Source organism: Xyrauchen texanus, chromosome 12, assembly GCF_025860055.1.
Source record: "Xyrauchen texanus isolate HMW12.3.18 chromosome 12, RBS_HiC_50CHRs, whole genome shotgun sequence".
In the NCBI taxonomy this organism is placed as follows: Eukaryota; Metazoa; Chordata; class Actinopteri; order Cypriniformes; family Catostomidae; genus Xyrauchen; species Xyrauchen texanus.
In genome coordinates this window covers 17,840,818-17,912,906 of record NC_068287.1, presented here as the reverse complement: position 1 = coordinate 17,912,906, position 72,089 = coordinate 17,840,818, and the positions used below count along the sequence as shown (strand labels likewise).

General features: G+C 38.5%; 3 protein-coding genes across 4 annotated transcripts in view; 2 read left to right on the top strand and 1 right to left on the bottom strand.

Moving 5' to 3' along the window:
• The first annotated feature begins 32,468 nt into the window (after positions 1-32,468).
• On the top strand, positions 32,469-35,003 carry LOC127653258 (proteasome assembly chaperone 3-like). Of its 2 annotated transcripts, XM_052139886.1 has the most exons (4): positions 32,469-32,605; positions 32,727-32,861; positions 33,269-33,497; positions 33,594-35,003. In XM_052139886.1, the coding sequence occupies exons 3-4, from the start codon at positions 33,282-33,284 to the stop codon at positions 33,744-33,746; spliced, it is 369 nt and encodes a 122-aa protein (XP_051995846.1). In that variant the 5' UTR covers positions 32,469-32,605; positions 32,727-32,861; positions 33,269-33,281; the 3' UTR covers positions 33,747-35,003. The 2 variants fall into 2 exon arrangements, with proteins under 2 accessions (XP_051995846.1, XP_051995845.1); XM_052139885.1 differs by having other exon boundaries at positions 32,471-32,861.
• A 722-nt stretch (positions 35,004-35,725) lies between these two features.
• On the top strand, positions 35,726-61,879 carry LOC127652758 (transmembrane protein 184A-like). Its single transcript, XM_052139112.1, has 9 exons — positions 35,726-36,145; positions 36,775-37,017; positions 42,929-43,094; positions 49,125-49,215; positions 49,671-49,746; positions 50,671-50,762; positions 50,914-51,083; positions 55,564-55,761; positions 61,626-61,879. The coding sequence occupies exons 2-9, from the start codon at positions 36,775-36,777 to the stop codon at positions 61,856-61,858; spliced, it is 1,269 nt and encodes a 422-aa protein (XP_051995072.1). The 5' UTR covers positions 35,726-36,145; the 3' UTR covers positions 61,859-61,879.
• A 6,256-nt stretch (positions 61,880-68,135) lies between these two features.
• The window catches only part of LOC127652759 (transcription factor MafK-like), a 12,281-nt gene continuing 8,327 nt past the window's right edge, over positions 68,136-72,089 (bottom strand). Inside the window, exons 2-3 of the mRNA XM_052139113.1 lie at positions 69,247-69,321; positions 68,136-68,583 (exon numbers count right to left, since the gene is read on the bottom strand). Coding sequence (XP_051995073.1) covers positions 68,155-68,583; positions 69,247-69,291 — 474 coding nt within the window. The 5' untranslated portion in view covers positions 69,292-69,321 and the 3' untranslated portion in view covers positions 68,136-68,154. The remainder of the gene's footprint in view (positions 68,584-69,246; positions 69,322-72,089) is intronic.

The following is a 72,089-nucleotide window of genomic DNA, read 5'->3' as shown; positions in this document are numbered from 1 at the left end:
TTGGCCAATATGTTCATAAACATGGAAATTGTTGGTAACCATGTCGTGGCACAAAAATCTTTTAACGAAATTAAAGAAATAATGATGGCGTTATACATGATTTCAAATATATTGATGCTAAACTTATAGAGATTAATTAAAGTGATGCAAGAAATGCATGCTACATGAATGTATGCAATGCAATTTGTGACTGCCATGTTAACAGACTATAGGACTCTTTGAACCAGCCATTGGAGGCAGGAAGAAGAGGAGGAGGATATAGAAGAGAGAGTAAGGGTATTGTCATTGCACATTCTCACTCTATTTTGACTGTTTATTTAGGCCTAGTTAGGCACAAACCTACGATAATAGCCGGCCAGCCCCAGGAACTGTCTCACCTCCTTTTTGGTCTTAGGTCTTGGGTAGGCTGCAATTGCTGCGGTCTTGTTAATTTGTGGTCGCACCTGCCCATGACCCAAGTAGAAGCCCAGATACCATATTCCAACTGTCTAATTGAACACTTCTTAGGGTTTTTCATGAGTCCCACCCATTTCAGCGACTTCAGGACAGCCCTCAGATACTGCAGATGCCACTGCCAATCATTAATGTAAATAATGTTGTCATCGAGATAGGTAGCGGCATAAGCAGTGTGTGGTCTGAGGATTCTGTCCATAAGCTGCTGAAATGTAGCCAGGGCCCCAAACAAACCGAAACGGTGACAAATTGGTGTAAGCCGAACAGTGTGGAAAATGCAATTTTTTGAGACATGGGAGTCAAGGGGATCTGCCAATATCCCTTTGTAAAATCTAGTGTTGAATAAAAGCAGTTCATCAATATGAGGCATTGGATATGCATCAAATTTGGACACTGCATTGACTTTTATATAGTCCACACAGAGCCTTCACTCGTTTGAACCAACACCCGCCGTGTGATCTCAAATTGTTCTTGGCACATGCCCAGTAATTTAGATCTCTACGTGAGGAGCAATACAAGAAATGTATCGCCTGGTGCCAATTCCCATAGCCGAGTGCAGCAGGCTTTGGTGTCCTTGAGCATAGAGCAAATTTTCCTATGTTAATTGTCCTAGTATGTGAAGTTTTGCTCTCAGTGAAAGAATGTATTGAATTTAGTTTTTGCTGTTTGAAGGTCCCCCCTCCCAATTTTCCCATAGGACATCGAGTATGCTGCGTGGTCAATAGTCATACAATATTTCAAATGGGGAGAACCTCGTGGAGGCTTGAAGGACCTCTCGTACTGCAAATAATAGGGGTTCGAGACACTTGTCCCAATTTCGAGCGTCTTCGTTCACAAACTTTTTTTTATTAAATCATTCAACCAAGCCGTCTGTTTGGGTGTCCGAATGGATTTAATCCGCAATAATTCATATAGTTTGTGTAGTGTACGTGACATAAACTTTGTGCTCTGATCAGTGAGGATTTCTTTAGGAATCCCCTCTCAGTAGATTATTCGAAATAAAATTTTGACCATCACTAATGGGTAATCATGAATATCCCTGTGAACACACCATACCTTCATCCGTCGGCTTGTATCCAAAGCCTCTGATTGAAGAAAGCTTTGGTGAATAGTGGTTTTATTACAACCTCAATCCACCGTTGCTTGATAAGTACCCTCCTTTATAAGCACCGGTATCTGGTACGCTCCTGCTCGATGGGAGCGGCCTGTGGTGCTTCGTCTTCATTGTGGGGAATGGGTCCTGGAAATGCCCAGGTTCCCTGCAGCTCCAACAGACCAGCCCAGACTTCATGCCCACATCTGCGACAGTGGATTTACCAGCATTTGGGGGAGAATGGAGAGGATTAGGGGAAGCCAAAAGGATGAATAGTCCATGGGACTGTGAAACAGGTTTTGGTACAGGAATTCCCAGTTTCCAGTGAACAGGAATGGGAGGAGGGGGATGAGGATGAGGAGTGAAGAGAGAGAGAGAGAGAGAGAGAGAGAGAGAGAAAGAGAGAGAGAAGAGTGCTCACCGCCCCCCGGATATGTTGCCATATGGTCCTCAGCCAGCTGAACCACCCCATCCAGCGACACCGGTCAGTGGCACTGGACCCACTCCACTGTCCCATTTGGTAGTCTGGTGATGAACTGCTCCATGACCACCTTATCGAGTAGCTCCCTGGTGTTGCATTCTTCAGCCAGCAATCCACCCTTGGCAGGCATTACGGTGCTGTCGGGAGAAGGTGAAAGGGCGGCTGTGCTCCCCAAGCATCAATGTCCGGAAGCGCTGGCGATGCTTTTCCGGGCTTCAGCCAATGCACAGTTCCTCCAACACAAGGAGGTTTTTGACCATTAGTTGAGGGGCCACGAGCTGGGCTTCCCCCATCACCAGTGTTTGTAGGCGGACCGCCCACTGGGAGTTTAGCCACGTCTGCCCAAACAGCTCAATGAAAGCCTCAGGGTCATCTCGCAGTCCCATCTTTGTGAGCGTGGCTGTAGTCATGGTGGAAGTTCCCTCCTGGCTTACTAAACTCCGCAACACCTGCCGGTCCTCCGCTTGAGCCTAGACCAGTGCCTGGAATCAACATTCCTGTTCCATGCATAGCTCAATCAGGGCCTGATGTTGAGCCTGGTGGATGCCGGCGAGGGTCTTGAAGAGTTCGGCCAGTGGTGAGGACTCAATAATGTAGTTTTCTTCCTCCAAACAAATTCCCGGGTTTCAGCACCACTGTAACAAGTTCTTTGTCTCTCTCAAGGAGGAAGCGGGAGCCGGGTGAACGATTACATTTTAGTTTTATTTTTTCACACTTTTCAGTGTCGATCAAAATAAACTGCTTTTCAGCACAACATAAAATGAATGCACACAATCAGCGCCGTGCGTCTCTCTCTCTCCCCCCTCCGGTGGTCTGGATTGCCCTCTAAAGTACTATCTGCTCCCACTACAAGCACAAAACCGCTGTTAGAGGTGATTTCCCACAGGTGCCAACCCTTACTGCACTCATGCCTTGTCCATACTAATACGTTTGCGTTTGAAAACGCATCTTTTTCTCTCCATATTTGGCCTTCCGTCCACACTGAGATGGTGTTTTAGTCCGCGAAAACTGATCTTTTTGAAAACGCACTACAAAGTGGATAAATTTGAAAATGTTAAATTGTTCAGATGTATTCGAATTAATGTAGACGTAGCCTCACTCTCGACCTTGCTCTCCACAGATGTTGCTTGGCCACGCCCCCATAACCACAGCATCTCCCTGGCCTTAAGTAGCCTTTACATATTGTAATTCAGTAAAAGTTCTTGCTTCATTTCGATTCAAATTAAATGAATTACATGCATTATAGTACGTTTTTCATTCAATAAAAAGAACCGGCTGATAGGAGTCATTCATTCAGTGTCGTGTATGTTGTTTAGTGTGCTCTAGATTCAAAAGCCGACTCATCAGAGTTATTTGTTCTGGAATGGGGTTATACTGGTCATGCAGTATGTTTTGTGCTGTAGGCTCATACGTATGTGTAATTTGTTCAGAAATCAGACTAGACTGGTAATGCTATACGTTTCGTGCTGCTGATGAAGTTTTAGAGGTCTGCAAGGGCCTTAAAATGAAACCCGCAGACCTCTAAACGGTATTGCAGTGCCTCTAAATGGTAGCACAGGAAACACTGACAGACTTTTTTATGATGATGTCCTGTATGCATTGGTGGAAGAATGCATGTTTGAGAACCATTACCTGAAACAAAAGTCATGAAAATCAGATTGTTTAAAAAATTTAACAGTTTATGATTAAGAATCGGTTCTTGGTTCCCAGCCCTAGTACGCACTGAGCAGAAACCAGGCACACTGTAAAAACTTTCTGTAATTTTAACAGTAAAATACTGTAAAAATGCTACAGAAATCAAATGTTAATTGATTAACGAATATTAACTGTAAAATATACAGTACAATTTTTTATATATTTAAAAAGACAACACAGTATTTTTTACAATAAAATGTTGTAAAACTAAACATTTTTAGATGTAAAAAGCAAGTTCCCCTTCAGTCACTCACTCAACGTTGTGGTGATATAGAGACACTAGGGGTCTCTCTTGAGAGCCTCGTTTACCTCTTTTCTTTGAGAAAAGGCAATGAGAATTGGTGCACAGGATTTGCATGCCCCTCCCCCGGACATACAGGTATAAAAGGAGGGAAGCGTGCATCTGTTCAGACAGATTATTTCTTTGGAGCCGAGCGGTTATGTTTCAGCAAGCTGAGTAAAACCCACTACTGTTCCACTAACCTCTAAAAAGCACACTCTGTTGGAAATACAGTGCATTTAAGAGGCTTTTCTCTTCTTCTGCACGCCAGTGCAGACTATGCCCCTGAGCGCTTTTACAGCCCTCTAAAATAGTATATATATTTCTCAAAAATATTTTTTTATTATTAATATTATTTCTCAGGGTAAATCCCTGCAGACCACCCCGTTCCCCAGCACGCTCATTTGCCCCGTCCGGTTCCGAGGAGGAGACACCTTACAGCCAGTGTGATGTCTCTTTCGTAGCCCCTGAGCTGGATGAAAGTTCCGCCACTGCGTCGGAGAGCATCTTTGCGGACTCCGACGCTGATGACTCATATGTGCTAGCGCCTTCGGGTGTGCCTGTCCAGTCTGAAGCCGACACCGAGTTGTCCGCTATGTTTACCCGGTCAGCCGTGAGTGTCAGGCTGGACTGGAACCCTCCGTCCTCCCTTCAGCCCTCGTGGCTAGACGATTGGTTCCTGGGTTTGGGGCGCTGCTCACAGCCACGTCCATGCAGCTGCTGGCTCCTGGATGGGGCATATCAACTGCCTAGAGTTGCTAGAGTTGCTGGCTTGATTCGTGTTGATACGCTCAAACAACACGGCGACAGTAGCGTATAAAAATCGTCAGGGCGGCGTTCGCTCTCCTCTCATGTTGCAAACGCCCGTCATCTCCTCCTTTGGAGTCTGCATCGGCTGAGGTCACTGCATGCCACTCATATCCCAAGCAACCTAAATACCACAGCGGACACGCTGTCACAACAGGTAACACCCTCAGGTGGTCCAGCTGATTTGGGCTTGGTTCGAACAGCACAGATAGATCTGTTTGCCTCCCGAGATTCCACCCACTGCCCGTTCTGTTACTCTCTGACGGAAGCCCCCCTCGGCACAGATGCGCTGGCACACAGCTGGCCCCGGGGGCTGTGCAAGTATGCATTTCCCCCAGTGAGCCAACTTGAGCAAGTAATGTGCAATGTCAGGGAGGACGAGGAACAAGTCATTCTCATGGCGCCCTACTGGCCCACTCGGACTTGGTTCTCGGATCTCATGCTCCTTGCGACAGCACCTCCCTGGGAAATTCCCCTGAGGAAGGACCTTCTTTCTCAGGGACGGGGCATCCTCTGGCATCTGCACCCAGACCTCTGGAACCTCCACGTCTGGCCCTTATATGGGTTGCGGAAGTTCTAAATTGTCTACCACCAGCCGTCGTAGACACGATCACTCAAGCCAGAGCTTCCTCTACCAGGCTTTGTGCAAATTGGTGTTCTTCCCGATCCGAAGACCCACAGAGGTCCACAGTCGGGTCAGTGCTCCCTTTCCTGCAGGAGAGGCTGGAGGGGCGGCTGTCCCCCTCCACCTTGAAGGTTTATGTAGCCGTCGTAGCAGCTCACCACGATGCAGTGGATGGTAAGTCATTGGGAAGCATGACCTGATCATCAGGTTCCTTAGAGGTGCCCGGAGGCTGAAAAATGCCTGTTCCCCACATGGGATCTCTCTATTGTCCTCTCAGGCATTTGGGGATCCCCGTTTGAGCTGCTAGAATCGGTCGAACTTAAGGCCATCTCCTTGAAGATGGCCCTCCTGAACACGCTAACTTCCATCAAGAGGGTTTGGGACCTGCAAGCATTCTCTGTCAGCGACACGCCTGGAGTCTGGTCCAGCAGACTCTCACGTCATCCTGAGACCCCGACCAGGCTACGTGCTCAAGGTTTCTACGACCCCTTTTCAGGGATCAGGTAGTGAACCCGCAAGCGATGCCCTGGGAGGAGGCAGGCCCAGCCTTAGCGTTGCTGTGTCTGGTGCATGCTTTGCGCACATACTTGGATCACACGCAGAGCTTTAGAACTCTGAGCAGCTCTATGTCTGCTTTGGTGGACAGCGGAAATGGAACACTGTCTCCAACAGAGGCTTGCCCATAGGATCGTGGACGCCATTACATTGGCCCTCCAGACCCAGGCTGTGCCCGCCCCTTCCTGGATCGAGCACACTCTACAAGGAGAGTGGCATCCTTGTGGGCACAGGCCAATGGCACCTCTCTAGCAGATATCTGCAGAGCGGCAGGCTGGGCAACACCCAATACCTTTGCGAGGTCTTACAATCTCCAGGTTGAGCTGGTCTCGTCCCATGTTTTGACAGGTCCGAACACGTAGAATTCGGTAATATGGTACAGCTGGCCAGGTGTATCGCTTGCGCATTGTGCCTTTCCCCTCCCCTGAGGCGAAGACATGCGCTCTACTCCCCCAGTCAATTCCACAAGTCATGTACCCTGGGTGTCCTTCCTCCCTAGCCCTCTGGCTCTGAATTCAGTGGAGGAATTTTGAAGCCAGACCCACTGCAGGCACCAACTTGCCTGTACTGAAACAGGTGCTGCACAGGTTCTGATTATTCCAATATATCCTGTCCCCTGTTCTTATATCCCCGGTCACTGTGTTTGTAGAGCTCCACCCCTTCGAGATAGGACCTACCACTGCGCCACTCCCATAAGTGGCTGGTAAGACCATGTGATGTATTTGCCACATGTTAATCTCCCCTGCTGGGCAGGATGTGGTCTCTGTGGGGTCTTTTCCCCCTGAAAGAATAGGATTGGAAAAGAACGCCTTCCCCGACGTGTATTATACCGCCTTCCCAGACGTGTATTATAGTGTTAGATGGCCCCAGCCACATCTAAAACTCTATGGAGAGAAAACATAGAGGGAGAAAAAACTGTGGCTGGAGCGGCCTGCTCCCAGGCTAGTTACTGTACATCGCTTCCCTCCCTCAGGGATGTGGGGAACTATATGATGTCTCTTGGGTGCGTCAGGGAAGGTTACGTGCAGTCTGATCTCATGCAGCAGCTTGCTTGCACCTGCATCAGCAGTCCACGTAACACGGCTCAGTCTTGTGGCATTTTTAGATAGGAAGGGGAATGTCTCGGTTACTGTCGTAACCTCCGTTCTCTGATGGAGGGTACAAGACATTGTGTCCCTCTTGCCACAACACTGAACTAAGCCACAGAAATAGCCGGGACCTTACTCTCGGCTCCTCAGCTCAAAACCTGTCTGAACAGACACACGTCTCCCTCCTTTTATACCCATATGTCTGGGGGAGTGGTATACAAATTCTGTTTGCCAATTCTCATTGGCCTTTTCTTAAAGATAAGAGGTAACCAGGGCTCTCAAGATAGACCCCTAGTGTCACTAAATCAACACAATGTCTCGTTCCCTCCATCAGAGAACGGAGGTTACGACAGAAACCGAGACAAACCGACTACATGATAGCTTTTTCCCCCAAGCAATCAGACTGTTGAACTCTTGATCTATCAGGATCAATAATTAGCACTGCACTTTATTCAGCTATAATCTCACACTGGACTGTCAACATATTCTCCTCAATACAACTGCTATATATATATATATACACATATATATTTCATATACTCCCACTTATTGTATTGTATTGTATATTCTGTTCTATATTCTGCATTGTATATAATTATTGTGTTGTGTAAGTATGTGTACATCTGATTTGTAAATTGTTTTGTGTAAGTATGTGTACATTTGATATGTAAATTGTTTTGTGTAAGTATGTTGTTTATTGTAATTGGTATATGTCTCGTCACTGTCATGACTGCTATGTTGCTCGGAACTGCACACAAGAATTTCACCTACTGTTGCACTTGTGTACATGGTAGTGTGACAATAAAGTGATTTGATTTGATTTGATTTGATTTGATTTGAAACTGAGATGATTTTCCTGTATAATTAATGGTAAAAATGTACCTAATATTTAACAAGAGAGTACATGTAATTTACTGTAAAAATTTCTGTAAAAAAACATAATCGGGTGTTCCCATAATTCCCTGCATGACCCATTACATTTCATTATATTTTATGGTAATAGTTATGTTTAATCTTATTTTTAATAACGGGTATGTACTTAAGGTTGTTCTGTTTTATATTTGATGTAGTTTAGTTAATGTTTACTGCATTATTTCAATCTCACATGTTTTACCATGATGGTGTTTAGTGTTTGTGTGAGTGACACTGAGCAATGTCTGTACATGTTTATTGGTCATTGCTCCTGGAGGAGCCACTATTGATGAATTTCATGTCATCATGTGCTCTTCTGTAGTTACTACGGTGATTAACAAATACTGTAAAAAGTAGAAAAGAAGATTTTTTAAAAAGCAGACCTAAGGCTAATATCAAGTTTATAAAAAAATGTCTTGTAAATTTAGCAGAATTATTTTTTGTTTTTGTTTCACAGTGCCAGCATGGTCATGTAAATTACAACCATTGTAAATTGTAAAATTTACAGGTTGTTCTGTAAAGTTGTTTACATTTTTACTGTATTTTTTACATATTATTCTGGCAACCACAGCAGCCAGTTTTATTTATTTTTTGGTAAAAACAAAAGGATTCTTTTTTACAGTGCAGCACTTCATGGTGGATGAAATCTCTGAAATTTCTTTTTGGAGGATGATAAATAGAATGCCTTTATTTTGACATGTACTCATAATATTTCATGGATATATTTGATATGTTCTGAATCAGCAGTTGATTGAATCAATTTGGATGAAGGAATAAATGAGAAGAGAGTTGTTCCATTAGCAGGTTCATCAACAACGTGCAGCACGGTCTGCAAAATGTATTTCTGTCAAGATATTAAGGCTCACACAGAGTCTGATTTCAAGTTAGTCACAGTCTTTTGTCAGAGAGTGCCTGAGGTGAAATCCTAGAGCTTTCGATGGGGAGACAAGTTTCGGATGTCGTGGAATATTTCTGTGTTGTGGCCACTAAGAAGTTTGGTACACACTATGGATCACAATTTTGGGAGCAAATAAGGACAGCATCATTCATCTCTGAAATTATATGTCCTGGAACAACATTCCCTGGACTTTATTTCAAACAGGAACCAAGCATTGTAAACAGCGGACATAAAAGTATGGGGAGATAAATCACAGTCCAGTCACACATGACTCCTGTCGATGCTGTCATCTCTCTCCATTCTTTTGAATGGAAGTATTTCAAGTGATGTAATTTCAGAATGGATCCAGGTGGGTTTTAACATGCAAAACCAACATTTATTAATTCATTCAACATTTGCTTCACAGAGAGCCTGTAAAAAGACTAGGGAACTACTGGTGTGTATAAGCTAGACATTTTAGCAAAATAATCCCAGACAGAGTGATTAAGGGTCTTGTATCACCCTGAAGGGGTTTAATTTTCCATAATGATCAGGTGACTGTATATTATCCCACTTATTTAAAGACTACTTACTATGGATGTGCCAGGGTGGTCGACGAATCAACTAGTCGTTTAACAACTGATTAGTCGATTAGCAAACTATAGTTTTTCCGGTCATTTAGGACATCAACTTTGTGCATGGCATTTTTTCCAAAAATTGTTTTCAGACAGATTGTTTAACTTTTAAATGACTATATCACAATTCCAGTGGGTAAGAAGTTTTCATATACTAAGTTAACTGTGCCTTTAAACAGCTTGTCAAGTCTTTAGAAAATTAGCCAATTAGCTTCTGATAGGAGGTGTACTGAATTGGATATGAACATGTGGATGTATTTTAACGCTTATCTTCAAACTCAGTTCCTCTTTGCTTGACATCATAGGAAAATCAAAAGAAATTAGCCAAGACCACAGAAAAAATAATTGTGGACCTCCACATGTCTTGTTCATCACTCGCAGCAATTTCCAAATGCATGAAGGTACCACGTATTCTGTCTCCTAGAGATGAACATAGTTTTATGCGAAAAGTGCAAATCAATCCCAGAACAACAGCAAAGGACCTTATGAAGATACTGGAGGAAACAGGTAGACAAGTATCTATATCCACAGTAAAACAAGTCCTATATCGACATAACCTGAAAGGTTGCTCAACCAGGAAACAACCACTGCTCCAAAACCACCATAAAAAAGCCAGACTACAGTTTGCAAGTGCACTTGGGGACAAAATCTTACTTTTTGGTATGTCCTCTGATCTGATGAAACCAAAATTTAACTGTCAGGCCATAATTACCATCATTATGTTTGGAGGAGGGTGAGGCTTGCGAGCCGAAGAACACCATCCCAACCGTGAAGCATGGGGGTGGAAGCATCATGTTGTGGGGTGCTTTGCTGCAGGAGGGACTGGTGCACTTCACAAAATAGATGGTATCATGAGGAAGGAAAATTATGTGGCTATATTGAAGCAACATCTCGAGATATCAGCCTGGAAGTTAAAGCTTGGTCGCAAATTGGTCTTCTAAATGGACAATGACCCAAAGCTTACTTCCAAAGTTGTGGCAAAATGGCTTATGGAAAACAAAGTCAAGGTTTTAGAGTGGCCATCACAAAGTCCTGACGTCAATCCAAAACGTGTGCGTGCAAGAAGTCCTACAAACCTGACTCTTACCTGACACAATTTAAAGGCAATGCTACCAAATTCTAACAAAGTGTGTGTTAACTTCTGACCCACTGTGAATATGATGAAATAAATAAAAGCTGGAATAAATAATTCCCTCTACAATTATTCTGACATTTCACATTCTTTAAATAAAGTAGTGATCCTAACTAACCTAAGACAGGGAATGTTTTCTATGATTAGGAAAAACAGGAAAAACTGAGTTTAACTGTATTTGGCTAATGTGTATGGAAACTTCTGACTTCAACTGTATTTCAGAGAGCTGTGTAATAACTTTGTAAATATTATTCACCATTTCTTTTAAAGTCTTATCAAGCACCTCTCTAGCTATTAGGCATCCAGATTACATCTATCAAACATCCAGGCTAAAGTTACTAGTGTATGGAATAACCAATCAGGTCAAGGCCCTTCGTGTGCCAGTATGACTGACTTGGCAATATGAAAGCCCAATAATGTGATGGAGAGGCAATTTACTGCGGCTCTCCATCTTTCTCTATGACCTTTCCTCAGATGTCTGTAATGAATGTGTGTGTCTCCCACCACGGTAAATAATTCCACGCTGGGATCTGGGACCTTTCAGCTAACCTGTGCTCAGCATCCGCCTTGAACCTCCCATCATCAGCAGGCAGAGGGAGAGATTGATGTCCAAATTCAACTCAGTCCGCCCACAAAAACATCACTGTTGCTGCAAAATGCAGAACCTATTATTTTTTCCAAAATAAACAGATATTGCAATGAATTCATCAGGTGGTATGATGAATGGCAGTGGTGTTAATGCAAATATGATACACAGCAAGTATATGGCTGAACGGCCAGAGGATGTTGGAGTGGGAGACGTTCATGTCCCTCCGAAAGTTTGGAAGGTAGTGAACTGTCCCCCAATTAAAAAAAAAAATGGTCTCACAGAATCATCTTACTAAAGCTAAATTTGTGCAACATTATTTGAATGGGTTCAGGACATATTGTGTCAGTTTCCTAGTTAAATAAACTTGAAGCACTACAACAATTACTTTTATTTCTTTTCACAAAAATCATGAATAATACAGCTGCATATCAGTTCATAAACACTTTTTGTCCTGTTCCTCACACTTTTATACTTTAGTAAGACTTTTCTTATAGCACATGACTTGTAAGCTGATATATTTTAACATTTGCATTACATAACCAACTACATTTACAAGCTTATTCCAGTGCAATCAAGATGAACTTGCAATGCGAAAGCAATTGCTTTTTTCTACAGAACATATGTATAATATTTTAATGAATATCCCGGTCTGTCTTTACAATTCAATGCCAGTTAATAGTGACTCACTTTAAGTATCATAAAAGTTAATGAGATAAGCTCGTTCACAGTACCTATTGTCACATGTGTTCATGCAATCATTTGAAAAACAATGCAAGTTCTCCTGTGAACATACAAACTACTGTTGGCTAGCCTGCAAAATAAATCTCACCACTTGGGAATTTTCATGACACATACTACTCTGGCAATATTTAAAGATGCATCAATCAATTATCATTTAAAGCGTTTGACCCTGGTCCCACTTTGTGGCTGAATCTACAGATCTTAATTTAGTTTTTTGTTTTTTACTCTTCAGTAGGGCTGAAATGATTAGACGACGTTATCGACACCGTCGAAATTTTCGTGGTCGAATAGTCCACAATAGTACTCTCATTTAGGAATTAGCGGAGCCAGAGCTCTTTAAAGGAAACACCCCGACGTTACATCTTAAATGCAGTTATATTTAATGCGTTATAGCTTTATTAATTTTCAAATAATACGGAAGCAGATCATATAAACAACTACAAATTGTGAAACTGGCTTTTCTCTGTGTGGTCAGTGACCCTGAGTTGCACGAATGTACCGATTTAAGGGGGAGAAACTGAAACTGAACCAGGCTAAGGCACACTCTGTCACGGGGACGCTCATCCCTCAAGCGTGCACACTTAATGCAGCTAGATTATAACATGATGGCTCACAACGAATTGAATCATATGTGTCACTGTGCATTTCTTATCATGAAGTAAATTGGCAATATGCAGCATTATTAATAAGATGGCTTTAAAGATGGATTTAAGTGAACAGAAATTGAGAGAGGTAGTCTTCGCCTCATTATACACTGCAACATCATACATTATTTATTGTTTTTGTTTCTGCATGTTTTCAAATATAAATATCTAAAACTCCTTTAAAACAACAAACATTTTCTTTAGCAGCTATAATGCAGAACAAAAATGGTTATCTGAGAATGTTGAACATAATATTAAAAATACAAATATTAAAAAAAAAGATGCATTCACCTGAGAAGCAGCATATAAGATATTTAGACTTGCTTTTAGAGAATAGATCTTGAATATAAGTATATTTTGTCTTTTCTGCACTCACAGAAGAATTACCAAGTAAAAAAAATACACTTCTACACAAAATACATTTAAGATACATTCTCTTAAAACAAACCTAAATATCTTATATGTCGCTCCTCAAGTAAATGTATCTTGTTTTAAGGATTTGTAGACCATTTTAAATGGAAAACAAGACAAAAACACTTGATTATAATGGGATTTTTTTGCAGTGAATTTATTTATTGAATTAAACTTAATAAAAAGTTTTTTTTCCCCTTTAATTCAGTGAATGTCATTTAGAGGAAGTTCTAATAGATGATTTTGTCATCTTTATTGTTAGTAAGCACATTTTGTAATACAGGTTTAATACAACCTTTTAAGTCAGGGCACAAGCTGAAGAGCTAATGATTAATCATTGCAAATATCGCAGAATGGTCAAATAATCATTCTAATAATCAGATTAATCGATTATCAAAATAATCGTTAGTTGCAGCCCTACTCTCCAGGAAGAGGAATTCTCTTATAGAACAAATGTATCTTTTGAATTGTCTCTCATAAAAGACTAAAGAAAGATGATGAATCATTGATGCATTCTCTGCTTCAATTACAAAGAATCATCAAATGTCATATCGGGTGTAAAAATTATCAAATGGAATATGCTAGATTTCTGCATTTGTACGTTTCCTCGCATTCCTCAAAAATGTCTGCCCTTGTTCTTTCTCCAGTCCTTTTAAATCCAATTCTGTATGATGCGCAATAATCATGGAATAGGGCCACTGTACAGGCCATTATACAAGGATATTTTGAAACTGTTAATTTCTTTGGCTTGTTTAGCAAGTGGCCATCCAGCTCGCTCTTTATATTCTAAGAATATCCTACACAGGAGATGAGGAGCTGCAGCTGTTCCTCCTGAATCTCATTTACCTGCTGTCATGTCCCCTCTCTAAGACCACATCAGTAATTAATAGGGGCCTTTTTTCCAATGGCATCATCAGGAGAAGCCTCTCCAGCCACTTTCCTGGTGGCATGGTGGGCGAGACAGACAACAGCGGTTCGGTGGAGAACCTTTGGTGAAGTGGCAATTTTTTAAAGAGCACAGAGGCTGGTTTGGGATGGAAATTGAAAGTGCCCATGTGCCGAGAAGCCAGCAGTGTTGTTTTATTAATTGATTGATTTACAGCTGCTGTTTTGTTGGCTGAGCTCTCCCTATCATTAAAATACTGTATGCACTGTAGGTTCCATAATGGGATCTTTAGAAAATGTATTCTTCATGGGAAGCAATCAGATGCTCACCTCCCCTTAATAGTGAAGCAAGATTTTGGAGTGCTGCGCTCTAATGTATGCATGATGAAGTTCATCTGTGTTTTGATCAAGGTGTTAAACTTTCAGCCTCGATTTTGGTATCTTTTATTTGTAGCTTGAAATTTTGCATTTGTATTAGAGAGGAAAGCCATTGGAAGTCAGTAAAAATTTCAGTGGAATTAGGGAATCTATCTTAATTGTTGTGAGAGAGAGAGAATTAATCAATTTGCATAACTCTCCGTATTCGGACTCACCTCATCCCTGGTATCTCCTGGGCCTTGTGAATGTCTTAGTGTGTTCAATTAAAAATAAAAAGTCATTCTAAGTGTAGTCACCTTGAGACTGCTGAACAGCAAGTTAAATTCTTCCCGAGTTTAAAAGTGCTCTCACAGACAAAGATAAAGCTTTAATTGTTTCCATGTGAAATTACAAGTCAGAAAAGTAACACTATCTACTCAAACACTGTGGCAAAATAAATATGACAGGTTAAATACTTTATAGGGTCAGGCTAAATGCAACTTTCACTCAACAACTACACTTCGCATATGCCCTTATTAAATAGACATGGCCATGGCTTGAAGAATTGCTTCATACCAAGGAGGGCTGTCTGTTAGCGTTCCCATTTATTTTATTTTTGCTTCCAATGGGGGGGTTGGGTTGGGTGGTTGGATAGAGCAGTGGATTACGTCAGTCAGAAGCAAGGAGATGACAAATTTACTGTCATTCCCTCAGCAGCTGTATTAGAAACCCTATAGCAGCAGTTGTGACTATCTTTTTTAAAACCAATTCTAGGGTCATATAAAAAAGCACAATGTACAATTTACACTAAATAATAAAAACAAATACATTATAAAAAAGTTGCTAGATTTACACTGTGAATAAGGCTGTGTAATCACAGTCTGTGAAAAAGGTACATTAGCTGGTGAACAGGTCCCCAATATCAGGAGCTGCTGGTAGATGCTGGAACAACACCCATGATGTCTTGATGTCAAAAGCATGTTTCTCCATTGTTTTGTGAATTATTTTTAACAGGTTCCTGCTATACTTAAATGAGAATGCAGCGAGCCAGGTGAATTTTACGTTCTCCATATTTATTTCGCTTCTTTATACAATTTTCAGTGTCACAACAAATGACACTGAAATGACATTAAATCTTTAATCACACACAGCAAGCATATGTCCCTCCTCTCTGTCCTCCGGTGGTCTTGACTGCACTTTTATCTCTCTCCAGCTCTCACTGGAGCACAGAACATCTGTTAGAGATAATTTCACACAGGTGTCAATCCTTAACACTCTCCCTCTCCTGGCCTCGCTCCCTACAGATATCGCTTGGCCACACCCCCATCACCACATATCTTCATCACCTGATTCAGGCCGGGGAGCCATCTGTGGTAGTGGTACTGTTCCTACTCTGCTTTTTCTTTCAGCAAGCAGCCGACGAACTGCTCCAGTACCATGAGGCTGCTGCGCGATCCTCTGCCAGCCACCACCTCCGACGTGGAGCTGTTGGGCAAAGGCAAACGGGTGACCGCATTCACTGTACAGCAGCATACGGAAGCGATGCCGGTGTTCTTCAGGGTCACATCTGACCTGTTACAAGATGATACACTTTAGGTCTGTGTACACCAGCATGTTAGCGACCAGAAGTTGTTGGGCTGAGAGCTGGGCTTCCCCAGACAGCAAGGGCAACAATCAGGCTGCCCACTTGGTGTTAGGTCAGACCCACACTATGGCCGCCCACTCAAAGAGCTCAATGAAGACCTCTGGATCATCTTGTGCCCCCATCTTCATGAGCGTGATGTAGGGTGGGAACATGGCTGCCTAACACAGCTGAAGAACTCCCCTGTTCAAAGCTCCACAATACCTGTCGGGTTTGGAGCTGGACCTGAAAACGCTGCTCCTGCAGCAGAGGTAACCCCCCACAATAATCAAAACAAGCAAGTACAACACTCCCAACCAATATTTATAACACGATCAATGGAAACATGAAAATGTTTCACGCTGCAACACCCCCCAATGTTCAAGCCAAATCTACACCCTTGTCCACCTCATATTCATACTTATTAATAATTCCGGGGGAACCTCGTGCTAGCTGAGCAGATGCCATTGAAATGAATGGGAATGCTAACATATAGATTTCTTCAGGTATTTTTGAGCTCCTTGTTTTGGAACCAATGTATTGACAACGTTGATTAGGCCTACAGCTTATGGCACCACAAGAACAAGCATAATCCCAAGCCACTAGCAACTATCCTAAACTGTGACATGAAAGGCAGCCAACAGACAACAGTATGTCAATTTTCACGATGGAGACAGACAGACGGATGGATGGATGCTTCATTACAAACTGCCAATTTTGAATGGCCGTCAATGGAAAAAGATGTGTTTTTGGTCAAGATGTGCTGGTAGCCTAATGGAGCCATGCTTAACCAGCCAAACCTTAAACTTTTGCTCCATACTATTAGAAGAAAGGTTTCCTTCTTGGCTTTGTGGGGAGATATAGCTACACACTCTATTACCTAATCTGTGTGAATCTATAGTTCAAATCAAGTTCTCATATTTTCCCAAATCTCATCAGCAAAACTCTATTCGCTTATAACTGCTCATTTATATATGTATGCAATGAGGGTCAACACATAGGATTTATATGACAACAGGGGTCTGATGGCAGTGTGTTAGATTGCAATTTGATAACAAGTTATAAAGGTTTTGTTTGAAAAGGAGGTTCACTCCATGGCTCCTGATATTTCCTCTTACACTTGATCAATTTTAACGATGTAATTTTCTGTATGAATACCAAGGTATCTTATACAGTAGCATGCAACGAAAGCATGTTGTCATGCTTTAGTTTTCCACTGTGAATATGCTCATTATGGTAAAGTCCCATAATGATGCCAGTAATAATAATGAAATTAACTTTTAATGTCTCATGGCTCTATTTTAAATTAGAGCAAAGCATTGGTCGTAATGGAAATTAAACTGGTCTTCTAAATTATGATACTTATTGTCTTCCAAAACACCAGGATGAATCTTCACATCATAAACATACATTTAAATTAAAGTTCTAATCAAATTAACGTCTGTTATATCAACAATAGAACAGAGTCATCAGAGTGGTTACTTTGGATTCCATATGAATTGAATTAAATGTTTAATTGATATTTCAATTGAATGGTGGAAAAAAATCATTTGAATTTCGTGAGATGTGCCAGTCCTGCTGTGACAGCTGAAGTCACAAGTTAATCAAACTAAGTATAATTTGGATGATGTGTACAACTAACATGACCAAATGGGAACTTTTTCTGTGTAAAATTGTCTAACCTCTCTCAGCTCATCAAATTTGTCAAAATACTTTGTAAGAGCATCAAGTTACATTGTAGTTTATAATGAATCATTCAAATGAGACTATAAATAAGTTTTGATTTGAGCTATTATGTTAGTAAATAACCCAGAGGAGGATTTTATTACTCAGAGGCTGATATTTCATAGCTCAGGAGCATAGGGAAGGAGGTATTGCCCCAAGTGAAGGAGTTCAAGTACATCTGGGTCTTGTTCACGAGTGAGGGGACAATGGAGCGGGAGGTTGGCCGGAGAATCGGGGCAGCGGGGCGGTATTGCACTCGCTGTATCGCACCGTTGTCACGAAAAGAGAGCTGAGCCGAAAGGCAAAGCTCTCGATCTACCGGTCAATTTTTGTTCCTACACTCACCTATGGTCATGAAGGCTGTGTCATGACCAAAAGAACTAGGTCACGAGTACAAGCGGCCGAAATGGGCTTCCTCAGAAGGGTGGCGGGCTTCTCCCTTAGAGATAGGGTGAGGAGCTCAGTCATCCGTGAGGAGCTCGGTGTAGAGCCGCTGCTCCTTTGCGTCGAAAGGAGTCAGTTGAGGTGGTTTGGACATCTGGTAAGGATGCCCCCTGGCCGCCTCCCTAGGGAGGTGTTTCAGGCACGTCCAGCTGGGAGGAGGCCTCGGGGAAGACCCAGGATTAGGTGGAGAGATTACATCTCCACACTGGCCTGGGAACGCCTCGGGGTCCCCCAGTCAGAGTTGGTTAATGTGGCTCGGGATAGGGAAGTTTGGGGCCTCCTGCTGGAGCAGCTGCCCCCGCGACCCGACTTCGGATAAGCAGTTGAAGATGGATGGATGGATGGATGGATGACATACTTGACAGTAGAAGTATAGAGCTGAAAATCATTTTAAAACATGATCACCAATTAGATGAAAACATTTTAAGTTACTACTGAACATCGGTACTCTGGCAAAACTGATCTTATCTGAAACTAGAGAAGACACATGAGAAGATGAGTCTTTTTCTCGAGAGAAAATTCTAAGAAGCAGGAAGATTTGAGAAGCAAACTCTCAATTTGCTCTCCATTTAATCTTATTGGTGTCTAGGAGATCTCATTTGTGATTTTTCTTTCCTAAAGAGACTGATTGATTCCAGTTAATCACACTGAGGTCCAGAGTGATGTCTGATCCTTTTGATTATTTTTCAAGATTTTGTTATAATTCTGAGCAACAGTTAAATGATGGAATGATAGTATAGAGTTATTTTCAATCTTGTAGAATTAGTGAAGTAGTGATTGTACATATATGCATGATTGCATACACGCCTGGAAACCAAGTCTACATAAAAAACACACACATACAAAGACAGCTTTAAAATAAACAAAGAGGATTACTAGTAATAGCTTGGTGTAGCCATGTAATTAGTGCCACTAGAGAGATGGAACAGGAAAGAACATTGTGGACAGAACATGGCAGAAAGCTCAGAATATGTGAAAGCGCTGGAAAAGACAAGCTATTGTTTTAAAAAGCATCTCTCTCTATCACACAAGTGCTTCATGATGCCTTCCCCCATGACACTCAAGGGAACCCGCCTCCAAGAACCAGGAAATAGTGACACCATTGCTGTAGCTGATTGTCAACATCCCAGTAATGAGGGGGTCTTTTGGCAGGCAGCGAACAAGGATGCTTTGATTATTCAGACCTCCAATGGTTTCCTCTCGTACTCTGACCAACAAACTAATCAGACAAGCTGTTGTGTCTTTTGTTACCTCATCCACACTAATACACCCCCATGCACAAATCAATATATCTATTTATATTCACCCTGAATAAGAAGCAACATTCATCTTATGAGGACAAGCTTTCCAGAAAATTTCTCCCGGTCTCAACAATAAGGAGTTTTTATGTTGGTTTGGTCAGGCAGGAAGTTTTGTTGAACAAATGAGTACGTATGAACTCCAGTTTCCAGGTGAAATGTCCACAGAATGACCCAAAAGCTTGTAGATGATTATGTAGTTATGTTGTAAATGATGTACAGTCAACGAGAATGCATATTTTATTAACCCAACCCTAACCTTAAATTACAGCGGTTTATTTTTGTAAAATCCCATGTTTTCCCTGTGGCTCATTGCATTTGTGGGCAGCTGCAACATTAAATGCTGCATGTGCATTTCTGTGGGTGGACGGTGTTTGTATGACAGGAAGGAAAACTGTTTTTATTGGTAAGACCCATATGGTCAGTAGGCTTTTCTCGCAGAGGGATAGCTGTGACTTGGCATCGTGGAGCTGAATTATGCAAGGTCAGCCTGAAGTATTGGAGTTGGTTGTCCTGCTCTCTCACACATACACTGCAGAGGCTCTTAAATAGCTTCAGCCCTCGGTAGGTCTACGGCCACCTCCAAAAGTCCTGCCCTGCATGTTGCTGGACCTGAGTTACAGTCACCTCACAACTGCACAATGTCACTGCATTAGATTTGCAGGGTTAGGGCTGGACTCATGCTGCATGTATTTTGCTACCAGTACTATGGTGCAATGTAAAATTAAGCAATATCACATGAGCAAGAGTGCTGTTGTACTAAACAAAATGATTCCATGGGAATCGACATGTTTCTTCTAAAAAATGTCCGGTACCCTATAATGTAGACATACCCCATTCAGCCGAATTACTGAGAAGCACCATCGTCCATCAGATATTTTTGCATCAATTTCAGCTTGGATATATTTCCATGTGGAGCTACTGATAGTGCTACACGCAAGCAATCTCTGAGACACAGGTCTTGTTCAATGGGAACCAGGATGTTATCACCTTCACATAAACAATGGTGAGCCTGATTAGGAGGTGCTCAAATTCATTTCTCCACTGATGGTTAGGTTTAAGGTACAGAGTTAATAAAATTTGAATTCCTGTTGACTGTTTTACATAATTTACAACTATAAATACTAATCTCTTTTGTCGCCACTCTGTGGACATTTCATCCATAAAATAGATCTCATATTGTGACCATATTTTAAACAGCTATCCCAGCCTTGGCCACCCTGAGTCAGGGATTCGAATTTCAGTAAGGACAGACTGATTTCAACAGTAGAACTTTCGACCTACTGTTGACAAATTCACAGTGTAATCGGTCTGTACTGAATAGATCTTTATCACCATCCACATGTTGTCATATCCAGCTCCAAATAGTAGCTTAATCAAACCATATTTAGCCCATATAGTTTGTCTGTGGACGATAGAAAGTTTTTTTATATAAATAAATTAAACTAACTTGGATGCACTAGGCAGTAAACGTCAGTCATTGAAATTGTTTCTGTGGCTCAACATAGCAGTTCACTATATGTGTTATCTTCCACTTTCATGTATGTTAATCTCTTGTTTGCATTTTAAATCAAATGCAGTTGTAGACAGCATGACATGTATCTATATTTTTAAAATATTTATTTAATTACGTTGCATTCTGTCACCAATGAACACTTCCCCAATCACCGCACTCAAACCACAAGGATATGGCTCCAAGTTTACAACATTATTTTCTCTAATCGAACTCTGGGATGGAAACGTTTCTTTATTTGAAAATGGTTTTTTTTATGGATCTTATAACACACCTGGAGATTATATTAAAAAGTAAGTACATGAAAGCAATGTGAAAGCAAGGTACTCACAGCTATACTGATATTCAATGCAACAGCATGATTGCGATTTACAGTGATTTTATATACAACAGATACAATAAGTTAATATCGAATTACTTACATTTTAGACACAACATGGTCATTTATTTAGTCTAATTTTGCTCCATGAACTAAAATGGCTCTAAACAAAGCCAAAGCAGTATCAAAGAGGGGCTGAGCTAAGCAGAGTCTCGCAGAACTTTCTGGAACACTGCAAACGTAGATAAAAACAGTGAAATTTCCCAGTGCTTTTATATGAAATATCTCTTACTATACTAAAGAACTCTTGGAACACAGCAGATCCAATCAGATTAGAGGGCTAAAATTCAAAATCTATATTTTTATAACATCACAAGATGTTCAATTTATTTGCAGTGTTCTGGGTATGTTATTATTATTTTATTGCGTGATATTCTTTTAAAGGAACCGTTTCAAACAGTATCACTGGTAAGATTTATTTCTGTGTATGCTTATTCAAAGCTGAGCTGATATGGATTTAGGCAGTCTGGACTTTTTGCAACTTTGTATCCTTTATCTTTTTAATATGGTGTTGTAAATATTAAGAGTATTCTACTTTTTAGTTCAAACTTTATTTAATACCCTATAGGCTATGCCATGTTTTTTTTGTGGTCACATGAATCTCAGTTCGTTTTTCAACATTCTCATTGCTACAAAGAGACTGCAATTGTTTTGAATGTTCCTCAAAAACTGATAACCTAAAACAAAAACAAATAAGAAAAAAATATAATTTACCAAGGACTGTGAAGTCCTCCAAAACAATTGTTTACAAGCATTTTCTTTTTTATATAAATACAATGTGTATCATTAATTATCACAAATAAAATAATAATAAATCTGACGAAATATTGTGAAGCCTGCTTTAAAAATGCCACATAACTAATGTTGTCAGTGTGTTTAACCATCTTTGAACATGAGAATATTATCAGCATTGCAGCACAGCACTCTAGTGGTCACTTGGGGAATTTGTGTGTGTGCGTGTGCGACTCTGACATAAGGCACCAGATGGTAAAAGAGCAATTTTCATTACATGTATTGTTGAGCTCCACTCACATCATGATTCTAGCCTTACAGATCAACGTGAATAAGATGCTAAGCTACTGAGATGGAGATGCCGTGGATGAACCGGTGCATTCAGCTTTTCTCAAAGAGGGCTGATGATGTATTTCAAGTGACGTAGATGCCCATGAATATGCAAAAGACAACACACATGTATGACAACACTGAAAGCAAGAGGAAGGAAGTAACTCTGATCATTTATGCATAGTCAACCTGTTTTCAAAATAGACTCTTAATGCTCATTCCTGGCTTATTGTGACACAGTGATCCTTAATATGTTATTCCAAAGATTTTTTTTTTTCTTTGTAATCTTTTATTAAAACGAAATAACTTGCTTCGCCTCTGAAACGTTTCAGTTTTTATTTCTCATCACATTAAATTCAGACTGCAAGCTCACAACTCAAACTAAAACAGTTTGTCCATTGCCTACGTGTTGTAAATTTTGTGGCACAGCACCACTGCTGAATAGAGCTGCGGGAGATGCTGTCAGACAATTTTATGGCTTTGCATCCTTGCAAACGCTCAAGAAATATTAATGAAATCATTTGGTTCCACACAGTGGGAGTACCGGAATATATGTAATGAGATTTTCACTACAATTTAAGTTACAATTTAAATAATTGGTAATTAGAATACAGTTGCATTCAAAAAGTATTTTGATTACTGAAGAGACTTGTCATTTGTTTCATTTAATATTTAGTCCTTTCAGATGGACCTCAGGCACAAAATCCTTATTAATATTATCCTTTTTATTCAGGTATTGGAGCCTTTCTTGTACCACCCCATTACGGACAATATGTACACCATTAGAGTAGTAAAACAAGAAATAGATTTTAAAATCTAATGTTTTCCTAATAGTAAAATGTCCCTTTTTAGAAACCATCAATAGAAAGTCTGTAATTTAATACAATGTTTTATTCTTAGATTTTTCATCTTGAAATATGAATTCGACATTTCAATGGCCTCATTGTTTGTACTGAAAAAACGAATTCACTTAAAAAATACAAATAAAGTTACATTCAACAAGAACATCATTCAAAATTTATTTATGTAACATTAATTTCCTTTCCATAAAATATTTACAAAATGACCCTGTGACGGGGTGGTAACTGATGCGGCGGTGTGGTTCACTGCGACAGGGTGTATGGACAAAGTGTTTCTCTATATGATCTGCTGGTGTTAACCTTTATAAAACTGGGGGATGGGAAACATTAAAATTGGAGATGTAATGGAAAACTTTGGTCATGCTCTGAATACCTGAAAAGAGCATTATAATGGTGAATGGGAGATTCGCATTCACACATCTCTCTAAACTACAAAAAAAGCTGCTCAAAGAGTACCCAAAGAGGTTGGATGAACATTTAATGGAAAAAGATACAAAGATATTATTTGAGAACATTGCTATTACATTCAGAAATGGGGATGCAATCTTTAGAACCAATGAAATTTTGAAAATTTTACAATAAAATTATTAAAAAAGATAGTGAGTGAGTGAGTGAGTGAGTGAGTGAGTGAGTGAGTGACTGAAAGAGATAGTGAGTGATATAGTGAGTGCATGAGTGAGTGAGTGAAAGAGAGAGTGAGTGAGTGATGAGTGAGTGAGTGAGTGAGTGAGTGAGTGAGTGAGTGAGTGAGTGAGTGAAAGAGATAGTGAGTGCATGAGTGAGTGAGTGAGTGAGTGAGTGAGTGACTGAAAGAGATAGTGAGTGAGTGAGTGAGTGAGTGAGTGAGTGAGTGAGTGAGTGAGTGAGTGAGTGAGTGAGTGAAAGATATAGTGAGTGATGAGTGAGTGAAAGAGATAGTGAGTGCATGAGTGAGTGAGTGAAAGATATAGTGAGTGATGAGTGAGTGAAAGAGATAGTGAGTGCATGAGTGAGTGAAAGAGATAGTGAGTGCATGAGTGAGTGAGTGAGTGAGTGAGTGAGTGAGTGAGTGAAAGAGTTAGTGAGTGATGAGTGAGTGAAAGAGATAGTGAGTGCATGAGTGAGTGAAAGAGATAGTGAGTGCATGAGTGAGTGAGTGAGTGAGTGAGTGAATGAGTGAGTGAGTGAAAGATATAGTGAGAGATGAGTGAGTGATGAGTGAGTGAAAGAGATAGTGAGTGCATGAGTGAGTGAGTGAGTGAGTGAAAGATATAGTGAGTGTGTGAAAGAGATAGTGAGTGCATGAGTGAGTGAAAGAGATAGTGAGTGCATGAGTGAGTGAGTGAGTGAGTGAGTGAAAGATATAGTGAGTGATGAGTGAGTGAAAGCGATAGTGAGTGCATGAGTGAGTGAAAGAGATAGTGAGTGCATGAGTGAGTGAGTGAGTGAGTGAGTGAAAGATATAGTGAGAGATGAGATAGTGAGTGATGAGTGAGTGAAAGAGATAGTGAGTGCATGAGTGAGTGAGTGAGTGAGTGAGTGAAAGATATAGTGAGTGTGTGAAAGAGATAGTGAGTGCATGAGTGAGTGAAAGAGATAGTGAGTGCATGAGTGAGTGAGTGAGTGAGTGAGTGAGTGAAAGATATAGTGAGTGATGAGTGAGTGAAAGAGATAGTGAGTGCATGAGTGAGTGAAAGAGATAGTGAGTGCATGAGTGAGTGAGTGAGTGAGTGAGTGAGTGAAAGATATAGTGAGTGATGAGTGAGTGAAAGAGATAGTGAGTGCATGAGTGAGTGAAAGAGATAGTGAGTGCATGAGTGAGTGAGTGAGTGAGTGAGTGAAAGATATAGTGATTGATGAGTGAGTGAAAGATATAGTGATTGATGAGTGAGTGAAAGAGATAGTGAGTGCATGAGTGAGTGAGTGAGTGAGTGAGTGAGTGAAATATATAGTGAGTGATGAGTGAGAGAATGAGTGACTGAAAGAGATAGTGAGTGAGTGAGTGATGAGTGAGTGATGAGTGACTGAAAGAGATAGTGAGTGAGTGAGTGAGTGAGTGAGTGAGTGAAAGAGATAGTGAGTGCATGAGTGAGTGAGTGAGTGAGTAAGTGAGTGACTGAAAGAAATAGTGAGTGAGTGAGTGAGTGAGTGAGTGAGTGAGTGAGTGAGTGAGTGAGTGAAAGATATAGTGAGTGATGAGTGAGTGAAAGAGATAGTGAGTGCATGAGTGAGTGAGTGAGTGAAAGATATAGTGAGTGATGAGTGAGTGAAAGAGATAGTGAGTGCATGAGTGAGTGAGTGAGTGAGTGAGTGAAAGATATAGTGAGTGATGAGTGAGTGAAAGAGATAGTGAGTGAGTGAGTGAGTGAGTGAGTGAAAGATATAGTGAGTGATGAGTGAGTGAAAGAGATAGTGATTGATGAGTGAGTGAAAGAGATAGTGAGTGATGAGTGAGTGAAAGAGATAGTGAGTGCATAAGTGAGTGATTGAGTGAGTGAGTGAGTGAGTGAGTGAGTGAGTGAGTGAGTGAGTGAAAGAGATAGTGAGTGATGAGTGAGTGAAAGAGATAGTGAGTGATGAGTGAGTGAAAGAGATAGTGAGTGCGTGAGTGAGTGAGTGAGTGAGTGAGTGAGTGAAAGAGATAGTGAGTGCATGAGTGAGTGAGTGAGTGAGTGAAAGATATAGTGAGTGATGAGTGAGTGAAAGAGATAGTGAGTGCATGAGTGAGTGAAAGAGATAGTGAGTGCATGAGTGAGTGAGTGAGTGAGTGAGTGAAAGATATAGTGAGTGATGAGTGAGTGAAAGAGATAGTGAGTGCATGAGTGAGTGAGTGAGTGAGTGAGTGAAATATATAGTGAGTGATGAGTGACTGAAAGAGTGAGAGAATGAGTGACTGAAAGACATAGTGAGTGAGTGAGTGAGTGAGTGAGTGATGAGTGAGTGATGAGTGACTGAAAGAGATAGTGAGTGAGTGAGTGAGTGAGTGAGTGAAAGAGATAGTGAGTGAGTGAGTGATGAGTGACTGAAAGAGATAGTGAGTGAGTGAAAGAGATGAGTGAGTGAGTGAGTGAGTGAGTGAGTGAGTGAGTGAGTGAGTGAGTGAGTGAGTGAGTGAGTGAAAGAGATAGTGAGTGAGTGAACAAGAAAATAAATTGATTACCCTATATTAGAATCCTTGATTTCACACATACTCACATTCAAACGGTAAGCAGAACCACCCCATCACATCCCTTAGCACCATGTCACAATAAAACTTGTGATGGGATAGTAAATTTCATCCCAAAATGGCTGCAGATCTCACATGTGGTCAAGTTCCTCACATAGCATAAATGCATTCAATCTGAAATATAATTTTCTTTGCATTAATAATGTTAAATTTTTTTATAAAAAACTGTTTTCCCTATCTATTTTGCATGACGGGGTGGCTGGTTTGAGCTTGACGGACCCTGCCTAACATGAAAAAGCAACAAATAAACAATGTAAAAGAATGTCAGTACTTGCCTGCTTTTGTTGTTGGTGGCTACAAGGCTCAAATTATGTAATTTCCACTTTGTGATGTCATTTAAAGCAACGGTACATTATTTATAGATAAAAACAAGTTAGTGTGACGGGGTGGTAAGTCAAACTGAGGGACGCACATAAATCATTTGTGCCTAATGCATCTTATCAAACGTTGCGGACCCAAATGGCACCCGTTTCATAGAATGACTCAAACACCTATAAGTTAACACACTCTGGCTGTTGTACTCTCCGTTCTCTCTCTCACTCGGCATGGCTCTTAAGTCTCCCTCCAGCACTATAAGAGAGACAGGTGTTAAAGATCATTGTGAAGCAAGAGGCGAGCTTTACCACTCTCTCTCTCCCGCAGACTGACACATGACCATGCCCCCCATGCCACAGTTACATTCATACGAGCAGACAGAGAAGTAAGTTTGAAGTAAGTTTGGAGCAGAAGAAAGAGAAATAAACCTTGTGTAAATTGTCAGCTTTACGCTAAGCTAAAATGCTATTTCTAGCCATTTTACATGCACATGTTACCAGACACGATATTTTTTATTTTGATTGTCATTGATATTTTTTTATCAAGAAAATTCACGTTGGATCATAATTTGTTTTTTCTAGTAAGACCTTTGATATTAGGACAAAAATCTTTTTCTTCATAATAATTTGTGTATGTTTTCCTGTAAAAATGTCTACAAATCCTTAAAACAAGATCAGTTTGATTTATCTTGTTTGAGAAACAACACTGCATAAGATATTTATGTTTTTTCAGAGAATGTATTTTTTAACATGTGTATTTTTGAGTTTTTATAGTCAAAACAAGTGAAAAAATCTACCAGTGCTGAAGAAGTAATCCAAAGTATTTAGAATACGTTACTGACCTTGAGTAATCTAACTGAATATGTTACACATTACATTTTACAACATGTATTCTGTAATCTGTAGTGGAATACATTTCAAAAGTAACCCTCCCAACCCTGGTCACCAAAGAGTATTTTTCAAACTTAACATAAGATATATACTCTATATACTATATGAGCCTAAGTTCTCCCCACACCACTGCATGTTTCATTTGTGATGTACAAATAAAGACAACTGCTGCAGGGGTTGTTGGTCAGTAATTTCAATGATGCTGAAAGTAATCTGTGAGGTAACCGACCCATGGCAGCTCTCATTAACCCCTGGTGAGTGCATTTACCCAGTGCTGTGTGGGCTTGCACTGCACCCGAGCCCTAACTCAAGTCTTCTGAATCTGACAACATCATTTTGACAAGAAGCTGCGCTCTGCACATATGAAACATATATCCAGACATCCACAGCCAGCTGACAGGCTAACCTCTAATCAAACCTCTACAAGTCATTATTCATCCACGACAGTCTTCTTTCAGATTAAAAAGTGTTAATGGGTAGTTGACGCATAAAATGCCAGTGAGCTTTATTTTTGTTTTCAACATCAAGATTTTATGTTAAAACTTATGTGAATGTACAGCATAAGGTAAAGTTAGGTCTTTTTTAATCACCCATGTGCCTTCATAGATCCTTTTTAAACGATCCTGCAGTGTGACAAATTAATTTCTAAAAGTATAAAAACTCATAATATTCTTTCAAATTGGTGTTTAAAATAGTTTTAGATGGAGTATAGCATGTCGTGCCGCAGGACATGTCAGCTTCCCAATATTTCACATCAACTACCCAAATGTAAGGAGCAAAGGCCTTATTTGGTACTTAATTAAAAGTCTTGTTCAAATCAATGTTATTAATTAGTCCTAACATGAATGAAACAAAAAAGTAATTATCGCATTTAAAGTCACATCTCCTAACCTGAATAATGGATGTCCATCATTGCTTGTATAATCCTCTCCTCATTAGAAACCAGAACTAAAAGGAGAGGGAGTCTGAACAAAAGAGTGTAGGTATGTGGCAGAATGTGGGACTAATACTGAGGGTAAAATTTACTTCTAATTAAATCCTGCCAGCCAATCATGCTTATCTTTCTGCTGTGGGAACAGAAAGAACCTGAACGACATGCATATTTCCACCAGAACATTAAAGGGATATTAAAATGATAGTCCTCTTCTGTGGGAGGTGTTCATGAACAATGAATGTGCTTGTTCCTAATTTTATTGGTCATGATAGGCATTTTGCTTGCTACTTATTCATTTCTACCTCTGCCACAGGAGCACACAAAACCCATAAAGCTTCTGATTGCTGCCTCTTTATAGCACTTTGAAGAGCAAATCATTTCTCAGTATGTTTATTGCATGCATGCCCATTTTACCTAATGCTAACAGCTGTGAGAGTGATTACTTAATGGTGCTTTTGATGAAAAACACCATGTTTCAGATTTGTTTTGGCAGAGGAGTTTCACTTTACATGATGGCAAAATATTGTGGGGCGCACCATCTTGCATTTCTCAAGTCCTTTCGTGTAATGACAGAACAGATGGTGATCTGGACGTTATATATATACATATATATATATTATGCACAAGACCACGCTGTAATGCTTTATAGGAAATCTGGAATTAGTCTTTGTGCCATGTAAAATCTGAATATAAAGGATATTTTACAAACGGAAGTAAAAAAAAAACATATCTGATAATGAACTACATTAAAAGAACTGACCGACACCACATTGTAGAATTAATTGTGAAACAAGATAAGTTCATACAAATTAGTGACATTTTAAATGTAATTTAACAGAACTAATACTCCATTCACCTGCCATATTTAGATGGTCTGTATGTGAGAGAGAAAGAGAGAGAGAATGATAGAGAGAGAGAGAGAGAGAGAGAGAGAGAGAGAGAGAGAGAGAGAGAGAGAGAGAGAGAGAACGAGAGAGAATGAAAAAGCCTTAGCACTTTTAGTCAGTTTAGCGACAAAAGTGCAAAGATGGCAACTTCTTTCAGGTTGATGTAAAGCTAAATGGATTCAGAGTAAGTATGCCAGAGTAGCTCCAGTCTGCTACACAAAGCGCAGCCCCAGTGAACATGGCACACTGTTAAATTGACTAGACTCAGTAAAAGTATGACACATCCACAAATGATCCTCTGACAAGGCAAGGCAACCAGGCTGTCCAGACAAACTGCACACATTTTACATGCAATAAAGTTGTTCCGGGTGGATAGAGAGGATAATTATTAACTAATTTGAAATTGATGTGCATGTCTATGTTGCCCTTCTGGAAATTCTCCTTATTAATCAAATATTTAAGCTTGCAACAAGCTGATCTCCATTGCATAGTGAGTACAGTGACAACAGCCCACATGACACATTCATAATGGGAAGCAAGTGACTATATAATTAAATTATAAAATCATGTTATGCCTTTATGCACTTTATATAAATTTAGAAAATGCACTGCAAGAGCCTAAGGGCTACATCAAGCTGTCATAATTTGCAATGTGAAATTGTATGCCATGTGTCATAAAACAATTTCACATGATTTGCAGTACGTTTCAGAAGTGCAAAAACATGAATTTACTTAAGGTGAAAATTATTAACATATTGCTCAATAGGCAATTGTATACAGTGGCAAGAAAGGGTATGTGATTGTGAACCCTTTGGAAATGCCTGCATTTCTTCATTAATTATTCATAAAATGTGGTCTGATCTTAACCTAACTCCTAATAACAGACAAACACAATCTGCTTAAAGTAATGACAAACAATTAACTGCACTTGTTCTTGTCAATACTGAAAACAGCATTTAAACATTCACAGTCTAGGGTTGAAAAAGTATGTGAAACTCTGGGCTAATGACATTTAAAAGGCTCATTTGGAGGCAGGTGTTCCAGTCATTGAGCTGAGATTGCATGTGTGGACTGTAGAGATGCCGAGCTTTATAAAAACAGTACAGCCTGAGCAGGGGCTGACTGGCCATAGGGAGAACCAGGACTTTTCTTGGTGGGCCGGCGACAAAACAAGGCTGAACGGGCTGCAATAAGCTAAAGCGGGGCACCGCTTTATGCCGAATGGGCCGTGACTACCTGAAGAGGGCTGCAAAATGGTGCCGCGATATACAGAAAAGGACAGTGATGTATGTAAAATACATGTGTAAAAATCCAGGGCCGATTTCTCTTCACAGTCCGCCCCTGAGTCTGGGAACTGACAGAGTCTAAACTTCTCAAGAAGCATGTGAACCATGCCCCAACACCAAAATCTTATCCCAACTCTAAAGCATCATGAAGGAAGAATCATGGTTTGGGATTGCTTTGCTGCATTAGGACCTGGACAGCTTGCATTCATTGAGGGAACAACGACTTCCAAATTGTATAAAGAGATTTTACAGGAGAATGTCAGGGTAGTGATCCACCATCTGAAACGTAAAAGAGGTTGGGTGATGACAATAAACCAAAACACAAAAGTAAATCAACAACAGCAATGGCCAGAGTCAAAGTCCAGACATTAATCCAATTGAGATGTTGTGGGATGACCTGAAGATGGCTGTTAATGCAAGGAATCCCATAAATATTAATTAAATATAAACGATTTGTAGGGACGAATAGTTTACATTTTATTTCTGCTTAAAGAGACTCATCTATCTCTCTGTTTGTTTGAGTATTCTGGTTCAAACATAGACTGCACATTGAAATGCATATTTTCTTCGATTACAAACTCTTCAGACATGTTTTGTAAGTTTTGTTCACTGGTTTGTGTGCAACTGTGTTGTGTTCTGTTGTTACTAATCGCTGTGGTGGACCAGTTTTGAGATACACAAAACACATTTTCACTTGAACACCCTATCACACGAAAGGGTGCAGCATAACTGCTGATCTCATGCACTAACGCTGGGCTCTCACATCCTCCGAGAGCAGGGAGTGAGAGAGGCGTGAGCAGCACATTTTTGTTTCGGCACCCATATAAACAGATTACACCTTTCCCACTGCAAGCATGAGTCGCAAGTTGACACGTCCCAGACTTGGCAGTGAGCGTATAGTTTCGCCATTTAGCCTATTTTTGCTGTGCAGCTCAAGCTCAGATCAGCAGCTCTGGGTGTATTACAATGCTAAAATAATCAGGAGATTATAGAAAAGACACAAAAGCAAATCAAAATTATTCAAATTGAACCTATAGTACACTACAATTTATATGCCTGCATGCAAGTAAACTCAATAAAATAACTTAATAAAGGAAAGAATTAATAAACTGCCGTTTGCCGCTTTTGCCACTCTCTGTAGCTATATAGGTGTAGGCCTACAGTATAGCTACAACATTAACCAATCACAACCAAGTGTGCTGATAAAGATGAAGTACATGTGTCCTTGAAGTAGCAATAACCTCAGCTTATTATGATGTTATTAAAGAAGAAATTTGGCATATGACCCCATAGATAACTTTATTTTCTGTGCAGAGGAGCTGCCGTTTCTCGCAGAAGAGACATGTCCAATGTGAATGTCCAACGCAAGTGGCGCGTTTGTTTTTCACCTAACCTTATGGTATTCTTTTAGAACAAGGCATGAGTTGCATACAATAATGTATTAGACTTGTAAGTTGTAGCTACATTTGGGCCCCCAGGTGCTCACCATAAACTGGCATTTTATGACGTCACTGAGCACAACTTTTTTTTCCTCACAATTTCTCCCTTTGTGTTAAGAAATAGAACGAAAGTCAAATGGGGTCAAACTTGCTACATTTCTAATGAGCAGTAGATTTAATTTTCTTGTCCGTCATGTTTTTACTTTTTGAGGCTTTTCATATTACACAGAAATGATCAGTTAAAGAATCGACTACATCAAAATAAATTTGACCAAGTGCTGCCGCTCCCTCTACGCATACTACGCTGTCTGCGTAGTGCACCAACTCCCTAGGAGGGCACAAATAAGTCCACCGGCTGCCCTTCCTAGCACGTTATTCAAGGACCCGAAAGCAGTTGCGGAACTCAGACGATCGCTTCACGCTCATATCACGCGAACACCCCCTGCTTTGACCAGCATATCAGAAGTGATATTTATTCCAGCAAAATGTATAAATATTAATAGTCTATTAAAATTGAACAAAATATATGTCTTAAATATTTGTCAAGTTGATATAAAACACTATTTTGAAATAAATTAAACAGACTGGAAATACAATCTTCTACACAGCCCATTTTTGATGACCGCATCTTCACCTCTATCGTGTGCGCAGATGCAACATCCACTTTCGCAAAGACGCTGTTTATAAACGGATTCATGGGATATTAACGGTCTCATGGGATACTTTACCAGTTTAAACTAGCGGTAAGAAATTTAACATTTGTTTTAACCGTTTATATGCGACTGAAGCACTGTATAAGTGTATGAGCAAATTCTACTCTTGTAACCGACGATGTTCAGTGGGAAATTTTGAAGCCTTGGTGTTTCCTGTGACGTGTGACTGCTTTTGAGAACTCGGTGTCGGCGTCAACATGTCGCTTGCTCTCGCTGTAGCTCCCCACTTCGGCAGTAGCATTCAGCTCTAAACTGCATTGGACAAGCATGGCATCATTCCGAGCTTAATAAATGAGCTGCATGTTTAGCTTCTTATTTAATAAAATATATTTCTTGAATCCCCCGTTTTTTTTTTTATCTGTGTGAAGTTAAATACTTTTATTCCAGGCATGTATCAGTGCTGAATGTCTCTAACTCTTAGTTTCATTCATTTACAGGTGAACTGAAATAATGGCTCCTCAACCCCTCATCAAATCAAGACAGACAGAAAAAACTATAAATGGAATCCCAACTCAAGTTGTTTGCACAGAATTCAGCAACTACATTTTCATAGTTCTGACACAATATGGAAAAATTGGGACTCTTGTGTCAATCACATCTGACTCGAGGTCTGGTGACATCGATGTACCCATGTTCACTACCAAAGTACTCTTAGGAAAGGATGAGGTAATCAATTACACACAATCGGTGGTTATTTCTTGTTCAGTATGTGAGATAAAGACATGTTTGTATTTCACCCTTGTCCTTTTGTCTCCCTTGCAGCCTCTGACACATGTCTATGCCAAAAATGTCACAACATTTGTCTTGCAGGAAGCGGGCAACCGACCGGTTCTATTGGGCCTCTCTCTTAAAGACAATAGTGCTGAAACTATGAAAACTGTTAAAGATATGATCAAAGGGTGTCAAGTTTGGTAAACAGAATGTTTGTGGAGGTCACAAGCGCACTATTTTTGGATGAGGACAAGTGATGTGTCTTGCACAAATAATTGTCCTGTTTTGGTATAAACCTGGATTTTCTGTCTTGAATTTAGGTGTACACCAGATACTTGAGATTGAAATTTAAAACTGATAGCACTGTCCAAGATCACTCGCTTTTCCTCAGTCTTAGTGCATGGCTTTAAACTGTATTAGATTAATTAATGCTTAATTAAAGTTATATTTTTTACCTCTAACTTTGGTGATTATTATATGTCTTTCACTTTGGAGAAGGGCCAGGATACACATTAGCCTCACATGCCACTCTCTGCCATGTCAGGGTTATTATAGTTTAGGATTTTTCATGTAATTTCTATTTTATATTAAATTTGTCATTTCAATTTTGATTAGTTTTCACAGTTTGTAAGTTTAAGTTTCGCTTTTGTTTTCTCAGTGTTTTGTTATTTCAGTTTAGTTTTATTTATTTATTTTTTTTACTGTTGTAATTTAAAAAGTCTAACATCATTACATTTCTCAGGGCATTTCTTGTGTTACCTCTATCTAGTGGTATTTGCGTGTTTAATGTGGATTGTATGTGTTGCGAATTTTATAATATAGGGTGAATATGGTCAAAGTGACCAAGTTTAAGATAAATTCAGTGACATTTAAGCTTGATCACCATTGTATCAATATGAATTTCCTTAAATCATTATTAAACAAATCTTTGGGAAGTAAACAATTAAAGGGATAGTTCACAGTAAAATTAAAGTTCTCTTATCATTTACTCACCACAAATGAATATATTTAGAAGAATATCTCAGCTCTGTAGATCCATAAAATGCAAGTGAATGGGTGCCAATATAAAGGCAGCATAAAATGAATCCATAAGACTTCAGTGGTTTAATCCATTTCTTTAGAAGCGATATGATATGTGTGGGTGGGAAACAGATCAATATTTAAGTCCTTTTTTTAATGTAAACCTTGACATCAGCAGTTCTAAAAATCTTTGTTTTCAGCAGAAGAAAGTCACACATGGGATGGCATGTGGGTGAACAAGATTTGACTTTTAATCTTTGGGTCAACTATCCCTTTATCTTTTTGAGGTTTTAAATGGATGATTTTATTTTGGGATGTGTGGCAGAGCTCATTTAATTTTCCCACTGGAGGGAAAAGCAATGGTACAGAAAATGACAGAAATTTAATGTAAATCATGTTAAGGTTATAAAAAAGTAAAAGTTAACAATGTAATGATGTGAAAGTGTATAAGAAAATATAAAAATGTAATCCAAATACTTTGTAAATATTTTCTAGAGAATAATTTTTCCTCTGTCCCACTTTACCAGAACTGCTTGAAAAAGTCTTGGATTTGGTCAAAAGAGGGTCTTCAAAGGTTCTACTTTCTCAGTATTGAATATTTCTTCATTTTTGCTTTTGACTGAATTAGAAAACATCCTTTTGAGACTATATTCACCCTAGTATATCAAAAACTAAAATTAATTCAAGATCATTTTTATTTTAGTTAGTTTTAGTGTTATGCAAAAAAGTATTTTAGTTTCATTTTTTGCCAATAATAATTTTATGTTTTTACAAAAAGTATTTTTGTTCGTTTTTGTTAACTATAAGAACACAATAACCATAAATAGTTTGCAATATCTCTGTTTTAGTATAAATTATTTTACCACATAACCTTCTGTACTGTATGTATGCTCCTTTTGAATGAGTTTTTACAGTTTTATTATAGGAAGAGAAACTCCCATGTAAACAATTTCTTTTAGCAGACACTTTCTGACTATAAGTTTATTTTATTTCAATTTGTACTTGTATTTCATCATATTATTTTATTAACTAAAATATGCATATGCAATCTTTATCAACTGGGAGTACAGCTTTACAGACTGAGTCCATTGCCTTCAACAGCTGCTTTTTCCTTTTTTTCTTGAAACACGATGAAGTCGCTCGCAAGGTCACATGACCTGGGTGTGCATTGCGTTGAGACGTACGTACACCTGTCTCATTTGATACGGAACTACGAACTTCTTGGTTTTGGAATTGAAGAAAGCGTTTAAGGAAATAATTGTGAGGCTGTGCTTCTATACCGGGATTTTTTATCGCGATAAATACGTTTTAAGGTAGTTGCTGACCTGACTTCGATTATACCTGTCAATAATTAAACAAGGAAGTAGGAGCTTTACTCATCGGTGTCATTTCACGGGCCGTTTTTATGTATGGCTACATGTGTTTTATTTAGCTTTTCAACTTGTGATAATACTATGAATGTATTGTTTAAATGCCAGTACGATGAACAGAGTTAAGTGACGTTTATTATTATAAAGTCATTTGAGTTTTGAGGACTGCATTTGATCGCAGGAAGTCTGAACTCACACAGGTGTTGACACCGGGTAAGTGTTTCAGAAATCTGTCTACACTTCTTGCATTTTTGTGAAAATATGTCGTTTGACGTGAATAGTTGATTTGCAGTTTCTGTAATCCAAATAATTCATAAACGGCTTCGTTTTTAAAGGAATATATTTCTAAACGCGTATGTGTTATTTATTTAAATCTCTTGTGTTTAGCTACACTTACAAAAGTATACCATGGAAAAATACCAGTTACTATATAGTTTTCACTGCGAGATCATAATTAATATGAATAGGAGTCTCATTCAAACAGTGTTAGAAGCTTCAGTTTCAGTCTGTCAATTTGTGTGGTGTAGAATATATATATATATATATATATATATATATATATATATATATATATTAGTAATGGTGAATTACCAAGTTAATTCAGTTTTATTGTAGTAACCAACCATAACTTTAAAGGAATATTCCGTGTTCAATTCAAGTTAAGCTAAAATCGATAGCATTTGTGGCATAAAAAGTTTAGTATTTTATCTTATGTTAAATATCACAGTTCAATAGTTAATGTTGCATATAATTCTAAATGACAGCATATACTGTATACAAATGTATGTTACTACTATTATGTCTTATGTCATATTAATTCATTAAAGGTTTTGTTTTTATAGATGAATGATTCAAGGGAGGCGACTCTCTCAATGGATTCAAATATAAATATGAATGATTCAGTCCCGCAGTCGTCATACTCAGCGCTGTTGTCAAATATATCCAGCATGTCTAACATAACGGTGATCAGGTCAGGTAATGGGACTGAAGTAGTGGAGAATGACCGGATCTTCCTCAACACCCCCACTGCTCAGGCCTTGTCTGGTATTTTCGTTTGGTCTGCGCTCATTATCACCTGCCATCAGGTAAGCTAATTTAGGTTAATGAAATGTCACTTATGTGTTTGAGGACAAATAATTCATAGTATTTCTTTTACAGCCAGGCACTGACACATAACACAATTTCTAGGCCACGGAGCTGTGCTACTTAAGAATAGAAAGGTTGTGCTATGTTGCTTTTAAAGCAGTGCCAGCACAGAAACCTTTGAAAGCCTTTACAGGCCATTAGGTGAGGAATAAATCTCTGCATTAAATGGCGAGGTATTGTGGCACGGGAAAGGCTGGGGGCACTAATAGCTGTGGTTCATTCAGAGCACAGGCAAATAAAAGTAAATAGCCTAGGCGGAGGAAACATGAGCTGTTACATGCTGTTCCCTCCCTCATACCTGACCAAAGGCTCATTATGAACTGTGGATCTAGATAATACCATGTAATTCTAGATTGACTGTCTGTGCAACAAAGTCATAAAACAACAGCAACAACTAATGCTACTGTAAAGAAGTGGACTCACTGAAGGAGGTGGGAGCTGGTCAAACATCCAACATAAGACACTTTATTGCATCTCATTGCATCTCTCTCTTTCCCGAGAGTCTAAGGCATGGTCGCTTTATACCGCTCTCCCCACTGCTTACTGCATCTAGAAACAGGTGTTAGACATTACCAGGCTCCGGTGTGTGCACCCTTACTGCTTTCTCTCTCTCCGGACGAACACTCGACCACGCCCCCGCTTCCACTGCTACCTTCCTTGTGTCCACTAACTATCATTCATCAGAGGTCAATAAGTACCTGCCTGTTTGTTCTGGACATTCTTCCTTGTTTTCCTTGCACTAAATTATCCATTATCCATTTAAAGCACTGTTAGCCATCCTTGATCAGCCAAAGGTAACTACAGCACCGAGTGGTGCCTGTTCCAAGTGCTGATAAGCGTGCAGTGTAAACATAGAATATGGCTTTAGTGGGCTTTTTGATGATCTAATGCCACAATGTGTAAACAAGTGGATATGTGCACTGATGTGCCATCTGCAAAGTGCACTTTAGCTTTTGCTCTCAAAAACAAAGAGTCATTTAAAAAGTGGCAGGATCTTGTTCTTAAATAATATAAGTGAAACTGAACCATAGCTTATTTGTAATGCTTAGCATTATTTTGGCAGTTTAGCGTAGTAGTTTAGATATTTATGTTATAGAAACTTAATCCTTCCACAGTGCCTCGAATGTTGTCTTGTTTGAAGTGTGAAAGACTGAAAACAAAATGAGACCAACATTTGTGTGCCCAACCCTTGTTTATACAGGAAGTTCTTTTGTGGTCTATCAAAGAACATCGTTCACTAACCTTTACACCAGCTGTATCAGTAAAAGTGATAAGTGTTGTTTTCTCAGCCGTCAGACTGTTTGATAAACTATTTATGCTGGGGTTTGATTATTACTTTGTAGATATAAATGCTCTCTCGTTGCTGATGAGTACTTAATTTCCTTGTCTTTTATTTTATTTTTTTGTTCATCGCAGATAAAACAAGTACCCTTCCGGAGTATAAATATCTGCAGGATATGAATGAGTTGACTGTGTTGCCTGGGGCAATGCACATTACTTTTTAACTGAAATAAGGTAAAGATGAAATCAGTTGGAGGTGGATGAGTTTTGCAATTGCAGAAAATAATTGTCAGGTGAAGTGCATGCACAGTATGAAAATGCTCATCATGTGTATCAAATTACCAGTTATATTGGGCGGCATTGTTCACTTTCAGGGAAGGCTGAAATCTAATTTCCCAGCTAGTGGTGTTATATTTTGAATCCGCTTTCATTGCAGCCTATATGACCCATAAAGAAATTTAATATAGAATATGTTTCTCAAGCATCTGTTATGTAATTGAACTACTGGGATTTTACTGATGGAGAGCAGGGATCAGAAACCGTATTTCTTGTGCTCTGAATTGCAGCGCACGCTCAGTGTACCCGGTGGACTTCGACATGATTGCCTCCAAAACATCTTGTGCACAATTCTAAAGCCAATACCTCTGACAAGCTGACGGTTTTGATGCAGCTATACAATGTTGTGATGGTATATGGTGACTGGAAATGAGTTCCTGTGTAGTAGTTTTCCTCTTGAAGCCATAATCAAGTCAAAACAGTCTGTTTTTTCTCCCTAAACCTAGCAGCAGAATAAATCATCCAACACCACCTCATCCGCAGCTTTGCAAATATAGCAGCCTGGGGAGGATTGGTGAAGGGTTGCGTGAGGCAACATATGTAAATCCTGAGGAGATTAAAAGAGCCCTCAGGATTGTTTTAGTATTTCAGTGTCTTTCTCGTTTCGCTACAAAAGATTCTCCCGGTGGAGTTTTGCCTTATGCTCTGCATACAAAAGGCAGAAATTGAGATTGCATTTCTAAAACATTTTGCTCTGAAGTTACTGATTTGCCTGCAAAACTTTCCCATCAGTGCCAGGGACTATCAAAGGAGTCTTTGAAGACCTGCTATTTAGAACATAACTACCTTCTGGGCCAGTTTTCTGAAACCTGAAGTGAATTGTTATATACTGCATTGACAAGGCACCAACAGCACTCTTGGGTTGGCCATTTCTCAGCATTCTAGATTTTACAAGGTTTATGGTCTTAAAGTTGGAGCTCCAATAGCATTTCCTTTCGGGTTCAGACAGGTTGTAATTAGCTTTGACTGGATGTCTACAGCAGACAGTCAATGGCCAGAGCCATTACAGTAACACAGTGCTCTCTCACCGTCAGCTCTGCATTATAGAGTCTGGGAGACTATGAACGTATTTCCCCTATAGGCATCAGTTCAGTTTTTTTTTTTTTTTAGAAGCCCACAAATACATCAATCCACCACCTGTGTAATGAAGGGCTCAAATCATCTGATTAAAAATGTCCAAAGTTTAAAGAAGCCACAGTACATTGAGCCCCCTTAGTAATGGTGTTACATAAAGTTCAAAGGGACTTTAAGGTCATGGACATGCCTCACAAAATTCATAGTGTTTCCAAATGTAAATCAGATTAGGAATTTTGATTAGGACTGAAATGATCAATCAACGTTATGGACAACGTTGACAATAAAATAAAATTGACAAAAAATTCTGTTATCGAATAGTTGTTTGGTCTCATTTAATGTAACATATTAAACTCTTATGATGACTCGTGAGAGCAGCGCTGCAGTTCACTCCTGACTGAGGAGAGGAAGAATTACACCGCTCACAGTCCAGATGGACTCTAAACTGGCAAACAGCTTCAGGTGATGTAGATCGCAAAGTTTGAGGGAATTATAATGAAAAAATACAAAATAAGTAAATACAGAAGTACTCTTGTTGTGGAATAATTAGAGCCGGACCTCTTTAAAGGAAACACCCTGGCATTACATCTTAAATGCAGTTATATTTAATGCATTATAGCTTTATTAAAGTTCAATTAATACGGTAGCAGATCATGTAATTAACTACAAACTCCGAAATTGGCATTTCTCTGTGCGGTCAGCACCTCTTCTATGAGTTGCACGAATGTCCCGATATATAAGTATGAGATTGAAACTGCACCCGGCTGATGCGCACTCTGTTGCGGGGATGCTCATCCGTTGAGCGGGCAAGCATTAATGCAGCTAGATTATAAAGTGATGGCTCACAATTTATTGAATCATTATATATATGTCACTGTGCATTACTTATCATGAATACACAGCTTTATTAATAAGAGCGAGTTTGTTTTTTGTGTGTTAAAGATGGATTGAAGTGAATAGAAAGTTGAGAGAGGTAGTCTTCACCCCATTATACACCGCAAAAATAAGTTTTTGTTTTTGTTTCTGCATGTTTTCCAATATAAATATCTAAAACTCCTTTAAAACAATGTACATTTCCTTTAGCAGCTATACTGCAGAACAAAAATGGTTATATGAGAATTTTGAATATAATATTAAAAATACAAATATTTTAAAATATCCTTTAAAAAAGATGCATTCACCTGAGAAGCAGCATATAAGATATATAGACTTGCTTTTTGGGAATAGATCTTGAATATAAGTATATTTTGTCTTTACTGCACTCGCAGAAGTATAACCCAGTAAAAAAATACACTTCTATACAAAATACATTTATGTTTAAGTGAGTCTAAATATATTCTGTTGCTTCCCAAGTAAATGTATCTTGTTTTAAGGATTTAGTCCAAAATGGAAAACAAGACAAAAACACTTGATAATAGGATTTTTTTCAGTGAATTAAATTTTTTTCCCCCTTCAATTCAGTGAATGTCATTTAGAGGAATTTCTAATAGATGATTTTGTCCTCTTTATTGTTATTAAGCATGTTTAATACAACCTTTTAAGTGAGGGCACAAGCAGAATAATCGGATAGTAACAGAAATATCGAATAGTCGATAATCGTTCTAATAATCTTTCTATTAATCGATTATCAAAATAATCGTTAGTTGCAGTCCTAATTTTGATAGATTTAGGGGTGTTAAATGCTATTGTTACCACACTTAGGTTGAATTTTATATTAATCTGACAAATATTAATGAAGCAGTAAGCCAGAAATACCCGAATGACCTACTATTTCCGGTGAGATTCTGAAGTGCTCATCAACTGAACACTTAACGATCCCATAATCCCTAGGAAGCTGAGGCATTGTCATGTTTAAAATGCTGGATTTAAAAGAACGGCTGAGAACTTCAAGTCAGACGTCTCTTTTCAACTGTGATATACTGTATATACACCAAGAAAGTCATTCCTTGTGCTTAAATGGTACTTGTTTTACAAAACCAGAGCGGATATTTTTGCTGCTGTTGTTCTATTCGGGTCAGAAGACAATGCTCATGTCCTCAGATGAAGGATGTCTGAAATCTATTCATGCTACTCATATGCATGCCTAAAGAACATACTGTTTTACCGACCAAGAAGTGCATCCTTCATCAAATACAATACATACTATGAAGTACATGATTTCGGAAGCAGGGGTTGTTTCAAAGTAGCTTTACAGAAATGTGCTTTAATACTCCCAGTGAGAAAACATAGTATCAGCTATATGATAGATCAACCAGGCCACTTGGGTCATTACACCTAGTGTCACTTCCAAAATCTACCACCAGCCTTGTCGATGGATAACAATTTAGTAACTTTGCTATAATTCAATTGTATTTGTATTTTATGTTTTTTTTATTGGATTGTATTTGCTATGATTGAATTGTATCATACTGTATTAATCAGTATAATAATATATATTGGTATTAATCATATCTAAATTACCTATTTAAAACCTGTATCAGCATAAATCCATTTTGCGTGGTGCCTAAGAACACTCCTTAGATTTGGTAAAATCGGTGTAATACACTAGTGCTTGTGACTTGCTTTAATATTTTTTTTAAATTATAATGACTATTAATCATAATTGTTGGATTTATAATAATCAAACCTGTCTGTATTGTCATTATTATGTTGTGTTATTGTAATTTGCAACTCGTTAAGTCCATTGTTTTGATGCATAACTAAAAAAGAAAGCACATTGAGTGTGTCTTTAACAGCCAGGTGACATTAAACATTACTTAACTTTGGTTTGAGTAAATGTTAATATCCTGTCAACATTAGTGTGCTTAACTATGTATGCACTGCCTTGTTTTATTTGCTCAATTATCCATCCATATACTTTTACAGTTATCCATTTACTGTTATCTAACATCACTGGTATTATTGCGTACTAGTTCCTGTTAGTCAAACTAATTTCAGGTGTAAATAATGACATTTCCAAACACCTATTACCACAGTGGTAGTGCCAGATGATGAATAATTTTCTCGTATTCTTGCCACATTTTGACCTGCTGTGCAGCTTGCTGCTTCAATACACATTTTAATTACCACATTTGACTCTTTTTCACTGTAAGTCAAAGCAAAAAAGACGTGCCAGATTTGTTGTAATTTATAATGAACTGTCAAATTTTTGTCTTTTAGATCTACCTGCACCTGAGGTCTTACACGGTGCCAAACGAGCAGCGCTACATTATACGGATCCTCTTCATTGTACCCATCTTTGCTTTTGACTCCTGGCTCAGTCTGCTGTTCATCAGTAATGACCAGTATTATGTCTATTTTGACTCTGTTCGAGATTGCTATGAAGGTACGGTAACTGGTTGCCACTTATGGTCAGAAATTAATTACATTCCACAGAATGTGATGACAATGCTTTGTATTTGTAATATCTTATATATTTCAGTGTTTTAATCTAGGCGCATCATGCATATTATAACATAAAATATGAGATGGATATAACTGAAGTATTTTATTTAAAATGATGACATACTATATTTTTATACTGTTTGAAAAAATATGCCCTCAAAGGTAAACAAAAATGCCTCTGCTAATCAAATCCAGTGCCACTCTGCTCCTACCCACCACACCCACTGGTCATAATATTACTCACTCCCAATATCAGAGTGCTGGTATGATGTGTGCTGTTGTTTAGAAATCTAGTCTGCAGTGAGGAGAGCCTGCTTTACAGAACTTGGGTAGCAGGTTTCATAGAGGGTAACAGAAAAAGGATCACTGTAACAGAACCAACCTGTTTGTCAAGTCCCATTGAACCATTATGATGAAAGGAGGAGGACTAAATGTCTCTGTTATCATCCTTGCAGGCCTATCCCACTACTCCTAGACAATGAAGTTTTGAAACATTATTTTTACTGTATTATTTAAGTTACATGGGAGCACTCCAGTGTGGAGATCCATATCCCATTATAAAAAGTAAAAGAGGATACCAATGTAACTTTGAACATAAAAACTGCAACTTATTTAGATCAAGGTCTTCAACAGGGGGCCCACAAATTATTGTTTGATCCACCATTGGCATTCGTAATAATCACTCATGCGAGTGATAGCAAAAGGGAGGAGTTTTTATTTGAATCCATCGACATGCTAAAGTCCCCAGCGCATACGATGCATCTACTATGGCGCCGCAGATGGCCACCTCGGTGTGGAGCTCCAAATCTTTTGTTGTTTTTGTTAGTTTGTCCTGTGTTTAGTAATCTTTTTCCAGTCAGTTTTACCAGGGACGAACTGCTGAACATTCGGCAGCACATACCAGATAATCTTTTCCCGGTTTTTGAATACTCTGACATTTTGCTGGACATTTTAGTCGGAGGCGCAGCTGTGTTGTTTAAACGCGCTACAAGACGCAGACGAGGGAAACGAGCCGGTGCGCTGATTAAACCCCGTCAGTGCGGTGTTCGAACAGCACTGCCGAGCATTCATCTAGCAAATCTCCACTCTCTTCCCAACAAAACTGACGAACTACATCTCCTCACACGTACTAATAAGAACTTCTCAAACTCTGCTGCACTGTGCTTCACAGAAACCTGGCTGAGTGAAGCCATTCCGGACAGTGCATTACATGAAGCTGCAGCTACAGACTTGGATGAGCTCACAGATACTGTTACATCATATATCAGTTTCTGTGAGGATATGTGCATCCCTACTAGGACATTTTTATCATTCAACAATGATAAACCATGGTTCAGAGGAAAACTCAGACAGCTTCGTCATGCCAAAGAGGATGCTTACAGGGATGGGGAATAGAGTCTTGTATAATCAGGCCAGGAACAAACGGAATAAGGAAATCAGGGTGGCTAAAAGAAGTTACTCTGAGAAGCTGAAAAACAAGTTTTCAGCTAAGGACCCTGCATCAGTTTGGAGTGGCCTAAAACAGCTTACTAATTACAGGACTCCTATCCCCAATCCTGTGGTGGACCAATGACTGGCTGACGATCTGAATGTGTTCTACTGCAGATTCGAAAGGCCCAATCTCACACCCCACACGCACTCGGACCTTCACTTCACACAAACATTAACACCTCCTGCAAACCCCTCCTGCTACACAATCTGCACTCAAGATCTGTGAAGATGATGTGTGCCGTGTCTTTCAGAAGCAAAGGTCAAGGAAAGCTTCTGGCCCAGATGGCGTCTCACCAACGTGCCTTCGTTCCTGTGCTAACCAACTGGCCAATTCAATAGATCAAATCAAATCACTTTATTGTCACACTACAATGTACACAAGTGCAACAGTAGGTGAAAGTCTTGTGTGCAGTTCCGAGCCACATGGTGGTCATGACGAGACCTATACCAATTACAGTAAACAACATATTTACACAACACAATTTACATATCAAATGTACATATACTTAAACAACACAATAATTAGATACAATGTACAGTAAACAATACACACAATATAGAATACACATACAATAAAAAATAAAGAGTATATAAAAAAGTATATATACAGTAGTTCTATTGTGGAGAATATATTTGACAGTCCAGTGTGAGATAATAAGATTAATAAAGTGCAGTGCTGATTATTGATCGTGAGATATATAATAATATAATATTAAGTGTTCAAATATCTGATTGTTTGGGGGAAGAAGCTGTCATGTAGTCGGCTGGTGCGGGTCCTGATGCTGCTATACCGCCTGCCTGATGGTAGCAGTGAGAGCAGCCCATGACTCGGGTGGCTGGAGTCTCTGATGATCCTCCGAGCTTTTTTCACACCGCCTGTTATATATGTCCTGGAGGGAGGGAAGCTCACTTCCAATGATGTGTCTTGACAGTTCGCACCACCCTTTGCAGGGCTTTGTGGTTGTGGGCGGTGCTATTGCCGTACCAGACGGTGATGCAGCCAGTCAGGATGCTCTCTACAGTACTGGTGTAGAACCATGTGAGGATGTGGTGGTTCATTTCAAACTTCCAAACAGACCACGTGCATGAAAAATGCTAATAAAAACAAAAGTGATTTGTAAATGATATACACCCTTTGCTAAATTGAAAGCACCGCAACTACATATTATATTTTACCTTGTGAAATGTATTGTATTTTTATTTTATTTTTTATGTACAGTCATTTCAAATCAGATGATTTCAACACTCTCCAAAAAAGTTGGGATAGTCGAGTGTTTGGCACTGTGAAACATCACCATTTCTTCTAATAACAGTTATTAAGCATTTGGGCACTGAAGACACATGTTTGATAAGTTTAGAAAGTGGAATTTTCCCCCATCCATCCATTATGTAGGTTTTTAGCTGCACAATTGTATGGGGTCTTTATTGCCATCTGACTCGCTCCATAATGCGCCCAATTGGAGACAGGTCAGGACTGCAGGCAGGCCAATCTAGCACCCGCACTCTCTGTTTACATAGCCATGCACTTGTAATCCAGGCAGTATGTGGTTTGAAGTTGTCCTGCTGGAGACTGCTGGGACGTCCCTGGAAAAGATGGTGCTGGATGGCAGTATTTGTTGCTCCAAAATGTGTACATATCTGTCTGCATTCATGGTGTTCTCACAGATGTGCAAGTTAACCATGCCATGGGCACCGACACACCCCTGGCCCATACAGACACTGGCTTTTGGACCTAATAACAGCTTGGATGATTCTTTTCGTCTTTGGCCTGGAAAACACAACAGCAGTGTTTTTCAAAAGGTTTTGAAATGCAGACTCTTCAGATCAATAAACACAGTTCCACTGTTCTACGATCAAGCCCAGATCCAAGTCTGAGGAATCAGAGATCACGTGCATTCAGAAGTGGTTTTCGTCTTTCCCTTTACGCACTGAGATTTGACCAGATTCTTTGAATCGTTTAAATATATTGTGTCCTGTAGAGGGTGAATTGCCCAAAATCATTCCAATTTGTCTTTGGGGAACATCATTCTCAAAATGCTGGATTATTTGCTGAAGCATCTGTTGGCAAAATCACAAGTCTTGAACGATCCGTGCTCTTGAAGGTTGAGGCTGTTTTTGGATTTTACTGTATACAGTACTATGACACAATTGCCTCACCTGTTTAACATCTCCTGTTTCACATCGCTTTGATATTTCAACTCATCAAATTGTTATTGGTCTTAAATTGCCCTGTCTCAACTTTTTTGGAGCGTGTTGCAATCATCTGATTTTAAATTACTGTACGTTTTCATTTTCAACATTAATTCACAAGGTAAAACATCATATTATGTGTAGTAATGGTGCTTTCATTATTTCAAGATCACGAGGCATCAGTCTACAGGTCAGAATGTGCTGTCTTGTGCGGCAGCCATTAAGTTTAACCAAGGGAGGAATAAATTGTATTTTATAGGCATTCAGTAGGTAGTCCGTATACATATTGGCCTTACACGCAGGGGTTAAACAGAGGTGAGACAGGGTTAAACTGAAGTGAGACAATGTACCCCCGACTGTAAGATCAAATATACCTAATCTAGATAAATATTATCGCCAAAGGGCTTGATGCCCACCTGGTCCTGAGAACTTGAGACAGGTCAACATTCTCGCACCGTTTGATTCTTATCAAGAATGAACAAAGAAACAGGCATTATTTATCTGTGCTTGTCCTGAATGATAGATTGTATACTACTGTATTTTTTCATGTGATGTAAAAGACCATGGACCACCTGATCTTATAGTGACAGTTAAATTTGCAATCCCACAATACAAATATGTGGTAGTCTACCTTACACGTTTTTATAGGCATAAAACGCAATTTTCCTGGCTCCATCTCTTTACCCACCATGGAGTCATTGGCCTGAAAATGGTTGAAGACCCCTGATTTAGATTGCTTTACTATCTAAATATTCATGTAGTTTAAATTGCACTTTAAAACATCTCAACTGCTCTACTTTGAGTTGCCACATTAAGCACAAGGAAGGTGAATTAAAGCAATATGTTTAACAAATTCGTATACGAGACAGTTGTTAAGTGATCTATAAAGATATTGAGTTCTGGTGTAAGGGCACAGGGCAGTCTGTGAAATTGAACTCTTACCAGAGGTTGAAGCGAATCAACTGTTGTAAATGCTGAAAGACAGTGAGATCTGACCTAGCTTCAGCTAAGATGTCTTTAAATAGCAGGCTCAGATTAAGATGGATATTCTTGACACAAATACAATTCTCATCTAGGGTTGTCACAATTTTGATATTTGATGGAAGAAAAAAATGATATCTGTTATGGAGTGGGAAACAAAAAATGTACTAGCTATGTCCTAATTCAGTAAAGTACTCTTTTGTACAGCCAGAATATAAAACTAGTCCTATAGAAATAATGTGTTAATTACATTTTGTTTGAATTCACATAGTATCTTAAGTAAAAATTCAGTGTCAAATTCAAAAGGTTCCAGATGCTCAGATTATGCAAATTGCACAAATTATGCATGTAAATAATAAACATGTAACAAAATATATGGCAAAAGTTGATATGCAATATATTATTTGCAGTTTATCCTATAGTAAGACATCATTTTTATTGATGGATTTCATTGAATTTGTAAAAAAAATTAAAGCTAAAATGTGACCAAAATGATGAAATGCAATTTGTAATATTAATAATTTCATAATGTACCAAGTTAGAAGGTCCCCTGTATAATTTACAGCATTAGCTGACAGAGAATTACTTAAATATGTAAGGAAATATAGCCGTATGAATCAATCTAATCAAGAGCTTGTGAATCAGAATCTAATTGGAAATCTGTATCAATGCCTGCGTCCCTACATAAAAAGTTTCTCTTTTTGGTCAACTTCAGTCCAGGTCCATTTTACATTTGCACAGTTGTTTTTGAAATCCAGCCAACCTGAATATAAAAATATGTTCAGTTATGCAGTAGAATAAAATATTTCTGTCCAAAACTCAGAAATTTCACACGTAATGTTAAGACTCTCCGATTAAACCCACGAGGCACGAGCCCTTATATGTTAAAATGTGTGAAACAAATGTTATATTAAAGTGAAACAAAAGCACTTTGCATTCACTATCAAAATCCTCTGGATTTTGGTGTGAACCTCTGCAGACTGCGCATGCATCTGAGCGCTCAAGAAGCAGTTAATCTTCAGCTTATATGGTCGAAGTTCATTTTTGGAGAGCAAACATAATGCAATTACGCTGGAAAATAAGAAACAAAAACGTCCTGTTCAAGTCATTTCTATATATTTTCTATAACTTTGTTCGATCAGACTATAATAATCGCAACAGGCCTACTTGTATCAAAATGGGGGAGAATTATGTTCTGTTTGCTTAATGTTTAAACCTCTCACTGCAAATTGATTGTTGTTCAAGTTAATCGGCCATGTATGATTGACTTACTCTATATTGATTGTTTTTCTCTATTTTCTTGTTATAGCATTTGTGATATACAACTTTCTAAGCCTGTCTTTTGAATACCTCGGCGGAGAGAGTGCCATCATGTCGGAAATAAGAGGGAAGCCTATTCAGTGAGTGTTCTCATGTCTCTTTTTAACACCGTGAATGCTCTGAACATCTGTAGGTCACATCTTATAGAGCTCTTCTTTTGCACTAATATGGTGACTGCCATCCAGTGATGACATATTTATTATTTTATTAATTGTAAATGTTATTGTCATGGAAACCGGTGGATTATGTAGAGAAAAGAGTACCAAATGATGATATGAACACAGGAAAATTGGGGCTGTGAGCTGGAATCGAACACACATCGCCCTCTTTAGCACCATGGCTGAATTAGCCAAAGCTTTTATGCTCACCGCTAGGTCAAGGCTCTAACAACTTTGTCTATTATAAGGCTGTATATGAAAAATAACTTTACCTATGGCTGCTTCCACTTCCTTATGATGCATCTTATATGAGATATGTTCATCAAACTAGAATAAGTTCAACCTTCCATATATTCCTCTTCTTTTGCCTCTTACAGGTCGAGCTGTCTATATGGCACATGCTGCCTGGTAGGAATAAGCTACTCCATTGGGTTCTTAAGGTTCTGCAAGCAGGTTTGTTCCCTTTTTTTTTTTGTCTCTGAAATCAAAAACAGCATCTATGTATGACGTCTCGCATCCCATTCTAAATTGGTCTGCAGTTGTATTGGGACGTACTGTTATATATAAAGAGCAAGTTAGTTATTTTTTGTTAATAGAGGGTCTGAATTTGTGTAACATCTGTCTCCTCAAATTTGACCTACCTTTTGTACCTGAATTGTTGTGAAGTTGCAGCTGTTATCATCGTAACCTCTGCTTTCCCGAGGAGCTCCAGTGGTTGATGTAGGATTAAAAACTGTATGAAGCAGGTGCAAGTAGCTCGATAATAAATGCAATAAATAGCTGTTGCCTTCAGCGCACCGCTGTCTGTGCAGCAGCTGAGGAAGCTGTTCGCGCTTTGAGAATAATACTGATGGAAATTGGATTTGAGAGCCCCGTCCTCAAAAGACTGGAAAGAAAGTGAATTGAACTTTTTGTAGAAAGTGGAATTTTAAAACACATGATTCTGTCTGACTGGTCGCCTTATGTGGTATTTTTTGAAGTATCATCTTGCGATATATCAGACAGACTTTGATTATTTTGAGACGGGTTTTCAGACAAACATCTTCAATTTTAACTTGTATTCCCTGTTGATGAGTCAAGCAGCTAATTCCTACTTGGATGTCATGAAGTTGGGAAAGAAATCTCATCTATGCTGCTTTCAATAAATGGATTTGTCAATCATGACAAACTTTTGTGTTGATTATGCAAGCAATGAGCACTTCCTGTCAAAAAAGTATGCAACATTACAATTCTTTTGAAAATGATTAGAGCGGCAAGTCCTCTGTCACACATATTATATTAGGGCACCCATGTTGACTACATAACAGAAAAAACATCTCCAGTAAAAAGGTGCTTCCTCATTACTTACATGCTTCTGTTGCTAATGTTGTCATCTAGGCCACACTTCAGTTCTGTGTTGTGAAACCCATCATGGCTGTCATCACCATCCTCCTCCAGGCATTTGGCAAATATCATGATGGAGATTTTAAGTGAGCAGCCCTGTCATTCATTCATTCATTTCATCTTACATCAGCACTTCATAAAAACATGGCCTCACACTTTGCATTCTGACAAGCTGTTAATGGTGGCCAATTTTTAATGGAAGTGTTTTAATTGCTTGTGTTGTTTCTCTTTGTATAGTGTAACGGGAGGTTACCTCTACATCACAATCATCTACAATTTCTCAGTCAGTTTGGCTCTCTATGCCCTCTTCCTCTTCTACTTTGCCACAAGTGACCTGCTGAGACCTTACGAGCCAGTTCTTAAGTTTCTCACAATCAAATCCGTCATCTTCCTCTCTTTCTGGCAAGGTAGGTCACTCGGCACAAACAGGAACAGTTTTGTTTTATTGGGGCTTACAATAGATTAAAATAATTGATTGTAATTAATGATTAATTTCAACTTAATGCACCCATATTTTTGAAATATTATTATATAAAATAATAGCATATCAAATATTTTTTTTAATGTCATTCATACGTTTTTAAAGTCTTAAAGAAAATCATGTAAAAGTTAAATATGATTAGACTTCTTAAGGTTTAACATAAATTTATGACAAAAGTCTGATCATTTGTATGACAATTATTCGTCATGATCACAATTATTTGTTTAACAATTATTAGTCAGACAATTTTGGATGGACTATATATATATATATATATATATATATATATATATATATATATATATATATATATATATATATATATATTCCATCCAAAATTGTGCATTCAGTTTTAAGGCATTAGTTCCTCGTCTGATTTAAAAAAAAAAAAAAAAGATATACTAATTAAAATGTTTGCAACTAGCCTCTTTTCAATTTGGGCATACAAAGCAAATTACTGCAAATTATGTGTGTTCCATTTATTAATTAAAAACAGGGATGCAAACTACTCAATTTCAGCTAGTCACCTTTTTTGGAGCTACTTTGCCCAAATTGTTTGTTAAAATTTTCGACCTTTTACTTATTTAAATTACTTGAATGTGTTACGTTTAGACATGTAGCATTTATTAAATAGTCGTCTGATCATAGGGTTATTGTACGCTTTAAATTCCAATTACATTTTACTGTCCAAAAAAGAGAAAGAACAATGGTTTGAGTGTCTCATTCAATGAAGTTTTGCATCAATCACCCATGAAAAATAATCTAGGATTTTAGTGAACGCTAAGCACTCCATTTTCACTTTAATTTAACGATCGTGTAATGGCAAATGTTATTTGTCATTGTGGGTTCATACACAAGTGTTAATGATATGCAGTGACACAGAGGAAATGCCAGCTTACTCTATTTTTGGAGATGATAAAATGAAGAAACAGAATCTCAAAGATCTTCATGTGAAATAAGGGCTCGTGAGTTTAATCAGAGAGCCTTAAAGTAAAGTGTGAAAGTCAAGAATTTTGCACAGAAATATTTCACTATTGCATACTGTAATGCAATATAAAACAATAGCTGTTCAGGTTGGCTGGGCTCCAACAACAACAGCATAAATGCAAAAAAGCCAAGACTAAAGTTGACCAAAAAGAGAGACCGATATTTTGAAATATTATTATATAAAATAATAGCATATCAAATATTTTTTTTAATGTCATTCATACGTTTTTAAAGTCTTAAAGAAAATCATGTAAAAGTTAAATATGATTAGACTTCTTAAGGTTTAACATAAATTTATGACAAAATTCTGATCATTTGTATGACAATTATTCGTCATGATCACAATTATTTGTTTAACAATTATTCGTCAGACAAATTTCATAATCATGACAATCCTATACTCTTAAGTAAAATGGTTCCAACTAAATAAAGTTTATTCGGCTTGTAACAATAGCAAAACCCTTTTTGGTGCTAAATAGAACTTGAGCTTAATAGGTTCCATAAAGAAACCTTCCTTTTGAAAGTGCTTTAAAGACAATTTTTGATGCTCTATATTTCCTATAAAACATTTTAGCCTTAATTATGGTTTTATATTAAATATAAACACAAACAAATACATAAATAAAAGTAAGGCATGTGCCAGTTAAGTACTTTTATTTTCTGTTTAAATGACAACTTGTGGAAAACATTTGGCTTTTACAGCAATTGTTAGCTGAATACATTAATAAATTGTGATTTAAATAATTCCATATACATAAATCACTCATTAATAAAATATTATATATATACGTTATATATGCATATTTACATTAATAAATACGTCAACAAATTATTGACTGGAAAGAGTCAGTAAATGCATATGCAAATGAATTAGCAGACACGCATTGCTCCACACATTAAGGCTAGGACAGTAACGTGTACATTCTTTTATATTTTATAGAGAGAGCATTTTTCTTCCTTACTGACAACAAAACATTCAAGAAAGAGCTAAGTCCCATCGAAACACTAAATAGATGCAATGAAGGCTAAATTTCACTAAAATATCTGCACAATCCTCTATATCATGTCTTCGCCATCCATCACCTACTCTCTGTAGGTAAAGTTATGGGGTCCAACAGCATCTGTCTGAATAGAAATACACATTTACAATCAGTGTAAAGATGGATACAAGAAAACACAATACAAATCCCAAATTACCACCTCTTTTCAGAACATAATGTCAGTATTTTAAAACAAAAATGACATAATGACAGCTCACCTCTTGAGTTGATCACAGTTGTATTTTCTGGTAGAGATCTATAAAATAAAAAAAGACAATCTTATGGCTATGAAGCCAGCAGTTAAAGAAAGTTTTACTTTGTATAGGTTAAGATTTTAATGGATTTGCTCAACATTTTGCAAAAACGTACCCATGTTCTGTGCTGCCTTTTATCAATCAGTGACAAAACCGTCTGTTGTATGAAAACAGGCATTGTTTCATTTGTTCTGTGATTATTATTTAGAGGTTATAAGTACTAAAGTTGGTCCATCAGTCTCATGCCTGCAGGGAGAGAAAAACAGATGTCATGAGCTCTAGGTTCTATCTTCATGAATTCTCATCAGGATTATTAAATATATTTCCATAAAATGACTGGATGCATGTTTTATTTGGGTATTGTGGCTACATTTCTAAATCTAAAGGTTAAGAAGCTTTGAGGAAAATAATTTATAATTATTGAATGTGTAGAGGTTAATTTTGCAACGAGAAAAACTATTTTGGGCAATTAGTCATTGTAAAGGAGTTCAATGGGAAGAAGGAGGTGAGAACCGGCTTGACAATATAAATAATAGTTTAATGAGAAACTTAAAAGACAAACACACACATGACGGACATGTCCATAAACTATCTCTCTCTCCCGCACAATCCTCCGCAGTCGGCCTTTATCCCTCTTGGAGGCTTGATTAGCCTGATAAGGGACCGGGTGTGTATGATCATGACCCGGCCCCGCCCTCCGCCCTGCCACAGTCATGTTAATGCATAAAACGCTAATGCTTAAAAAAATAAAATAAATATATTTTATTTTATATATTTTACAATTCTTGTTGCACTTAAATCTGTTTTGTATACTATGCTGATGATAGTGAAACTTTGTAGTATGGCACTTTTTGTACCACTGTCTCCTTAAGATGATTCGCTTATATTTTCCTCTTTTGTAAGTCGCTTTGGATAAAAGCGTCTGCCAAATGAATAAATGTAAATGTAAAATAGTAACCGCTTGGGGAAAGTTTCACCATAGAGTTTACTGTATATTTGTGTTGAATTTTTATAAGGTGAATGAGCTGAGAAAATGTGATCTCCCCAACATGAACAGTTTCTGCCACAGCAGTTACAAAAGTGATAAAAATCATGACTTCAGATTTGACCAACCACTTGTTCCCAAACAGCACATTTACCATAAACTGTAAACTTTAAATTCCTACAATTTCACTTTCAAAAACATAGTGAAGCAAAAGAAAAAATAAGCAAATGCTCAATCCCATTTATCTGCGCTAATGGGATTGGTTATCCCTGATAAAATTCCTGCTAAAACATTTTTAAAAGATATCAAGTTTACCTGTGGAGAGTGCTGACACTCTGTGAAATTGGTTAGTTGAGCTTCCAGGACTCCAGTGCTGTGAGTGAATCAATGATGAGGTGGCTTTGAAAGAATTTATTGACAGTTGCATTCAAAAATCAAAAGGGCGGGAATAAAGAACCCCTAATGCCCTACACAAATAACCATTTGAGCACAAAAGGGTACTTCAGGAAGATATGTTTCTAAATAGAAATATTAAGGTCAGTAAAGAACCTTTTGAGTGTAGGTATTTTAAACACTTAAAAAATATTTAAAACCAACAAACAAATCAACTGAAAATTTTGAATATCTGTCATGACCTCTCCTTTTTACCTCTCATGAGTTTGCATTCCTGTATAAAACCTGATTTATTAAGAAATAAGCTATTAAGAAAGAAGCTGTTAAGAAGGTTTTTTTTCAAAGGCATCTTTGTTTGTGTGTATTAAACATAAGTTAACTGCTTAAATTCAACAACATTAAACATATTTTATTAATCAGAATAGTTAACGTTAGGAATCCCCAGTCAATGTATGTGGCCTGCATGTACATAAAGAATAAAGAAAAATCTCAGCCAGCCTTTAAATGATTATATCTTAGCAATGGTTTGGAGTAGAAACTTAATCACATCATTAGGCAAAACATTAAAAAAGTGTATAAATCTTAATGTGTTTCTGGGTCAAAATGTCTCAAAATTATTAAGTCTTATTACTGATATAATGGATACAGTATACAGAATGTTGTCATTCTCTATCTTATATTAAATACATTTTTAGATGATTGGTTGCCCTATATAAATGCAAATTATTTTGTTTGTCTGTTTCTCAGGAATGGTTCTGGCTATTCTGGAGCGTTGTGGTGTGATCCCAGAAGCTCTGTTCATCGATGGGCATCAGGTGGGTGCAGGCACAGTGGCAGCTGGCTGGCAAAACTTCATAATCTGCATTGAGATGTTCTTCGCCTCCATTGCCCTGCGCTACGCCTTTACCTCCAGTGTTTACCGCGAGAAGAAGAGTCAAGCCCCAGGTAAGGATTCTCACAACTCTGACACTTCCGATAAACACAACAGAACTTTTTAACTTGTTTAGAAGATCTTAAAAACTTAGTGAGCCTTTATGAGGCAATTGGAAGTCTTTTTCCTGGGAGGGTTATGACTCGGAGTTCAGAGGACTGCTGGAAAACTGAACTCCCACCAGCAAGACAAAGAGCTTCCAATAACTCCTGTGTGCTGAGAATCTCACCATTTTATTTGAAAAAAGAAAATGATTTATCTTCAGCTGGTGTTTTTCTTATACAAACCAAAAAAGTTGGGACAGTATAAATTATAATCACACTTTGCTATATTGAAAGCACTATAAATACACATTATATGATGTTTTACCCTGTGAATTTCTTTGTAGTTTTTTTAATGTATTTTAATTTCAAATCAGTTGATTGCAACACGCTCCAAAAAGGTTGGGACAGTCAAGTGTTTGGCACTGTGAAACATCACCATTTCTTCTAATAACAGTTATTAAGCATTTGGGCACTGAAGACACAAGTTTGTTAAGTTTAGAAAGTGGAATTTTCCCCCAATCATCCATTATGTAGGTCTTTCGCTGCACAATTGTATGGGGTCTTTATTGCCATCTGATTCGCTCCATAATGCACCACACATTCTCAATTGGAGACAGGTCAGGACTGCAGGCAGGCCAATCTAGCACCCGCACTCCCTGCTTACATAGCCATGCACTTGTAATAAGGGCGGTATGTAGTTTGAAATTGTCCAGCTGGAAAATGCAGGGACGTACCTTGTAACGATGGTGCTGGATGGCAGTATATGTTGCTCCAAAATGTGTACATATCTGTCTGCATTTATGGTGTTCACACAGATGTGTGAGTTACCCATGCCATGGGCACCAACACATCCCTGTCCCCTACAGACACTGGCTTTTGGACCTGATGTTAATAACAGCTTGGATGGTCCTTTTCCTCTTTGGCCTGGATAACACGACAGCTGTGTTTTTCAAAAAGGTTTTGAATTGTGGACTCTTCAGACCAAAAAAACACAGTTCCACTGTTCTACTTTCCATCTAAGATGAGACTGAGCCCAGAGAAGTCAGCAGTGCATTTGGACAGTGTTGATGTATGGCTTCTGCTTTGCATAGTAAAGTCTAAGTAAATTTAAGTAAAAGTCATAAATTGCTTGTCTCAACTTTTTTGGGTGTTGCAATCATCTGATCATTTTCAAAATAAAAAAAAACAATACATTTCACAAGGTAAAACATATAATATGTAGTTATGGTGCTTTCAAAATAGCAAAGGGTGAATATGATTTACAAATCAATCCTTTTTGCTTTTACTTGAATATTTCATACTGTCCCAACTTCGGAATTGGGGTTGTAGTAAAAACAATATGCAATAAGTTAATAAGTTAAGATCACCCCAAAAAACAACGTTTCTCTATTTTGATTTCCTGGAATATCCATATTTTGGCTATATTTGGAAGTACTACTACTATACCACTTATAGTATTTTCGGAGCATGCAGGATGTTAATAGTGCATATTATATGAATTTTCTGTATACTGCTCAGTATGCAGTAAGACATTGCTCATATTGGGTGCATAAGCCATGCTCCACACTTAACAGATTATTCATGTTCTTCTGCTTGTGATTTTCAAGGTGCCTATTTCAATTTCAACCCATTTAGGCTGTAATGCCAGTCTCGCTACTGAATGTTAAAGGTGAATTAGATTTGTATTCTGACTTCCAAGAAGTCTGATAGTTGAGTTATATTTCATCCAATCAGATATCCTTATGTCAGTTTGAATGGTAATATTCTATCTTAGTGCAAGGTCTTCTTTCATAGAGTGATGTAGATGTATAACAGCATATTACCTGATGGTTGCTGATATGTATGAGTAGATCATTGCTGGCCTTCAAAAATGTTCAGAACCCCTCACTTTCTTACAGATTAAGCAAAATTATGACATCACTTATACATATTGATCAGGTGGGGTTTATTCGGGGCCGCAGCGCTTCTGATAACATTAGGCGTTTCATCAATATCATGTGGTCAGTGGCGAATGATCAGACTCTGGTCGCTGCCTTCTAACTTGATGCCGAAAAGGCATTTGATATGGTAAAATGGGATTGTCTTTTTAAGATTTTGGAAATATATGGGTTCTGGAGTACATTTATTGGTTGGATTAAGTTACTTTATAGACACCATGTAGTGGCGGTTCAAACAAATGGATTAATTTCAGATTATTTACTCTGGATAGGGGCACTCGGCAGGGTTGCCCTCTTTTCCCATTATTGTTCCGTCTTGCCCTGGAACCATTAGCTGCTATGATAAGAAAGGAGGATGTTTTTCCAGGGGTGTTTGAGGAAGGTGTAGTGCATATTAAGCTTTTACTTTACTTTAGATGATATTTTGTTATTCGTCACTGACCCTACCAGATCTATGCCTTGCCTCCACAGAATTATTAATTCCTTTTCTAAGATCTCAGGATACAGAATTAAAATCCGAAGCTTTGGCACTGACAACATGCTGTCCAGTATCGGCTTTTCAGCCGGGCGCCTCCCAGTGGCCCAAACAGGGCATTAAGTATTTGGTAATTTTATTCCCAGCAAATTTGTCTGATTTAGTCAAGAGTTTGATCCCTTATTAAAAAGGTTTTCGAATGATGTGGACAGATGGGCTTCATTACATTTATCTATGACTGGAAGGTTAATGTAATTAAAATGAATTGTATCCCAAAATTCAACTACCTACTACAGTTTCTCCCTGTAGATGTCCCCCTCTCTTATTTCATGGAATTTGATAGAATCGCAAAGTTCTTCATTTGGAATGGTAAACAAATTACGTAGGCCAATTGACAGATGTGGGCTAGGCCTACCCAAGATTTTGTTTTATTATTATGCATTCGGTCTCAGACATGAGAGGAAGTTCTTGGCCCTATTTCACCACTGCAAAGCATTTTTATCAAAATAACCGGAGAAGTTAAGTCACACCCCATTATTTCACATTTGCACGTGATTTGGACAAGAGTGTCCAGAGTATTTAATTTGGACATTTATTTAAATGTTGCCTCAAGCATATGTCTGGACCCAAAATGATGTATCAATAAGTCCCCTTTCTGTTGGTTAGAGTAGATTGTAAGGGGGGTTGTTACACTCGACCTGTATGAGAGTGGTGTGTTGAGATCTTTTGAGAATTTGGGTCATCATTTTGGGATTCCCCAGATCTCAGTTTTATAGGTATTTACAGCTGTGCCACATGCTCTGTACGGTTTTAGAGAGTAGCACACACCCCCCTAAAGCGGCAGATGCTTTGGGAGAGGTGATAACTGTTTTTGGAAAAGGTTGTGAGGTATCAGTGCATTACTCCCTGTTAATTCAGAGTCTGGGGGACAGAGCTTTAGTTTATATCAAGAGATTATGGTCAAAATATTTCAATTTGGTATTGAGGAAGGGAGTGTGGACTAGGATTCTGACAAATGTGTAGTCTGCATCTAGAGATGCAACGGTTCGCCTTATGCAATTTAAGATTTTACATAGATTTTATTGGACACCCTCTAGATTATACAGACTTGGTCTTAAAGACACACCCAACTGCTGGCGTTGCCAATCAGAAATCGGAGACACGACTCATGCCTTTTGGGGGGTGTTAAGATTCAAGACTTTTGGATGAAGGTACAGAGCTATTTGATTGACGTTTTGGGCACTGAAATTTTGCTTTGGCCCAGACTTTGTATTTTGGGCGACGATGCAGTCATAAATTTGGGGGACAAATTTATTTAAGAAATTGGGTCTTGACAGATGTTATGATTGGCAGACAAGTAATTTTAAGGGGTTTGAAGTCCAATGGTGTGCCAGAGTGGTGTGCAGAGATGAGGTATCTAGAGGATTGGGTAATTTGGACTTGTTGGACTTGGACTTGGGAAGGTGTGGCCAATATATGGCATTTTTAGAGAGAGAGAGATGTTGAGGTTGTGTGTGTGATTAGTATATTATATTTAATTATTAAATTTATGTTTTTTCTTTTGTATATCTATAATTATGCAGGACCACTAGGCTGCACTTATGAGCGGGGTTTGGGGGGTAGTAGTAATAGAGAGGGTTAAGTACTGATTCTATTTGTATATGTTCTTGCTTTTATGTGTCAATATGGGAATCAATAAAACATGTTAATCAGAAGAACCCCACACTTAACTACAGGCATATGTAGGCATGACCTTCTTTTTTTAACCCTGGCTTTACACTTAGTTCAAAGGGTGAAGCCACTGCTGTTTTTTTAAACTTTAGCCATTGATAAAAGCCAAAACTCTATGCAAGTACATGGACACAAGCATTTCCAGCTATGCAAGCTCCATTTCATGCAGTGTGTTCCAAAATGTGTCAGACCGCAATTCATAACACAATGTAATTCTGCGTTGCATTCTCAACGTTGCTGCACTGGGCGCTTTAGGGTGCAGTATTGTGAAGTGTTTGCTTCTACGGTGAGTTTTACTGTCATGGCGGAGCAACAGTTTGAAGAGAATGTTGCTGAGCAAGTAAGTGATAGTCAATATATTTTTAGCAACGTACCTGAATAACACATCCAGTTTAATGGCACAGACTTTTGAAGGTAACTCTATCGCCCCCTTGAGTAGTAAGGTTTTTATCACCCTGGTAACTCAAGATTGCTTGTTAAGCATGTTTAATCAGACCAAGCACTATCATTAGTATATTTCTGGCCTAAAAGGTCTCGGCTGTGTGCTCAGCTAAAGCCTGTTAGGCAGTGTAACCATTCAGGATGGCCTATTCTGCCGAGCAGACCTGCTGTGAAGAGATATTTAGGATAATATGCTTATCCAGAGTTTTCACCCTCCACTCATGGGACCAGGTCCCAAAATGCCCAACTGTTCATCCTCAAACAGACACTTTTCTGCTCCACCAGAGCAATCATATTGTTTTCTGGCCAGTCTCTGAAGAACACAATTCCTTACAAATAATGTTAAACTATTTCTTGAACTGTAGGTCAGAAACCTGCACGCCTCTACAGCCGATACAAATAAGGGAACAGTGGAATTGTCCATTTTTACCTGTGTGCTGGCTCGGTCTCTCCAGCTTCTAGTAGATAAATAAAGAAGGAGATGATTTGGCTACCACGTGAGTGGAGCAGATAAGCACAGTGCTAGTGCTGTTTTCATCCCAGTTTCTATTTGCAAACAGCTGGGTCAGATCTTGGCAGTGCAAGATAGTAGCAAGATTGCATGGAGTGGTGGTGGCGTAGTGGCTAAAGCACAGGGCTGTTAATCAGAAGGTCACAGGTTCTAACCCCATGGCCACCACCATTGTGTCCTTGAGCAAGACACTTAACTCCAGGTTGTTCCGGGGGGATTGTCCCTGTAATAATTGCACTGTAAGTCGCTTTGGATAAAAGCGTCTGCCAAATGCATAAATGTAAATGTAAATGTATCGGTAAGTCACCGGTTGTTTGTAAATGGTGCAATCCAGATGAATGACATGCCTAAAAAATCTGAAATATGACAGTTATGCCTTGTTGGTTTCTGCATGTTGTTTATTTGAATCAAAGTGAATGTTCCCTTGAAACATTACAATGTCTATATTAGGTGTGTCTTTCTGTTGAGTTATTTGTCTCTAAATTGGTGCAGTGGATATTACATGGGCTCAGATGGTGACCTTATTATATTCTGTTGGGTCTTAATAATGATACTTTATGAAACTTAATCTTGTTTCCTTTGAAAAGTGTTTGGGTTACTAATATCCTCTCCAAGTTTCACACACCTTTTGAGATCATAGCTTACTGAAGCATTTGGATTTCCTCATTTGAAGTCTCAAATGTCATTGCAAATATGTAATGTGACATTTAATGCTTTTCTCTATTGTTTTGTTTTGTAGAAAATGTAGCACCTATGCACAGCATATCCAGTGGCCTGAAGGAGACCATGAACCCTGGAGACATGGTTCAGGATGCAATCCACAACTTTTCACCGGCCTACCAACAGTACACCCAGCAGTCCACCCAGGAAGTAGTGCAACCCAACATGAATGGCAAGGCAGGAGTCAGCTCCTCCAAGAGCTCAAAGAAATCTGACAAGGTGGTGCTGATCGACACAGATGATGAGTTCTAGTGCCCTATTCTTGACTGTCCTGATCTGTCTATTTATTTAATCCAAACATTAATCTTCTTAACTTCAATAAGGACACTAATAATGTAAATCTGTGCATGATTCTTAAAAAAAAAAAAAAAAAAAAAAAGAGCATATAAAAGGATCATCAGAACTGAACAGCTAAGAGTGAATACGGTACAAGGGAATGCTCTCTACCTATTATAGTCCAGAAGCTCATCCTCTACTGATATGTTGTAGCAGTGGATGACTGTGACCCGTTCTGAAGAGTGGCTGATAAACGTGAGCTGTCAGAAGCTGTTGAGATGGCATGAATCTGGAACTGACACTTTAGGGAGCCGATCTTGCGTCTACCCGTTTGAAGTATTTGTTCAGCAGCCAACTGCTGGGTCTCATGACGAATTGAACCAGCTCTCAAAGACGCCCTGGCTTTGGAGCTTGCACTTCAAACTGTTGTGTGCAGTTCTTTGAAACGTTTGTATCAATCACACCACATGGACAAAGTAGGAGGCTGAGCAGTGCCCCCACTTGATTTGGAGGTTCATTATTTTTCACACCATGCCTTCAAAGTGTGTAAGATCTGATGCAAAGAGGCTAGTCTCCACTATCATGGTGTATTTTAATTGAAGATAATTCGTATTCAGCCATTATTTGGTTTACCTGTGTCATTGTAAGTTTATAATTTATGCAGGTGTTACCAGGGCATGTTAGTTATGTTGTTTAGTACCCCATGGTTTAACATTAAAGGGAAATTTCACATAGTTTAATGTAATGACACAAAACGTTTGTCAGTTCAAAAGTCTTTTCACCTTATTTAATGGTTTTAATGAATTTATAAACAATCCAAGATAATATGTATTTAGTCAAGTATCCTTCAAAGCTATTGAAATGGTTATGTATTTATTTCTTGTTACCTCAGTTATTCCTGGTCCGTTCTTTATAAACAGAATTGAACTGTCTTTGAAGTCCTGTCTGTTGAAATGTCTTAGTTTACACCATGTTATATCTGGCAACAGAGTTGTCATTTGATGCATTCTATGTAAACTGATATATTTGTTTGATCTTATTTAAAAAAAAGAATATCTTCAAAGATCTTGACTACACAATTAAACAACCATATGAGATAGGGTTAGGTTCAAAGTTGCTCTCTTCAAATCCACATATTTTATCCATAAAAGAGCCAAGTATGTCCTCAAAGAGCAGCAAAGAAATGTCATGAGAAGGCATTACATAAGACTCGTCAGTCTAATGAGTTTGCCTTATGCCAATGGTTGCTGCCTTACAGATGCTGGAGAAGAAAGTGATGTAACATATATTCAAGTCATGAATAGTGTGTGAATCAAGAGTATGATATCTACACTGAGCTGTATGTCAACAATCAATGTTAAAGGGTAACTGAAAATTGATATTTTAGATACCCACTAAAGGATTTGTTTACTGATGAAACGTGTTCTCATTTGAAATAAATGATTAAAGGGAAAGAGATTTGCTTTTGTTTTTTAAATGGTTTTTGTAAACATGATTTCTGAATAAAACCCAAAGATAACATGAGAAAAAAAAGCTTTATTTTAAAAGTACAAAACAAACACTGCAGACTTTGTACAGGAATAATTTACCACCTCATATTTAGCCAGAATGAAATAAACAACAACAATGATTTCACTTGTACATGTGTAGTTCATGGAAGGAAAACAAAAGAATGTAAATAAAATAATTTATATGTTGAAAATAAAACAAAATCAAAAATAAATATGAAAGTTCAACGTTATACAAGCAGATGAATGATAAGAATCATGAATAAGATTAATTCAAGCCTAGATTTTGATGCATTTCATGTCTGTATATACAATTGATATTTTTTAAAGGCTAGAGCAGAACAATTATGCCTATGAGACCTATCAAACAGGCAAATCTGTTCCATGTGGTTGCACATGAAAAGATTTTACAAAACAACCACACCCATTCACATTCATACAGTACTTAAAAGATGACATGCTTGAATTTAAAAGGCAGTATGTTTAACTACAATTAACAAGACTACTTCCCCCAATACAGTTGAATCTTTACATTGACAATTATAAAGTAATAATTTGGAGCAGCATACTTTATATGTCATGGAGTTTCTCTATGATTTTTAAAGGCAAGTGTGTTAAAAATCCTATGTGCATTCATGGTAAAAAGCTTTAAAGGACTGACGTAGCACATATTATATACTTTGAAAAATATATATATTCATGTGTAAATATATAGAATAATTTATCTTATTCAGCCCAGTAGGCCACATACAGCATACATAGAATTAAAAGACAGGAAAAAGTACCCAATTAGTTTAGTGACCATCTTCATCATCTAACCGTGTTAGGAGAATCGTTTACTGCATTGTATTGTTTCAGAATAAGGAATGGTCTACAGGCTTCAGTCTAGCAGATCACAGGGTAATGCTCTAGGTGTAGAGATACGCCTTCTTTCTGTACAAATCTTGTCTATTTAGAAATAATCGACATGGGTACAGGTTTTGCTTTCTAAACTGGCCAAAGGAACACTGTTATCACTGTAAAATTACAGAACTTTGAGCATGTTCTGTCCTTATTAGTATGAATTGGGACATTATGATCTGGCTACCGGAGGGTGTAGATTCATTTAATTTACAATGAAACTGAAATAAATTAACTGAACTGAAAAGTAAGCATATAGGTAGATTATGGCTTTGGTGGCAGCTGAAATGAACAAAGCAAAGCAACAATGCCTCAATAGTCCAAGATATAGCAGATCTTGGTGTCATCAGCATTCGATCACAGCATTATGAAAAATAAAGAAATATTAAAGATCACCACAAGATGTCAGTGTAAAGCACAGAAAGAGCAGTGCACACTTATTCCATAAAGTAGTAGTGATATGTAGCACTTTCTGTCAAGGGATTAAAATAAATTCAGAAGAATTCTAATATTATGTAACACGGTGGATATAGGAGGAACAGGAAAATTTGGCCAGAATGTGACAAATGTGAAATTTCTGGGCTTTTTGTCTCCTCTTTAAAGTAATTTGTGGTCTAAAGGGAAAGTGATGACCGCAATTTAAAAACCCACATGTCCAACAAAAGAGGAAATGTCAACAAGAGCTGTGGTCACATTTAAAGAACTGCAGATCATGTGTAACAGTAAAGCACACATCCAGAAACAGACATCTTGATATGGTTTGAAATGCTAAAGGTCAGTTTAACACAATGCCATATAAATGACCAATACTGAAGTCACATGTTTCGAATAAAAATCTACAATAGCGTCTGTGTTAACGCTAACATTCACCGTAAACACCAATAATGTGATGAGTAATATGTGCTGAGATTATGTACATAGAGAAAGTGTGAATTTGGGTTTTAAGGCTACACTGTTGTGTGAGAAGTAAAATAAATAACGACATCTGAACTGAACTACAACATCTGAACAAACTCAGTCAAATAAACCACTGAATTTAAACAGAAAATGAACAAGGTCACACCACTCTGATGGTATTTCATGTCCTGGATACAAGTAAAATATAGAAACGGTGGAGAACATCAGATCTAGATACATGACACATAAAACACTCATGGAGATATAAAACGTAGTGTGCTAAGAGTACAGTGGGCTTCCCAGCAACACAACACCCCCTAATGCTCCCTGCAGTGGTAGAAGAGTTCACTACAGGAGGAACAGTCACAGCCACTTAGGTAAGAGACAATCCTGATTTCAGCCACCTGAATTTTCAAAGGATCAATTTAGAGAATTAAACAACAGACATAAATGCCATGTAATACGTGTTTAAACAACATCCAACACAATTTTGCATCAGGACACCCAAGAGTCTGTCAAAATATAAAATAATTGCATTGTACACTCACCTAAAGGATTATTAGGAACACCTGTTCAATTTCTCATTAATGCAATTATCTAATCAACCAATCACATGGCAGTTCCTTCAATGCATTTAGGGGTGTGGTCCTGGTCAAGACAATCTCCTGAACTCCAAACTGAATGTCAGAATGGGAAAGAAAGGTGATTTAAGCAATTTTGAGCGTGGCATGGTTGTTGGTGCCAGACGGGCCGGTCTGAGTATTTCACAATTTGCTCAGTTACTGGGATTTTCACGCACAACCATTTCTAGGGTTTACAAAGAATGGTGTGAAAAGGGAAAAACATCCAGTATGCGGCAGTCCTGTGGGCGAAAATGCCATGTTGATGCTAGAGGTCAGAGGAGAATGGGCCGACTGATTAAAGCTGATAGAAGAGCAACTTTGCCTGAAATAACCACTCGTTACAACCGAGGTATGCAGCAAAGCATTTGTGAAGCCACAACACACACAACCTTGAGGCGGATGGGCTACAACAGCAGAAGACCCCACCGGGTACCACTCATCTCCACTACAAATAGGAAAAAGAGGCTACAATTTGCAAGAGCTCACCAAAATTGGACAGTTGAAGACTGGAAAAATGTTGCCTGGTTTGATGAGTCTCAATTTCTATTGAGACATTCAGATGGTAGAGTCAGAATTTGGCGTAAACAGAATGAGAACATGGATCCATCATGCCTTGTTACCACTGTGCAGGCTGGTGGTGGTGTAATGGTGTGGGGGATGTTTTCTTGGCACACTTTAGGCCCCTTAGTGCCAATTGGGCATCGTTTAAATGCCACGGCCTACCTGAGCATTGTTTCTGACCATGTCCATCCCTTTATGGCCACCATGTACCCATCCTCTGATGGCTAATTCCAGCAGGATAATGCACCATGTCACAAAACTCGAATCATTTCAAATTGGTTTCTTGAACATGACAATGAGTTCACTGTACTAAAATGGCCCCCACAGTCACCAGATCTCAACCCAATAGAGCATCTTTGGGATGTGGTGGAACGGGAGCTTCGTGCCCTGGATGTGCATCCCACAAATCCCCATCAACCGCAAGATGCTATCCTATCAATATGGGCCAACATTTCTAAAGAATGCTTTCAGCACCTTGTTGAATCAATGCCACGTAGAATTAAGGCAGTTCTGAAGGCGGAAGGGGGTCAAACACAGTATTAGTATGGTGTTCCTAATAATCTTTTAGGTGAGTGTATATACATTTAATCAGGGTTACCAACACCGGCAGTGGCACCTCTCATGACTTAGCAGTTGGAATGCTTTCTGAGTGGACAGAATTTTCTGTATAACGAAGTTGGGAGCTTAAATTTGACAGTATTTGTAACTCAGTTCTGCAATATACAGGTTATAATTGAACAGCATTTTTTGCCAAGACAACTACTGTGATCACAGGATATGTATCCAATATGGATTACCTACCATTTTATTGCATTGTATAGAGATAGGTCAGGAAAAACAGTACATCTTTTGAGATAACTGACAACAAAGATGTGTCGCTTAGTAGATGATGTCATTAAACTTTGAGAATAAGTAAAAATATCACAAAAACACCATGAAGTGCCCTTTTCTAGAAACTCAGTTTCTCTGTCATTTCTAACTATTTATATGCGTCAGTCTGCTATACAAGAGCTATAGAATTATACTGTAATTCAACAGTAAAATAAGTGCTGTTTTCCCATTTACAATTCTTATCTTTAAACTGCTGTCTTTTAGAGGCTTGACTTATTTCCCAATGGTTAATTTTCTGTTTTTATCAGCAATTAACGCTTCAGGACAACGATTTGCCCTTGATGTAGATAACACCATTCTAAACCTTGGACTGTGTGAATTACACCTGGTTTAAAATAGGAAGTGTCGAAAATGACGCATTTTACTGCTCTTTCGCAATGTCTTATACAACGTATTCCATGATGTACTGTTAGATGACAGAATGAACTAGGAAAATTTGCAACAATCTCCAAGTACTGATTATGTCCTTTAATGATACAATATTTTGTTCCGTTTCTAATGTATATGTAATATGCCACAGGCATCAGAGATATCGGACCAGTGCTGCCATGGCAGTCTAAATCAAGTACTATCTCACACTTTAACATGAGCTCATCTCTGCTAAGTCTAAGCCTGTGATGAAGCGGAATAAATTCCCAATGTGCCCTGCCGGTGCTGGGAGATAATAGCACAGTGCACAGACAATATAAAGTGTATTTTTGTGATCTGTGAGTGTGTAAAGACAAAGATAGAAAAAAATGGATGCAGCTTCTGTAATCACGCAGATTGATGCCTGCGCCAAGTCAGATCACTGAACTTCCTCTCAATGCGGGTCAGGTGGCGGCCAATGGACCAGTCTAGATTTAGAGCCGGATTTGACCAGAAGGAGCTAGGCAGGCAAGGTCAATCAGCACTACGAAGGTGCCGAGAAGGGAGCAGAGCTGGGGCTGTGATTGGTGGACTTGACAATAGTAATGACGCTGGTGGTGGCCACCTTGCCGGGAGGCCCGCGGGTGACAGTCCGGGCGAAGCACTGCAGGGCCTCGTACCTGGCACGAAGCGCATCCAGCTCCAACCGCATACTGGCGTTTTCACGGGCCAGCTTGTCCACTTCCTGTTGCAGCTCTGTCTTTTGCCGTTCAAGCTCCTCCTTCTGCGAGACCCGCTTGATTCGGCAGCTTGCGGCGTACCCACGGTTCTTTAGTGTGCGCCGCCGCTGTTTCAACCAAACCACATCTTCCTTGGTTAACCCACGCAGGTGCTGGTTGAGTTCCCGCACCGACATGGCCACCAGCTCATCATCGCTGAGTGCCGGGGCATTCTCACCCACCTCCTTCTTTACCTGAACCATGGAATAAGACAACAGAGAGTCAGAATTTATTTAATGTCAGTTTAATTCGATACAAATAATATTTAATCCTTTTGTTCCTACAAAGCAAGAGAGCAAAAACAAAACTTTGTTTGATTCCAGCTGAAGAAAGAAAGTCATATACATCTGGGATGGCATGAGGGTGAGTAAATGATGAGAGAATTTAAAAATCCTCTTCAATGCACAACAACAAAGTATATAGCAACAATATACACAAATAATGAATAAAGAAAAACAATACAAACAATAGTGAATATAAAATCAGTTGGTGCAGATGCAGATATGTTGAAAGGAATCGAAGTGAGTTGTGTAGCATTATTATAGTAGATTTTACTGTTTAAAAGTAACAAGAGATTATTGAGATTATTTGAAGTGGCTAGTGCAGAAATATGGTACAATATATATATGCAAAATATGGGGGTGGGGGTCTGAGATATTATTTTTGGAGCAGTCAGTCTAGGTAATTAAGAATTCTGTGTTAGTCAAGACCGCTGTGGGAATAATGAACCCACTGTTAGGATAATGTTTAGTTAGATACTATATAATAATAGTTATATAGATACTGAGCATTTTAGATAATGTCCTTCAAAGATATAAATCATATCATATCTATGAACATCAGGGACATGTTCCTACCTTTAAAGCTTTGCCCGCTTTAAAATGAGTCGTCATACCCTGCATACAAGCAGCTAGTCAGAACTCTTCAAAAATCTGTCTCAAAGAAAATGAAAGGAAAAAAAAAATGAACATAAAATCACACCTAAAGTAAACAAGGTAGAAATTGATATCAACTGTGTCAGATTGAAACAGAACAATAAAACTGCTGAGTTAAATGAAGTTACTTAAAGCTATCACCAGAGGTCAGTATAACACTCCAAAATATCAATCAAGGGTTACCCTGTTTATTTGCTGATCTTGCGTTCTCACGATGTGGCTCACTAGACCGTTACAGGAGTACAATTCAAGAGGGTCAGCTCTCGGCATGAGACTTTGACTGATCTCTCCTCTTAGCCCGTAACTGCTATGCTATTTTTGCCGCTGCGCTATTTTTAAAAAATGTCTTTCGAGCTCATTGCCTCGAGACTCCCGCCATTGCCAAATTAGAAAAAAGAAAACCGTTCGAGTGATTAACACGCGCTCCCCGGGTTCCATTTCAGGAGCGTCCGAATCAATCAATCAATCTATCTAGCTACCTACCCTCCCTTTATAAGTGGTATGGACCTCACACGGAGGCATTTTTAGAACGTAATGTTTAGATTTAATTAAGTGAAGTCTGTGCTTTGCTATTCAGTAAATGGAACATTCCAGGAGGCAGTCTGTCACATGGGAATAGTTTCCCTTATACAGTCACTGTTATATTTGAGCTTTTAGACAATGTACATTATCAAGTTTAGAACTGTGGCTGAAAGACTTGGTCCTGTTACATGAGGCTTTCCTGGCTCGTTTCATGTCCTTATTTAACTGTGCTTGCTATATTTAGCACAGTGTGCAAGTGCTGACACAAAACTCCAGTTGCCAGTGACACAATTTTGAAATGGAAACAACAACTAATTAAAGGAAAATACTTATGGAATGCCCAATGCAACCTACACTTTCACCTGCAACTCTCATGTGTGATTTTTTTCCCTTCGTGATATTCGCATTTCATTCCAGGATGAAAGATGCAATCCATTTGGAGCACATATCTTGTACAGATAATCCCAGCTTCCTGCATTTCTCCGGTCCTATCATTAAAACCTCTGCATACCTCAAACTTTTTAAGTCATCACTGTCATGGTGAGAACTTTTTGGTATTGTTACATTAAGGATCTTTGACTGGTGAGCAGCCAGATTTATTGCCTTTAGCATGATTGGTAAATTCTTAGTCATTCATTTGATTTGGTCATTGTAAACCTCACCAGACATGCATCAGTTGCTGGTTTAAATATTTCAATTGTGACGGGACAAAAGAGTATAGATTAGGTATGACCTAAGCAGCTGTAACCAAACACCACCATGAACAGTACTTGAGGCTTGATTCATACCATCTGGCCCTTGATGTGAGGGCTATATTAGGGCCCCTCGACTCATTTAGTTATAATCAATAAGCAAGCGTGTATAATTTCCTTAAACAATGTATTCCTTAAACAGAATCACTTGCCATTTTTACTGAACAGCTCACTCTGAATTTTATATCTGAACTGTTTTAAAGCGTAAACATCTAAAACTGTGTCACAATCAACACAAGGCCAGCTCTGACAAAAAGAACTTTCCTAGACAGCAAGTTGGCTGGCTCAATGTGCCAGCTTTTAAAATGGCTGTGACATGGGAGACCCTGCTTTTCTTTTTAGAGAGGACCATGGAATCGAGTTTAAAAAATGCTTCCCGCTCCATTCTTGGTGCCTCCAGACTTTCAGCTCTTTCTCACACACACACACTTCCTTGAAATTCATTAAGTACATGGTCCCCCTCCCTCCATGTGAGAACTGGGGTGAACTGACAGGGCCCCCTTTTTCCTGCTCAGCCCTCACAGAGAGGAAAAGCCTTAATGTCCCAAGGCCAGAGCCATGTTTTCATAGTTTCCTGGACACAATTTATGGATTGAGACACCGACTTTGATGTTGAACATTTGATAGGCCATAAGAACACTAGTCCTCTTATCATGGATTCTGAGACCAGGAAACACAAAAATTAATACATGTTACAGGGAAAGGCACCATGAAGGGAGCCACAGAGTGTGCATGATGTGTGGATAACTGAGCCACATTCCAAACACAAACCGAGTCTAAGAAAAGTAAGGGGCCCCAGTTAGATTCCATTTAGAGAGCTGCATACTATGCATAATGTTCTTATTCAGCTACTACAATAATCTAAATATAACCAGATTCACTACACTTTATATTTAGTTGTACTTATTACAGTAGATTTACAGCAACAACATCAAAACTATAAATGCTATTCATTTAAATGCATGAGCATAGTTTACAAAACGTAAAAATTAATGAGCTGTGTACTGTCAAGACAATGAATCGGTGAGATGCATACAAAATATGAATACAATTGCATGGCTGTTTCTTCAGCTTCAGGCACTTTTGTCCAATGGGATGGTTATAAAACAAACAGATTTCAACTTTTTTCCCCTTTTTGTTATATAAAAGGTCTCATTAAAACCAAATTGGGGAAAAAACTTCAAGCTGACGTCTGCAATTTTTCACACTCAAATGTAAAAGCTCACCATTCACACATACGGTGTACTAATTGCAAATAAATTATAATTTTTCAGAGAACCACCCAAACAATAATAAAAAAAGACTCCTGCAATTATTCATAAATAATATTGTATGCGTTTATAATCTTATAATAATCTTTAAATTATATATATATATATATATATATATATATATATATATATATAAATATTTTTTTTTTTTTTTTTTTTTGTCCTAACTTCGTAAACTTGTCATTCTGGTTCTATTCACTCTACCTCACTTTGAAAAGTC

Coding starts and splice junctions, on each gene's coding strand:
- LOC127652758 (XM_052139112.1), top strand. CDS start 36,775: ATGAATGATTCAAGGGAGGCGACTCTCTCAATGGATTCAAATATAAAT. Junction 37,018..42,928: donor TCATTATCACCTGCCATCAG/GTAAGCTAATTT, acceptor TTTGTCTTTTAG/ATCTACCTGCACCTGAGGTC. Junction 51,084..55,563: donor CTTCCTCTCTTTCTGGCAAG/GTAGGTCACTCG, acceptor TCTGTTTCTCAG/GAATGGTTCTGGCTATTCTG.
- LOC127653258 (XM_052139886.1), top strand. CDS start 33,282: ATGGCTCCTCAACCCCTCATCAAATCAAGACAGACAGAAAAAACTATA. Junction 33,498..33,593: donor TACTCTTAGGAAAGGATGAG/GTAATCAATTAC, acceptor TCTCCCTTGCAG/CCTCTGACACATGTCTATGC.